Raw genomic sequence first — 72,089 nt, forward strand, 5'->3', positions numbered from 1 at the left:
ATACTTCAACTATTTTAGGAAAGAGACAAAAAAGGGAAATCAATAGTGGTTAAGAAATAAAAATTATCTTTATTTGTGGTAAATTCTAAAGAAGACCCATAACCTGCAGCACTGATTTTGTTCCAGGTATAACTAGGAGTAGGGAAAATTTGCTTTAGCAGAATAAAATATTAATTATTTTAAGAGAATGGCAGATGAGAATTCTGACCTCCCCTATCAGTGCACTCGGGAGGTGCATGGGAGGTGATGAGGGAATGAGGGAGGATTGGGAGAGGATGAGGGAGGGTGATATAACTGGGATACAAAGTGAATAAACTCTAATTAATAAAAATTAAATTAATTTAATAAAAAACAAAAAAACCCCACAACATTTACATTTAGTGTGAGGCACTGCTGTCCCTTAAACTTACCGTTACATATTACAGTTTACATTTTTTGAGAAAATACACAATATTTGAGATCACCTCTGCTATTTGGAAAATTAATGTCCTGCGTGTTCTATTAATCCAGACTACCACAACAACCTTCCACTCACTCTGCAGATGTTTGTGGAGCACCCGCCACCTGCCAGGAATCATACTGTATGCTGGTAACAGGGTGGATAGAGCACAGAACAGAGATGGTTCTCTCCTCACAAGCTCTTAGTCAATGGAGGATAAAAAACTAAAAAGCAAGCAAACAATAGATTTACATATTACCACAAATACTGGAGTACAAATTGCTGATGACACAGCTATAACAGAGAAAGCTAGTAGCTGACTGGCATGACTCCATGTGTGGTCTGTGTTTTGAATCCAAGAAAAAAAAAAAAAAGAAGGCTTTGGGAAACACCACTGCGATCATTAATAGTAACAGCAAGTAGTGTTTGTTGAATATTTATTATTGGCAATACAATAAAATGACTTCATAAAACCCATATTTATATTGCTAAGTGAAAGAAGTCAAACTGAAAAGTATATTTGGGATAACTCCAACTCTTTGATTTCTGGAAAAGGCAGGACAATTGAGACAGTTAAAGATGAATGTTCCCCAGTGGGTGTTCATAGTAAGTGTGGGGAGAGGGTCAAAATTGGAACACAGTGGATGTTTCAGTGTTGTTAATGATTTTGTGTGATTCAGTAATGGTGCATACACATGATGTATTCATCCAAATACATAGAAAATAAACATAGAAAGAGTAAATCCTAATGTAACTGTGGACTTCAGTAGGAAACAGCAACATTTTTGGCTTGTAGACTATAAGAACTGTATTGTACTAATGTAAGAGGTTAGGAATAAGGAAAGTTCATTCAGAATATGTAAGAAGGTAGAATGAACTCTCTGAGCTTCAACAAATACTCTATAAAACTAAAATTGCTCCATAAAAGAAGTTCTATTAAAAAAAAACAGTGAAAAGTGCACTAAGTTCAGTACAGTTTTCCAGAGTAGAAAATAAAGACTCATAATTTTTCAACAGTAAAGTACTAAACTAGAATTTGAACCCAAGTCTGTCTCATTAATTCTGTATTCTTAAACTCAGGAAGATGAGAAATGGCTTTGTCTATCTCATTCCTAATATCTTGTTCTCTAGCTTCTCCCTTTTATTTGGTAATGATCTCATTATTTCTCTGGACATCTGGGATTAGAATCCTAGAACTACATTTGTCTCCCTCCTTTCTCTGTCCCCTCTACACCTACACCATTCATCACAACCAACTGAGCCTCCTTCCAAAGTTTCTTGACTGCATCCTTTTTTTTCTCTATTATTGCTATTTTCTGGTTCTATTATTGCTCTTTCCTACATGATATTAATTCTCTATTTCAATTTCCTTTTAAGTATATCACCAGCTTCAGGTTGCATGGGTTTGTAGTCTTCTCCCTCCTCCACTTCTTCGCAGCAAATTCAAGATAGCTTTTTCTAATTATCACTCAGTATGATGATGGATGACCCATCATTGGATGAATGAAACATACTTTTATGAGGATAATGGTATTGAGGGAGCTATGATAACTGACTATATCTTTCTTTAATCTGAACTTCCAAACCATCAAAGCAAATTTGGGTTGTCAATTCTGTCTTTTTTTTTTTTTTTTCAATGCAGTTTATTCAGGAACATTGAACAATCCTCGGACCCCGGGGAAAGCCAGCCCACAGCTTAAATAGCCTCTGGATAGCCAACCCAGGCGTGCCACGGGGGCAATGCAGATAGGTCCACATACATGGAAGCAAGCCAGATCCTCGGCCTTAGCCAAATGTGGAGCTGTTCGTGACAGAGAGCACTCACCATCGGGAAGGTGGAAGGCGGAAACCAGCTCCATCTTTAAGGCATAGCATTCCGCAGCTCTCTACAGTTCCCCCTTTTTGTTTTAGACGCATCAGGCAAGAGTAGAGGTCTGATCTCTGATATTAGAAATAAATTGGGACTTTGTACAGATGTTTATTTAGGTGTCATCCACCCAAAGAGCATCAGACCCGTCTGATACCTTTTTCTCAGAGGCGGGACCTGGGGCATCAACCCGCATGCAATCAGACATGCTCTTCTCTGGGTCCAAAGCAGCTGACCCTGAGTGCAGTGCTTAGCCTCGCATCCTGAGAGTAACATTTTAGCTTTTTATGGTATCCAACCATGCTTGGGGAGACCCAAGCATGGTTGGATACCAATTCTGTCTTTTAAAATTAAAAAGAAAAAAAAAAGAACGAGAGATTTATATCTTGCTATATTACCCAGGCTACTCCTGGCTCAAGGGAACCTTCGTCCTCATCTTCCAGGGTAGCTGGGACAACAAGCATGCATTGCCACATGGACCTAGGGAGTGGACCTTACTTCCCTACTTTGCTTGTTTGTTGGGGAGACAAGATTGGAGATCAAACCTAGAGCCTCACAGATGTGAGGTAAAGGGCTGTATCCCTGAGCCCCAACCCCAGCACTGTTTTCCCACTACTTACTGTGACAAAGGTTAAACTGTTCTCATCATCTCCTCCCCAACCCTGTTTATATCCAGTTAAGTAGCCTTTTTATTAACTTTTCCCCCATTTGACTTTCTACTTGCATGCTTTCTATTAATGAAAGTATTTGCTGAGTATTTTTAGACCCGAAAAGTGTTTCTATCTTTTTTGTTGTGTTTGTAATTGTATTTGTTCAATTAAGCACAAAAATCAGACAACAACAAAATACATTGAAATGTCTTTCAATTCTTACTCTGAATTACTACTTAGTGTTTTGTTTGGACTATTTTTAATACATTTTTAAGAAAGTATAATTTTCCATTAAATGCATTCCTATTTATCTTTATGTGACTTTATAAAAAAGAAATATTTCCTAGCCACTCTTCTTTTTCTAAAGAGTTGTATCTGAAACAGAATAAAGAAAATAATTGGAAATAGAATATCAATGCATAAATATTTGTTAGAGCTGTTTGTCAGAGAGGTTAAAACACATTACCAAAAAAATCCAAATCATATTATGAGCCTGGAAATTCATTTGATTTTCTCTTTCCTGAAACAAACATTCTCTTGGTGTGGGTACTTGGTATATATTTTGCTTTTCTGGGTGTTTTTACCTGGAATTCGCAGAACAGGGATTAGTTACTTTCAGTTGTTCTTTCCTATGATCTTAGGACTAATAGCTCAAATGCATCTTGCTAGTCATTTTTCTCCAAGAAGCAAGTAACACTTGCATTGATGACCTTAATCATAGCTATCACTTTAATCATCTGAACCAAGTTCTGACATGAAATTTGAAGCCTACAGATCACAGAGTGGGTGACTGTATGCTCTGCCTTATAGCATTGCCCAGGTAACCTTGGACAAAGCCTCTAGAATCTCTGCATTTCATTGGGTAGGCAATATCTTCCTGTGAAGAAACACACTGTAGAGCAGGATGAGAGTGTAAGGAGAGGGCTGGGGAAACAATGTGTTTTGCATCTTATGGTGTTCTACAATGCCATATGCTCTGTTGAGAATGAAATACTCTTGAGGAATATTTCAGCTAATTGCAACCAGATTCTTTAATCTCAGACCATGGAGCACATGCAAAGGTCTTCATGGTTTGTGTTGGAAGACATCTTTGCTTGAATGATTACTACACATGACTTCTCATTAGTCTAAGACATTATGTCTACTCTATAATTAATTGTATGTATATGTATTATTCATTTTTGGGTTTTTGCCACTCTATTTTTTCTTTTTTTAATTAATTAATTCAATTTACATCTCAGTCATAGGCCCTTCCCTCCTCTCTCCCAGTCCCAGCCTCCTTCCTATATCCCCTTTTCCTTATTCCTCAGAATAGGGGATCCCCCTCCCCTCACACCCCAGCTCATCTATTCACTTGAGGACTGAGTTTGTCTTCCTCCACTATGGCCTTGTGGGGAAGTTGCATCCAGGGGAGGTTATTAAAAAGCAGGCAAGATAGTCTGTGTCAGAGATATCCCCACTCCCCTGACTACTGGGCTCATATGAAGCCTAGGATATCCATCAGAATTCTTGGGGTTTATGCATTGCAATGTGCCTATCTTATACTATATGACTAAAATCTACTTACAAGTGAGTGCATACCATGTGTGTTTTATGGGCCTGTGTTACCTCACTCAGGATGATCTTTTCTAGTTTTATCCATTTGCCTTCAAATTTCATGATTTCCTTGTTTTAATGGCTCAGTAGTATTCCATTGCAGAAATGCACCACAGTTCCTTTATCCATTTTTCCAGCTGAGACACATCTAGGCTGTTTCCTGTTTCTGTCTATTATGAATGATGCTGCTGAGAATGTTAGAGCAAATGTTTTTGTTGTATGGTGGCATATCTTTTTGGTGTGTGCCCAGAGTGTTAGAGCTGAGTCTTGAGGTATGACTATTCCCAGTTTTCTGAGAAAGTGCCAGATTCATTTCCAAAGTGGTTGTACAAGTTTGTACTCCCACCAGCAATGAAGGAGTGTTCCCCTCTCTCCACATTCTCATCAGCATGTATTGTCACTTGAATTTTTTATTTCAGCCATTCTGACAGGGGTAAGATGAAATCTCAGTCATTTTGATTTCCATTTCTCTGATGACTAACGATGCTGAGCATTTCTTTAAGTGCTTCTTCACTATTTGAGATTCCTCTGTTGAGAATTCTCTGTTTAGCTCTGTATCCCATTTTTAAATTGGGTTTTTTGGTGTATTAGTACTTATTTTCTTGAGTTCTTTATATATTTTGGATATTAGCCCTTTTTTGGATGTAGGATTGGTGAAGATATTTTCCCAATCTATAGACTGCTATTTTGCTCAATTGCTAGTGTCCTTTGCTTTACAGAAGCTTTTTAGTTTCAAGAGTTTCCATCTATTAATTGTAGATCATTTTTTAAATCTTTACGTTTCTTTATTGGAGCAAGATTCCTGATGTATATAGTGATATATTTACTAAACAGAGTTCTGTGCAGATCACACTCTATCCATCTAGACAGATTTTGGGTGTACTTTGCCTGACAGTATAAAGTTTTGTACATAAAAAAGCTTGGAATTTGACCATCATCTCTGAAAAAGTGGCATTTAATTTTACCTCTGTCAGAGGCCCTCTGTGGTAAGCTTCTGTCCCGTTCCCTATTTTCACCTTCTTCCAATGTCTATACCTTTGCCTTTCTGAATGAGGATTGATCATCTTCCCCACTGTCCTTCTTCTTGTTTAGATTCTTTGGGTGTACAGATTTTAGTATGTTTATCCTATATTATAGGTCTAATATCCACTTATAAGTGAGTATATAGCATGTGTGTCTTGCCTTATGCTCCTGGAATATCTCACTAAGGGTGATCTTTTTTAGTTCCCACCATTTGTCTGAAAATGTCATGATTTCCTTGTTTTTAATTGCTGAGTATTATTCCATTGTGTAAAAAATACCACAATTTCTGTATCCATTCCTCCATTGAGAGACATCTGGGTTGTTTATAGCTTCTGGCTATTAGGAATAAACCTGCTACGAACATGGTTGAATAAATGTCCTTGTTGTGTACTTGAGTATACCACTCATGTATACCACTCCTAGGCACATATTTTGACATGTATAGCTGGATCTTGAGGTAGCACTATTTCTAATTTTCTAAGAAAGTGCTAGATTGATTTCCAAAGTGGTTGTACAAGTTTACATTCCCAACAGGAATCTTATGCATCAGGTAGCTCCTGGAAACATTGTTCTTTGCACAGTTTTCACTGGAAGGAAAACAAAAATGCTAAATTTAAATGTTAAAGTGTACCAGTTGCTTTGTTACAATAATACTAATGTGTAAACACAGGACCTGATGTTACTGATGCTTTTCTGTCAGAACAGATGCTCAGTATATGACCTTCCTAGTTTGACCTGCATAATGACATCATATCCAACTTTGTCTCCTAATTTTGGTATTTTTGATACACATTTCGCAAAATGACCTCAGGGCTATGCAGACTGAGTTACAGGGATTTGAATCATTTCTTAACGTCTCCATAACTGAGTGATGATGGTACAGTTGTTGCCATGGACTTGTACCCTTGATTTTCATTCCAATTTGGCTTATTTTAAATGGGCCTTTACTTACCTGGATATTATAATTGCAGATCTTAGAGCCTGGGCTGTTGGTAGTCTGTTCACGAAGTTATATTACAGGCCAATGAGTTCAAGGCTCTTACCTACTTTCTCCTCTAATAGATTTAGTGTATCTGGTTTTATATTGAGGTCTTTGATCCACTTGGATTTGAGGATTGTGCAGGGTGATAATATGGATCTATTTGAATTTTCTACATGTAGATATCCAGTTAGACCAGCATCATTTGGTTAAGATGCTGTCTTTTTTCATTGTATGGTTTTGGCTCCATTGTCAAAAATCAGGTGTGCATAGGTGTATGGGTTCATTTCTGGGTCTTTGAGTTGATTTCATTGATCAACCAGCCTATTTCTATGCCAGTGCCATGAAATTTTATTACTGCTGCTCTGTAGTATAGCTTGAGGTCAGGTATGGATATACCTCCAAAAGTTCTATTATAGTATAGGTTTATTTTCCCTATTCCTGACTTTTTTGTTTTTCCATATGAATTGTTCTTTTAAGGTCTGTGAAAAATTGTGTTGGTAATTTGATGGGGATTGCATTGGATCTGTAGATTGCTTTGGGAAGATGGAAATTTTTACTATGTTGCTTCTACTGATCATAGGATATCTTTACATGGTCTGCTATCTTCTTTAATTTCTTTCTTCAAAGACTTGAAGTTCTTGTCTCACAGGTCTTTGACTTCCTTGGTTAGAGTTACCACTAGATATTTTGTATTATTTCTGGCTATTGTGAAAGGTGTGGTTTCCTTAATTTCTTTCTTATCCCATTTGTCATTTGTATACAAGAGGGCTACTGAACTTTTTTAATTAATCTTGTATCCAGCTACTTTGCTGCAGATGTTTATCAGCTGCAGGTGTTCTCTGGTAGATTTGGAGGGGTCACTTATGCATACTATCATCTCATCTGTGAGTCCCAATACTTTAACTTCTTCCTCTTTGATTTATATCCCCTTGATCTCCTTTAGTTGTCTTATTGCTCTAGCTAGAACTTCTAGTACTCTATTGAAGAGAAATGGAGAGGAAGAGAGCAACCTTGTCTTGTCCCTGATTTTAGTGGGACTGCTTTGAGTTTATCTCCATTTAGTTTGATGTTGGCTATTGTCTTGCTGGGTATATAGCTTCCATTATGTTTAGGTATTGGCTTTGTATTTCTGATCTTTCTAAGACTTTACCATGAAGGGTTGCTGGATTTTGTCAAAGTCTAAGGAGATGCTCATGTGATTTTCTTTTTTCTTTTCTTTTTTTAATACAGTGGATTGTGCTGATGGATTTTCACATATTGAACCATTTCTGCATCCCTGAGATGAACCCTACTTGATCATGGTGGATGATGTGTTTCATATACTCTTTAATTCTTTTTAAAAGTATCTTATTGAGTATATTTGCATCAATGTTCATAAAGGAGATTGTTCTGATTTTTTATTTCCCTTTGTTGAGTCTTTGTGTGGTTTAGGTGTCAGGATGACTGTGGCTTCATAGAATGAATTTGGTAATGTTCTTTCTGTTTCTATTTTGTGAACTAGTTTGAGGAGTATTGGTGTTAGCTCTTTTTTGAAAGTATTGTAGAACTTTCATGTATTAAATATCATAATATAATAATCTTTTTGCCTCATAACAGACATATAGAGATTATCAGGTTTGCAGAAAGTATAAAATATTAGATATATTTCCTCAATTAATACTAATTTAGATAAAATCATTTAACAGACATGTCACTGGTTATTTCCATAAGTAAAATATTATTTTCATAAAACCATTATGTAAAATATTATTTCCATAAGCATCACGTTGAATGCCACCTCCATCTTTTAAACTGTTAATCTTCAGATTAGATGGAAACACAATACCAGGTACCTGCTCTGTTTGTTTGTGTTATATAAAGAATCATGAGTCTTGTGCCTTGTGAGATGTTATCTATTTTAAGCTTAATTGATTTTATTTTAATATATGAATTCTCAAATTCCTACTTGTAATAACAATGCTTGCCAAATCATAAATATATTTTTCTCTTGCCAATAAGAAAAAAAAGAAAGAAAGTATTGTAGAATTCTGCACAAACCCCATCTGGCCTGGGTTTTTATTGTTTTGGAGATTTTTGATGGCTGCTTTTATTTCCATAGGACTTATATGGCTGTTTAAACTGTTTAACTGATCTTGATTTAAGTTTGGTGGGTGAAATATATCGATAACATTGTCTATTTTTCTTTACATTTTCCATATTTGTGGAATACAGGTTTTTGAAGCAGGACTTAATGATTCTCTGCATTTCCTCAATGTATGTTGATGTGTCCGCCTTTTCATTTTTGATTTTGTTAATTTGAATAATGTCTCTCTGTCTTTTAGTTAGTTTGGCTAAGGGTTGGTTTGTCTAGCTTGTTAATTTTTTCAAACAACCAACTCTTTGTTTTGTTGATTCTTTGTATTGCTCTCTTTGTTTCTAATTTATTGATGTCAGCCCCGAGTTTGATTATTTCCTGCTGTCTATTTCTCTTGCTTCTTTTTTTCTAAAGCTTTCAGATGATCTGGTAAGTCATTCCAATTTCTTTATGAAGGCACTAAGTGCTATGAACTTTCCTCTTAGCACTGCTTTCATAGTGTCCCATAAGTTTGGGTAAGTTGTGCCCTCATTTTCATTGAATTCTAAAAAGGCTTTTATTTTGTTTCTTTCTTCCCTCACCCAGTGATCATTTAGCAGGAAATTGTTAAGTCTTCATGAAAGTGTAGGCTTTTTTAGTTTCTGTTGTTGTTGAGGTCTAGCTTTAAACCATGGTGCTCTGATAAAGAACAATTTTCAATTGTCAATTAAATTTTCATGTATTGGTTGAGGTTTGCTTTGTGACCAACTATATGGTCAATTTCGGGAAAGGTTCCGTGTATTGCTGAAAAAGAAAAGTATATTCTTCTGTGTTTGGGTAAAAAGTGCCTTGAATGGAAAGGGGCACATTCACAGGGCATGGGTGCAGGCACAGATGTCTTGAAGGGCAAGTGATGTTTGCATGGGTGCTTTGAAGGGCTGGGAGGGGATGTCTCAGGTGGAAGCTGCGGGTATGTGTGTGTAGGGGTGGGGTTCTGCCTCAGGTGGCAATCATGTTGGTTCTGGTGCCTCAGAAAACAGCTGAGCTATGTCTGTCCAACACTGTGCAACTGAAGCTCAAACTTTTCTGGGCTCTGCCATCTTGGATCTGATATTACTATGATTTTATTGTCCACCTCATCTCCACAGGGGCACCAGTAGAACTGTGATTTGGTGGTTGGAATGCTCAGGAATCCAGATGCTGCCCTTGGGGTAATAGGAGAGATCCAATGCCTCACTGCTGGAGCTGAATGATCCGTGTACTCTCTTGAGTATGCTGAAAGGGCAGAAGTTTATGGCTCCTGGACACAGAAGATGGCCAAGGGATCCTGGATCTGACCATCCCCAGCTTCCTGGATGTCCCCTCCAGTCCGAGAAGCACCAAAGTCAGTGTTGTGGATCCAGCCACCTGTTTACTTACTAGGTTTGCAGTCTCTCATGTTCTGCCCCTTAGATACCGTATACACTTATTGCCACCATCTTGGAACTCCTCATCATTCTATTTCTTTAGTAAAAAAAAAATACATTTTTTTTTTCAAAATGGACAGGGTTCCAAATTGAGCACTGTTCTTTCATGTTTATGGTTCTCAAGAGGGAAGCTGGGTATAGCTTTTCATTGGATATTTCAGAACCATAGTACTACTATGGGCATTTAAAAAAAAATACAATAGCCTTTCTTCTGAATATTTCCTTTCTCTGAAAAATGTTTCCTCTTGGATTTTCTCAGCTAGTACCTTGAAATTTATGGCCTAAGAATTTCAGAAAATGTAACAAAACAATGTTTGTTTGCAAAGCTAAAAGGGGATACGAGGAATTCGTGGTTTTAAGTTGAATACACACATTAAGCTCTGTTGAGATTAAAGCCTAAAGCCAAAAAGGGGCATTGGAAGAAATGAAAAGATGGGTAAAGTACACCCAAGATAGACAAATGACTCCTGAATTTATGTGTTATCAGGGCATGGGTTATCAGCTACAAATTTGGGGTCCTGAATTCTTTTCAGGCATTCATCCTTTCTATTATGAAATAAAATATTTTTCAAACAGATAGTATGTGCTCAGGAAACTGATTGATAATAAGCAGCTCACTCTGCTCAGAGAAGCCTCCAGATAAGCAAACAACAAAATTTTAAAATGGACACAGGATGTATTTGTCTCTTACCATTTAATAATCAGTGTAGTCAGAGGAGGGTAGAGCTTTGTTCTATGGTCATTCATAATTCCACCATGTTTTCAATTGTGTTTCCATCAACTCTAAGTGTTTGAAAGTGCCTCCAGTTGGTTTGCTGATAAGAAAATAGAAGAGTATCTTGTCTTGAAGATGTTTTTTTTTTTTTTTTTAATTTGAGTCCAAGTAGAAAAATTGACACACACCAATTCACCTCATAGTCTACAGGTTTTATGGAGTTTAAGATTCTAGTTGGATTCTATTATGGAGTTTAAGAGTCTAGTTTTGTCCCCAGGAAGAATAAAATAATGTGAGCATTTGATTTGTTGAATTCTTGGCCAGCTACTATTCTGGTCAATCTGTATATCAATTAATTTAATTCTCAGGAAAAACCAAAAACCAAAGAAGTTGTTGTTTTTATTGTTGGAAACAGGAAAGTGATGCGTGAAAAGCTATTTAATCTTGGGAAGTCATAGAGGTTATATGATATGTGACTGGTCCAAGATTTGAGATGAGAGCTCTTGGTTTGAGGATCTACTTATTAATGTCTACCTTCTGTTTCCATGTACACAAACAGCTTTTACAGAATCATCTCATGGCTCACTTAATGTAGAAGAAAACGAATATGTTAAAATGGCTTATTTGTATCACATAAGCTTGTAAGGTGGTAATATATACAAATGATAAATGTTTACAAAGTAGTTAGAGCATGCTGCTTCTGCAGAAGCTTAAATGGCCTCTGTAATGGTCATTTCTTTTGGCTACTTCCTCTGTTTTTTAAAGAAGAGTCTGAGATGAATGAAAGGGTGTGTGAAGGAGAAACATTTATTCCAATGTATTTATTTATTTTATATTGAATTATTTTCCACACACAATGTATTTTGACTACATCTGTTCCCTCCCTTCAACTCTCCCCAGATCTTCTCAAACCTCCCTAACTATTAAAATTTATGCTATCTCTCTAAATAAAACAAAACAACTAAAACAGAAATTAAAGGTTAAAACAATCGAACAAAATCCAATACAAAATCCAAAAGAAAAAGCGTACATGTGTGATCACACACACATACACACACATGCAAACACACACATGCACACAGCACTCTTTTGTTTTTTGGCCAACTACTCTTGTGCATTGGGCTCTCTCTGGAGTGTGGTTAGTATACCCAGTGACACTTCATTAGAGGACACTGATTTAATTTTCCAGCAGGTATCCAAATAGCTTCTTGGTTAGGGGTGGGACTTTTTGACCATTTCCTGTTTCCATGCTGGGAAATGTCTACTTTGGTCTTGGGCATGCTGTCCCAGTTCCTTCGAGTTTATATCTTTATCAAGTGTATCAGCCCTGTTGTATCTTGGAAGACACCATTTCCTTGGAGCAATCTGTGACTCTTACAAATTTTGCCTCCTCTTCCACATAGACCCTTGAACTCCGAGGAGCGGAGTTCAATGAAGATACCCCAGTTTGGCATAAGTGCTCAAAAGTCTCTCACTGTCTGCACATTGTCTAGTTGTGGGTCTCTGTGTTGATTTCTACTTGGAGAAAGAAGATGTTTCTCTGATAATGGTTAAGTGAGGCACTGATCTATAGTTATAGCCCTATCCTATTAGGAACCATTTTATTCCTATGCTCATTTACCTTATTAATGTATTTATTTATTTATTCATTTGTTCGTTTATTCATTTGTGTGTGTGTGTGTGTCTGTGTGTGTGTGTGTGTGTCTGTGTACATGAACATGCCAGGACATTTCTGTAGATATCAAGGAAGAATTTGTGGTAGTTGGGTTCTTTCTTTCTACCATGTGGGTCCTAGAGAGCTATGTTACCATCCCTCAACTATGGAAGTGTGAGGAACAAACCTTTGCAAGTAACCTATACCACAAGTTTCTAAGTATAGGTTGAATAAATTGGAAATATATGTAACATATTCATCTATGGCCACTACAGCAGGAATGTATATGTGTACTTAGGATACAAAAATATGTGTTTACTATTTATGAACATACCAATTACAAACTTACCGCACACCAAGGAATATTTTTATTCTTAAATGTATGCATGCATTTGCATTAAAATCTTGTAAAAGATATAAAATATTGATATTGGTTAATATAGGTAGCAGAGTTTGATTTTAAAATGTGGCTCATTTTTATATAAAAGAATTTTGTATGTATGGTATAAAAGAGAACCACCAAGCAGCAACTTTAAAATGTAGACAGATTTTCCCAACACAGAGAATGATAGAGAGAGGCACACATTCACTAAATTTGCGAACTTCAAGGCATCCCAAAGAATTGCTTTTTATTCCTTTTTATACACTGAGTTATTATGTACTCATCCAGCCCCTTTTATATATACTCACATTCACCCAACGTGGCATACAGTAACCAAGGAGAAAGACTTAGTTTACGATTGCCAAGAATGTATATAACCGGAGAAGACACTGCAGATGTCCTTAATTCTGTGGAACAACACTGAAAAGAATTCTCTTTGCAGTGCAGAGTTTTAGGTAAAATGATTTAGCACAAAATATAGATGATGTCAGTTACATTAAGTAGTAATTATTAGTTTAAATCACCCAATGACAGAAAAAAAAATAGATTTCAATTTTACTAGATCTTTGGATTTCATCACCTCCAATATTTAAAAATATTCTAAACAAGTTCCTAAAAAGTATTTATTTAGCATATCATGGGGACCACTTGATCTGACCAGAAATTCTATTACAATCTCTTAAGAATTGGGATGGGTTAATATTTCCTAACGTCACAATGGTTAAATTACTGAGAAGCCTTGAATTGAAAATAGTAAGAGGAAATATGACATTTCCACTTTTTCTTGGTTCACTTTGGAGAGTTTAGAGAACAAGAAGGCAACTGGATTTAATTCAGTTCAAAACACATTTATTGTAACTGCATTGCAGCATACGCCATCATGTCAGAAGGAAGTTTAGTAGCTTATGACCTCACAAGTCTTTCCCTCAAAGAATAGAATATACTTGTGCGTCTGCTAGGCAACAGTACTGTACCATAATGTTCTGTTTATCCCATGGCACTGTATCAGGCCAGAGGTCATGGTTCTTAGATGACTGACACTCAGCAACCATCTTATTTCAAGAGTCACTCCAGAATTCTAGTTCTAGCTGCTTTTCAACCTTTAGTTGCTTGTTATTATTTATTTCAAAAGACTATCTGGGAAGAGATGGTGATCTCGTTGCTTAGTTATAAACTTAGAAAAAAATGGAGGAAACATGTAAAGAAACTTGGAGGAGTAAGGAGACTGGAATAATAATTAGAATAAACCATATGAAAAAATATTTTAAATAAAATAAAAAAAATAAAAAGATGAGAGAAGACAGGGCAGTGATAATTCAAGGATTATACAATAATTTAACAATTACTATTTGCCCTTCTCCCCCATACACACACTGAGACAATACGCATAACAAAGCGATATTATTATAGATGATAAATCGTGTGTTCTTGGAAGTGAATATTAGTACAAGTGTATGTGTGTGTTTGAGAGAGAGACAGAAAGAGGGAGAGCGAGAGTCAGACAGACAGGCATAATCTAGATAGTCATAATTACTCAGTCACATAAATCAGTCTCCAAAATCCAAGATCCACAAAGCAAGTAAGAAGTAATTATTCGGAACATGAAATGACCTTTACTCTAGAACAGCTGTTTTGCATAGGCTTTAATTTACAGAGTAGCCTACATAATTTAAACTCCACTTGTTTCACCCTTCAGCTGGCTGTGAATGCTCAGGGCACTTTTGAGTGCAGATCTTGGTGGCACGAGAGTGGAGGCTATTCTCAGAAGCGTATCCTTAGGGAGCAATGGGCTGTAGAGGACCTACTCTGCATGTGAGAACTCTTCTGAAAAGAGGCTGAAAGGATTAAAAAAAACAACAACAACTCATTTAGTTATTTATTCAAAATGCAGGGAGGGCATTATCCAACATTTGGAAATAAGATACAGAAAAGTGGTGACATGAAAAATTTCCATGGAAGTTTGAGGTTTTACATGTACAGATTTTCTTCACTGAACTTGACATATTCAGCTGACGAATCACAGAAATTCCATAATACAAGAACACTAGATGAAACCCTCAGTTGGAGAAGAGTAATGATTGAGAGGAGTGTTGTGTTGATGTCAGCAAAATAGGATTTGAAACTAATTCTTTCTCATTGGGCCACTAACTGAAGTCTGACTTTCACATCTGAAAATTGGGGGCATCCATAACCACTTCATTTAAGGTTTTTTTTTTAAATTTATTTAATGAAGTGAGACAAAGCGTTCAGTCTCCTAGGATAGCACCCTTGCAGACAGAGACACACAACAAAAGTAACTTTCCCTAACCCCTGCTTTGATGGGCACTGTTGCTTTTCCCAGCAAGAATAGTAACCTCTAGATGGCGCTTTAGCGATGTAAGACTTTGTGGGAGGGTGCTGGCTTTTGAGAAGAAACAACATGTTTAAGATGGCCATTTGCTACATAAAATTCATCCATGGTCACAGCTTTATGTCTGAGACTAAGCCTTGCTGAGCTGGTAGAACTGGAAGTTATGGGGTGTGTATAAAACTCTAAATTTGCTTCAGTTCTGTGGGAGTTGTTTGTATTTTGTGTAGGAATGCATCAAGTGTAGGAAAAACTCATCACATCTCCCAGAAGCATAGGAATGAGTAATCAGAGATAGCAGTGCACGGGCAGGGCCCTCTGTCAAAGACTTTTAAAATGTGTCCTTTTGTTGATCATTAATAGTGTTGGAAAAAATCCAAGGAATATCAAAATCTTGAGAGAAGAGAGGAATTTCCAGAAGAGTTCAGATCAAGGAAATGGATAGAAAAACACAATGTTTCTGTCTTTGAAATCCTTAAAAGGTGGTATCAGTTGGCTGTAAACCAGCAAGCATCTCATTTGTGTCACTGTCTCATGTCAATGCCCATGGCAGACATTACTAATTGATTATGCCACTTTTCCCGTGTTGATTCTGGTGATGGCTACACAAACCTTTTTGTCATGACCCTTCAGATAGCTACCTTAAATCATAGGAATTGATGTGTGATGAAAGCACAGCCCGAGGCTTGTGCAGTCATTGCACTCAAAGGTTTGTGTTTTGCTTTACTTTGTTTTTTCTTATGCTGCTGGACATGAACTCTAAAAAGCTATTTTGGAAATATATTCCTCCATTACATTATATGCTGTCGACCATGGGTCAGCTGCTGCAGCTGCATTCAATGTGTCTTCAGCTCTGTGCCCTGGAACTGAGGCATAAGTATTGGATCTCATTTGAGACATGGAATTCTTAGAAAAGAACAAGTAGGTTGACAAAGAGAAGGCATGTCTCTCAACACCATGCTTTGTCATAGCTTCTCAAGTCCATTTGCATCATAATGTGCAAATTATACATCACATGGCCAAGCCCAGCACCTTTGTGGTGAGGATGTGTATCCTTTCCAAGGCAAAAGCTATGGTAATGGTTAAGACCCTGACATCCTCCTCTAGGGAAGGGAGGAAAGAGTGTGAAGCTGACAGAGGATTCAGTTCCTTTCATCTTGCAGGGCAGTGTGAAGTGTTTACTGATTGTGGTTGGTAACTGTGAGATTTTCACAGCTCTTCCTCAATGACAGTAATCAGAGAAAAAAAAAACTATTGAAAACTTAGGTTTTATATATATGTATATATATACACACACACATATACATATATGATATCTCCTGGTTTTCAAATACTGTGATAGACTCCTCTACACGTGTTTTAAAAAGGAATTTATGGGAGTCAGTGTTTTAAGAGCACTTGTTGCTCTTGCAGATGACCTGGATTCAATTCCCAACAGGCACATAACCATCTTAACTCATGACCATCTTAACTTCAGTTCCAGGGAATCTGATCCCCTCTTCTGATCTCTGTCGCACCAGGCTTTCATGTGGAACATATACATGATTCATGTACATAGATGCAAGAAAAACACTCATATAAATAAAAATAAACACAATTACAAATATTTTTATTTATTGTGCAAGTGCATTGAAGTGTACAAGTTTACATATGCCACAGAGTACACATCTAGGTTAGGTGACAATGTCTAAAAGTAACTTTTATTGGCCTAAGATGACTTTCTTCTAAGAGGCTTACTGCCTCTGTCTGTTAAGCTAGGCCTAGTCCTGGAAGCTTCTAGCCTTCTTACAATCTAATCTAGGCCTACAATGTTTTCAGTCTCTGAGACTTACTGCTGAATTAGCTCACTTTCTACTTCTTTCTGAACTCTGGCTGGGTGGTTCAATGCAGCTCTTCTGCTCAAACTCCTTTCTCAGCTGATCGATTCAGTCTGGATTCTCTCATTTTCTCATTGAATTGCCCTGCTTTGCCTCACACTAATTTTGGCAAGATGTCTTAATCTTCTGTACTCCTTCTCACTCTCTGGCTCATTATACTGACTCAACAGAACTGCCTAAAGAGAACAGAACAGAACTGACTAGAACTCTAGTCAGGCAGAGATCTACATTCCTCTGCCTCCTGAGTGTTGGGATTAAAAGCATATACCACCATTCCTGAACCTAAATTTTTCTTTACCTAAAACTTGCTCTATACCAGGCTGGCCTTGAACTCAGAGATCTTTTTGCCTCTGTCTCCTGGATCAAAGATGTGTTTGTATTCCAGCTCCATTACACAGGTCTTTGGATGTGATCTCTTGCCTGAGCAGCTATGTTCTCAATTAAAATTCCTCTAAAACAATTTCCAGGAATCTTTTTCTTTTTTATCTCATTTTGGGACCCAGAGGTCCAAGTCAGACCATCTGTCCTGCTCATAAGTGTTCCTAATGACTGATCCTTCCAAAAGCACCTTCTACATTCTTAATATCAAATGTAACTAGGCTAGTTTGTTTAATCTAAAATTATGAATGTGATTTGTGTACTAGCCTTTATTCACTTTAATCCCATATTTTGAAACTCTTCATCATGATGCTTGTGACCCACAAAAACCACAACTTGAGATCAGAAACATTTGTTTTTCTTTGTGTATACTGCTTCCTGAGTCTGAAATATGCTGTATTCCATGACAGGTTTATGTAGCTTTGTATTTTAACACCAAAGCCATACTTGCCAACTAACAATCTTAATGGAGTAATTTCACAGTTTTTTTTTCTTGATAATGATGACCACTGTAATGAGTGACCCTGGTGTCAGTCCAGTGATAACTAATTGAATATTCGAACAAAAGAATATATGCATTATTCAAGTGCCACTTGATCTTGACAAGAAAGTAAAAATTGTGTATTTTACCTGATACCTTTGGGTCAAACAGCTGCTGATGCCCTCCTCTCCAAACTTGCCAGCAGCCAGAGGAATGAATGAACCCTGTGTTTAGGTAGACTGTTGAACAAGTTACTCTATTTCAAGTATTTATCTGAAAGAAAAGAAAATTGCATAGTCACAACACAAAAGGCTATCAAACCCAGATCATGCTCCAGCCTCAGCTTTGAGGATGTTTCCATGGGGCAGCTGAGTGCCTGCCATGGTTAGTTTTATCATCAACTTGATACGGCTAGGAAGAGGGGATCTCCACTAGATGATTGACTTCATCAAATGGATTGTGCGTATGTATGTCTGTAGGGAATTTTCCTAGTCAACTGGGCCTGGGATGTGTCATAAATGTATCTGAATGTGAGCCTGAAAACAAGTCTGTAAACAATATTCCTCCATGTCTATGCTTTAGTTTCTGCCTCCAGGTTGACTTCTTGTGCTGGTTTCCCACAGTGATAAACTATATCATCTAATTCAAATGAAAGTTTTCTTCTCTAATTTGGTTTTGGCTCATGTTTTATCATAGCAAATGAAACCAGGTTGGGACAGTGGCCCACTGTGAGCTTCCAGGTGCTCCCCCTTGAGTGAATAGTCTGTTTTTCTCAAAGCAACTCTTCCTCATTGCTTGGAGCAGGTTTGGTGTCAACATGATAGTGTAGTGTAGTGCAGTGTGGGATAGTGGAATGAGTAAATTCTTGTTACACCCCATTTTCTTATCTTGGAGTCCAGTGAAAGGTCTTCAATTAAATAAGGCTACCAAGAAAGTAGTCCTGAAAATTGACACTTATTTTGGGAGTATTCTGACCCGGGAGGACATGTTCCAGGACCCAATGTTTTCATCATTGCAAGCTTTCCTTCTGTATGGAAGCATTACCATACGACAGTCAGATCAGTATCGTGACCACACATGAGTATGAAGCTTCCCTTCTGATTACTAGTAAGAGGTTCTGGAGAAAGACAACGTCAGTGTTGGAGGTAAAAGTTTTCATGAATGAAAAATTAGAAAATAATTATATCTATCTTATAGAACCATAAGGAGTGGGCCTTTCAGTATCTCACTGTTAAAAAAAACAAGCAAAGTTGTAGAGCATATGAGCTGTTGGTATAATGTTTTTGTGGAATGTACACAATTTACCTTGCTCATTCATATGCTGATTTATCTATCCCATCATCTGGTTTCAACCTGGACATTGCATTGTGATGCTTATTCTAAGTATCGCCTGTCTCAAGTTTGTGTACACATGCTACCATTTGTTCTCTGTATTGCTAATAAAACAACCAGCCAGTGCTAAGCAATGGTGATAATATGGTGGGACATCCTGGTCCAGAGGGAAGAAGAAAGAAGCACATAAGAGGGGTTTGGAAGAGAGAGAGATATGAGAGGTGAGGACCTGGAAACAGCAGGAGAGATAAACCAGACCTAAGATATGAGGAAAAAGCAAGTATAATGTGGGAAATCAGAATAGGAGGAAGCTATGTAGGCTTGTAGGTTTAGATGGAGTAATCATTGCCCAGCATGGTACTCTAGGTTAACTAAATACATCCTAGTCTCTGTGTGGTGTTTTGGGTATATAGCTGGATAAGGAATAACTGCTGTTTAACTAAAAGATAAATCAATAATAAATATTGATAATCAACAACAATGTGCAAATTTCAAAATGATCATATGATTAAATTTATCAGTAATTCATGCTCTCTTACATACAGCTTCCTCCTTTCCACAGTGGATTATACTTAATTTGAAGACAGTTACTATTTGAATACGGTTACTATTCAGACTGGCCTGTGTGTTTGGTGGTTACTTTCTGAGAAACAGTGTAGATGTAGATGTAAAAGACACTGAGCAGCATGGCTGGTAAATATTACCCTCCCTTGTCCTTCCTACAACTCACATCGAAACAGTGGATAAATTTAAAAACATACACTTATTAATGTCAGGAGATCCAAGATGGTGCTGATCAGCGTGCACTGTATCTGAGGAGCAGAGGATACAAAACTCCGAAATTAGTGAGTGGAGGGGAAGCTGAAGCCAGAACATCAACACTGAGGCTTCCTGAGCAAGAGTGGACAAACTGTGAACTGAGACCATTTTTACCCAGGACACACACAGATTTCTCCAGGCACTGAGAGTGACAAATACTCAGTCCCACTGCACTTTCCCTTGATGGGCCTCTGTACTCCCTCCTCAGTAGAGGCGGTGGAGGCAGAGGCAGAGACAGTCCTTCACAGAGCGCAGTGCCTTCAGCTCCTGGCACAGAACTCCCTGATTGGTACATGAGACAGAGAAGGCAGGCCTCCCATTCCCTCAATGGCAGGGCTGCCGGCTGAATGGGCCACCCAAGACTGCTGGGCCAACCAGGTCTGTGGCTCTCAGGGTCTCCCAGAAGGCATCTGTTTCGGCAGCCTCCCAGTTCTACCGCTGTGGCTGGAATCCCAATGGACCACTATACCGGCCTCCAAGTTCTGCAACTGCAGCACCACTGAGCTGACAGAGCTCATATACTCCCATTTGCCCCAACAGGCCCAAATCTGAGAGTAGAGAACAGGGGGACCCCTGTGCTTTCCAATTAGACCTGCTGGAGAGTAAGTGCACCTGCATGTGTGCAGAACCCTAGATCCAGGATCCCTCTACGCTAGCAGCCAGACATCAGATCCCTTCTACCCACACCCATACTGTGGGCAACATAGGGATTCTTGGGACAGCATTCTCAACATTGAAGACCCCGTTCTTCAAGTCTAGCAGTTGAGTCCAGGCGAGAAACTGCTGGAGTACAGACAGATGTGAACACCAGGGGGACAGTATGACAGGCCTGTAGGTCACTGAGGTATACAGGGTATCTGTGCATTGTACCTGTGAACAGTCCCAGCGTCCACAAACCTTCCTGTGCATGCACCACCACCACCCCCGCTCCACATTCCAAGCATCTACACTCTCTAGCACCCTGTCCTTCAAGGCACACTTCATGCACATATACATGCTTGCTTGCCCATACTTGTGCACCTATGCCTGTGGACCTTCCTCTCTTAGGTACAGCTGAAACACCAATCCACACTCTCTAACCAGTGGACCTCTCTCATATTCCTGAAGAATATTCCAGACACCAGAGGGAGATGGACCCACTCTGAACTACAGAATCCAGGAACAAACAGTGAAGGTTACATATAAGCAGATGACCAGAGGTTGGTGTAGGAACACACCCAACAAAAATCAGGACATCATGGCTTCACCAGCAACTCCAAAAATCAATGGATATTTTAATTCATTGGAAACACAGGAAAATGATTTTAAAGCTACGCTTATCCAGATATTAGAGGCACATAAAGAGGAAACAAATATCTCAAAGAAATAGCCACACAAATAGATGCAAATAAAAAGGAAAGGAACGAACCTCTTGAAGAAATACAGGCAAGTACAGCCAAACACATCCATAAGTAGAGGCAAAATTAGTAGTATATAAAGAGGAAATGAAAAGAAAAATAGAAGTCATCATAGAAAGAAAGGAATCCACATCCAAATAGATGAAAGAAATGGTGTAAGACATGAAAACAGAATTAAATTCAATACAGAAAACACAGACAGAAAAAGCTCTGGAGCTGGAGAAGGTAGAGAAAATATGAGGCACAACAAAGGTAAGCATCACCAACAGAATACAAGAGATGGAAGAGAGAATCTCAGGTGTTGAAGATACACTTGTAAAAATTGGTACTCTTCTCAAAGAAAATGTAAAATTTGAAAAGTTCCAAACACAAAACATCCAAGAAATCAAGGACACCAGGAAAAGGCAAAATCTAAGAATAATAGGAATAGATGAAAAAGAAGATTCCAGGTTCCAAATCCCAGAAAATATTTTCAGGAAAATCATAGAAGAAAATTTTCCCAACTTAAAGAAAGAGATGTCCATAAACAAGAGGCCTATAGAACATCAAACAGACTAGACCAGAAAAGAAACTCCTCATGTCACATCATAGTCAAAACACTAAATCTACAGAACAAAGAAAACAATATTAAAAGCAGCAAGAGAAAAAGGCCAAGTAACATGTAAAGGTAGACCTATCAGAATCACACCAGACTTCTCAACAGAAACTATGACAGACAGAAGGGCCAAGGCAGATGTCATCTAGACTTCAAAGGACAACAGATGACAACCCAGACTACTATACCCAGCAAAGCATTCAATCAACATAGATGAAGAAAACAAAATACTCCATGACAAAACTAAACTTAAACAATATCTACACAACAATTCAGCCCTACAGAAGATACTAGAAGGAAAACTCCAATCCAACGAAAACAACTATATTCGAGAAAATATAGGATATAGATAACTTCACAACAAAAAAATTAAAAGGAAACAAGCAATGAAACACAGTAACACCACCAAATCCACAATAAAAGAAAGTAACATTCATTGGTCACTATTATCTATCAACATCAATGGACGCAACTCTCCAATAAAAAGACAAAGATTAACAGAATGGTTGCAGAAACAGGATCCAACATTCTGCTGCATCCAAGAAAAATATCTCTGCAACTAAGATAAAATCTACCTCAGAGTAAAGGGCAGGAAAAATGTTTTTCAAGCAAATGGACCCAGAAATAAAGCTGGGGTAACTATCCTAGTATCTAATAAAATAGAATTTCAACCAAAATTAATCAAAAAATATGAGGAGTGCACTTTATTCTCATCAAAAGAAAAATGTACTATAATGATATAATGATTCTAAAAATCTATGCCCCAAATACAAGAGCACCTACATTTGTAAGTGAAACATGATTAAAGCTGAAATCACAATTAAGCAAAATCAATCACAACACCTTAATAGTGGGAGACTTCAACACTCCATTCTCACCAAGGGACAGATCATCTAGACAGAAGATAATAGGGAAATAAAGGCACTTTTAGAGGTCCTAAATCAAATTGACCTAATAGATGTCTACAGAACTTATCACCCAAATTCAAAAGAGTGTACCTTCTTTTTAGCACCTCATGGAACCTTCTCCAAAATAGACCATACAGTTGGTCACAAAGCAAGCCTCAACAGATAGAAGAAGATTGAAATAATCCCCTGTATCCTATCTGACCACCATGGATTAAAGCTGGACCTCAACAAAAACAGAAATAGCAAAAAGCTTACACAAACATGGAAACTGAACACCTCACTACTCAATGACTGCTGGGTTAGGGAAGAAATAAAGAAAGAAATTAAAGTCTTCCTAGAATTCAATGAAAAGGAAGGTACAACATACCCAGATTTGTGGGACACAATGAAAACAGTGCTAAAAGCAAAATTCATAGCACTAAGTGCCTTCAAGAAGAAATTTGAAACATCTCATGCAACCAACTTAATGGCTCACCTGAACACCCTAGACAAAAAGAAGCAGACACACCCAAGCGGAGCACATGGCTGGAAATAATCAAACTCAGGGCTGAAATCAATTAATCAGAAGCAAATAAAACAATTTAAAGAATAAATGAAACCAAGAGCTGGTTCTTTGAGAAAATCAACAAGACAGACAAACTCTTAACCAAACGAACTAAAAAACAGAGAGAAACTATCCAAATCAGCAAAATCAGAAAAAAAAAGAAGGACATAACAGCAGACACTGAGGAAATCCAAACAATCATTAGGTCTTATTACAAAAGACTATATGCCACAAAACTTGAAAATATAAATGAAATGGATGATTTTCTTCATAGATTCTATTTAATAAAATTAAATCAAGAATAAACTGTATAGTTCTATATTCCCCAAGGAAATGGAAGCAGTCATCAAAAGCTTCCCTTTCAAAAAAAAAAAAAAAAAAAAAGCCCAGGGCCAGATGGCTTCAGCCCAGAATTCTACCAGAACTTCAAAGAAGAGCTAACTCCAATTCTCTTCAAACCATTCCACAAAATAGAAACAGAAGGAACATTACATCTATGAAGCCACAGTCACCTTGATACCTAAACCACACAAAGACCCAACAAAAAAAGAGAACTTTAGACCTATCTCTCCTATGAACATTGATGCAAAAATATTCATTAAATACTTGCAAACTGAATCCAAGAACACATCAAAGATATTATCTACTATGACCAAGTAGGCTTCATCCCAGGTGTGCAGTGGTGGTTCAATATATGGAAATCCACCAATGTAATCCAACATAAAAACAAACTGAAGGAGAAAAACCACACAATCATTTCCTTAGATACTGAAAAAGCATTTGACAAAAGCCCACACCCATTCATGTTTAAAGTCTTGGAGAGATCAGGGATACAAGGCACATACTTAAACATAGCAAAGACATTATACTGTAGCCAACATCAAACTAAATGGAGATAAACTTAAATCAATCCCACTGAAATCAGGGACAAGGCAAGGCTGCCCACTCTCTACATATCTCTTCAACATAGAACTTGAAGTCCTAGCTAGAGCAATAAGACAACTAAAGGAGATCAAGGGTATACAAATAAGAAAGGAAGACCATACTAGCTCCGCAGGATCGCCATCACTGACAGTACGGCCCGCCCAATCCCACAGTGACAGAGAATACGCTATATACTCACCAAAACCAGGCAGAAATGTCATACAACCTGGACACACCAGGCGCTGGGCCTCCCAAGCTTGGAGAGCACAACGAAGAGACCCCAGGACTTCCCAGAAAGCATTGGGACTAGCAACCCAGTCTCCAGTTACAGCGGGACATGGCGGTGGAGCAGCACTGAACTGGCGGGGCACCATAGCCCTCCAGTTTAAGACTAACCAGGGCCAAACCAGAGAACAGAGAGCCTGGTTACCCCATCCCTGCTGAAGTGACCACCCTGAAATCTCCAGCTGCAGCAAGACCTCAGAACCTGGCAGTGACAGCAGCACAGAACTGGCGGAGCACATCAAAGAAGCAGGACCAAACCAGAGAGCAGAGAGCCCCGGATACCCCGATCTCTGCCAAGAGACCTGCCTGTAAGTGAGTGCACCCTTGAGAATCTGCAGTTCCCCAGATCCTGGGTCCTTCTAAATCAGAAGCCAGGCATCGAACCCCCCTCCCACCCACATACCCACTTTGGGAAACAGAGGGGCACTAGGGACATTGAAGTTCCTGCCCTGTGGGCCTGATTGAGGAGTTAAGGCAGTTAATGCCAGAAATTGCGCTGCGATCATCATTAGCGCCTGCAACATATACAGTGCAGAGCCCCTCCCACACACTCAAGGGTTCAACATTAGCCATCACTCTGTCCCTCGAGAAACACGTCCACGCACACTTACACACACAGACACACACACACACACGCACGTGCGCACACACGCTTGCATTTGCCCCATTTGCGCCTGCGTACTTTCCTCCCACAGGTACAGCTAGTCCTCAGCACACGCTGAGAGTGCTCAGCTTCCTGAAGAACTTTCCAGATACCAGAGAGAGACAGCACCAGTCTGATCTGCAGAATCCAAAAACAAACAGGGAAGGTTTCAGATAAGCCAATGACCAGGGGTAGGTGAAAGAACACTTCCAACATAAATCAGGACATCATGACTTTACCAGCAAACCCCAAAATTGATGGATACTCCAATTCAGCAGAAGCACAGGAAAATGATTTTAAAGCCATGCTTGCCCAATTATTTGAGGCTCATAAGGAGGAAATGAACAAGTCTTTCAAAGAGATGGCCAATCAATTGGAGGCAAAGAAAGAAGAAATAGATAATATCCTTAAGAAACACAGGCAAACATAGCCAAACAAATAGATACACAAGTAGAGGAAAAATTAGTGGCATATAAGAAGGAAATGAAAAAAGAAATAGAGGCCATCGTAGAGAGACAGAAATCCAAATTCAAACACATGAAAGAAATGGTGCAAGGCATGAAAACAGAATTAGAATCAATAAAGAAAACACAAAATGAGAAAACCCTTGAGCTGGAGAACTTGGAGAAAAGATCAGGAACCACAAAAGTAAGCATCACCAACAGAATACAAGAGATGGAAGAGAGAATCTCTGGAGCTGAAGACACACTTGCAGAAATGGATACTTCTCTCAAAGAAAAAGTAAAATCAGAAAAGTTCCAATCACAAAATATCCAAGAAATCAAGGATGCTATGAAAAGACAAAATCTAAGAATAATAGGAATTCATGAAAAAGAAGACTCCAGACTCCAAGGTCCAGAAAAGATTTTTAAGAAAATCATAGAAGAAAATTTTCCCAACTTAAAGAAAGAGATGTCCATAAATATACAAGAGGCCTACAGAACTCCAAATAGACTAGACCAGAAAAGAAACACATCACGTCACATCGTAGTCAAAACACTAAATCTACAGAACAAAGAAAAGATATTAAAAGCAGCGAGGGAAAAAGGCCAAGTAACATATGAAGGTAGACCTATCAGAATCACACCGGACTTCTCATCAGAAACTATGAAAGCCAGAAGGGCCTGGGCAAGTATCATGGAGACTCTAAGAGATCACAAATGTCAACCCAGACTACTATACCCTGCAAAGCTTTCAATCAACATAGATGGAGAAAACAAAATATTCCATGACAAAACTAAATTTACGCAATATCTACACAGCAAACCATCCCTACAGAAGATACTAGAAGGAAAACTCCAATCCAATGAAAACAAATTCACCCAAGAAAACAGGGCATACAGATAATATCCCAACAAAAATGAAAAGAAAACAAGCAATGAAACAGGGTTAGATCACCGACTCCATTACAAAAGGAACTAACATGCGTTGGTCACTATTATCTACCAATATCAATGGACTCAACTCACCAATAAAAAGACACAGGCTAACAGAACGGTTAAGGAAACAGGATCCAACATTCTGTTGCATCCAAGAAACACACCTATGCAACAAAGATAAACACTACCTCAGAGTAAAGGGCTGGAAAACTGTTTTTTAAGCAAATGGTTCCAGAAAACAAGCTGGAGTAGTCATCCTAATATCTAATAAAATAGACTTTCAACCCAAGTCAATCAAAAAAGATAAGGAGGGCCACTATATTCTCATCAAAGGAAAAATCCACCAAGAGGACATCACAATCTTGAATATCTATGCCCCAAATACAAGAGCACCGACATTCGTAAATGAAACATTATTAAAGCTTAAATCATACATTGATCCTAATACCTTAATAGTGGGAGACTTCAACACTCCACTCTCACCAAGGGACAGATCAACTAGACAGACACCAAATAGGGAACTAAAAGCACTCACAGAATCCCTAAATCAAATGGACCTAGTAGATGTCTACAGATCGTTTCACCCAAACTCAAAAGAGTACACCTTCTTTTCAGCACCGCATGGAACCTTTTCCAAAATAGACCATATAGTGGGTCACAAAGCAAGCCTCAACAGATACAAAAGGATTGAAATAATCCCTTGTATACTATCTGACCACCATGGACTAAAGCTAGACATCAACAACAACAGAAACAACAAAATGCCGACACGCACATGGAAACTGAACAACTTACTACTCAGTGACAGCTGGGTTAAGGAAGAAAGAAAGAAAGAAATTAAAGACTTCCTAGAAATCAATGAAAAGGAAGGCACAACATACCCAAATTTATGGGACACATTGAAAGCAGTGCTCAGAGGAAAATTTATAGCACTAAGTGCCTGCAAGAAGAAATTCGTAACATCACATACAAACAACTTAATGGCCCAACTGAAAACCCTAGAAAAAAAAGAAGCAGATACACCCAAGAGGAGCAGACGGCTGGAAATAATCAAACTAAGGGCTGAAATCAATCAACTAGAAACAAATAAAACTATCCAAAGAATCAATCAAACAAAAAGCTGGTTCTTTGAGAAAATCAACAAGATAGACAAACCCTTAGCCAAACTAACTAAAAAGCAGAGAGAAACTATTCAGATCAGCAAAATCAAAAATGAAAATGGGGACATAACCACAGACACTGAGGAAATCCAAGCAATTATTAGGTCATACTACAAAAGCCTATATGCCACAAAATTTGAAAATCTAAATGAAATGGATAATTTTCTTGAACGATTCCATCTACCAAAACTAAGTCAAGATCAGGTAGAAAAACTGAATAGCCCTATATCTCCCAAGGAAATCGAAGCAGTCATTAACAATCTCCCCTCCAAAAAAAGCCCTGGACCAGATGGCTTCAGCGCAGAATTCTACAAGACCTTCAAAGAAGTGCTAACTCCAATTCTCCTCAAGCTATTCCACAAAATAGAAACAGAAGGAACACTACCAAACTCATTCTATGAAGCCACAGTCACCTTAATACCTAAACCACACAAAGACCCAACAAAAAAAGAGAACTTCAGGCCTATCTCTCTTATGAACATTGACACAAAAATACTCAATAAAATATTTGCAAACCGAATCCAAGAATATATCAAATATATCATCCACCATGACCAAGTAGGCTTCATCCCAGGCATGCAAGGGTGGTTCAACATACGGAAATCCATCAATGTAATCCACTACATAAACAAACTGAAGGAGAAAAACCACATGATCTTCTCCTTAGATGCCGAAAAAGCATTTGACAAAGTCCAACACCCATTCATGTTTAAAGTCTTGGAGAGATCAGGGATACAAGGCACATACCTAAAGATACTAAAGGCAATATACAGCAAGCCTATAGCTAACATCAAACTCAATGGAGAGAAACTTAAATCAATCCCACTGAAATCAGGGACAAGACAAGGCTGTTCATTGTCCCCATATCTCTTCAATATAGTACTTGAAGTCCTAGCCAGAGCAATAAGACAACTAAAGGAGATCAAGGGGACACAAATCGGAAAGGAAGAGGTCAAAGTGTCACTATTTGCAGATGATATGATAGTATACATGAGCGACCCCAAAAATTCAACCAGAGTACTCCTTCAGCTGATAAACACCTTCAGCAAAGTGGCAGGATACAAAATCAACTCAAAAAAATCAGAAGCCCTCCTATATACCAAAGACAAAAAGGCTGAGAAAGAAATTAGGGAAACAACACCCTTCACAATAGCCACTAATAACATAAAGTACCTTGGTGTGACTCTAACCAAGCAAGTGAAAGACCTGTTTGAGAAAAACTTCAAGTCTCTGAAGAAAGAAATCGAAGAAGATATCAGAAGATGGAAAGATCTCCCGTGCTCATGGATTGGTAGGATTAACATTGTGAAAATGGCCATACTGCCAAAAGCAATCTACAGATTCAATGCAATTCCCATCAAAATACCAACTCAATTCTTTACAGACCTTGGAAAAAAGATTCTCAGCTTCATATGGAGAAACAAAAAACCCAGAATCTCCAAAACGATCCTGTACAACAACAGATCATCTGGAGGTAGCTCCATCCCTGATCTCAAGCTGTACGACAGGGCAACAGTAATAAAAACTGCATGGTATTGGCATAGAAACAGAAAGAAGGATCAATGGAACCGCATAGAAGACCCAGAAATAAATCCACACACCTATGAATACTCGATATTTGACAAAGAAGCCAAATCCATTCAATGGAAAAAGGACAGCATCTTCAACAAATGGTGCTGGACCAACTGGATGTCTACATGCAGAAAAATGAAAATAGATCCATATTTATCACCCTGCACAAAACTAAAGTCAAAGTGGATCAAGGACCTCAACATAAAACCAGATACCCTTAAGAAGGCATTCTCTGCTAGCATTATTTTTTTTTTTCGTTCAGATCCCTTTTTATTCTTTTTTTTTTCAGTGCAGTTTATTCAGGAACATTGAACAATCCTCGGACCCCGGGGAAAGCCAGCCCACAGCTTAAATAGCCTCTGGGTAGCCAACCCAGGCATGCCACGGGGGCAATGCAGATAGGTCCACAAACATGGAAGCAAGCCAGATCCTCGGCCTTAGCCAAATGTGGAGTTGTTCGTGACAGAGAGCACTCACCATCGGGAAGGTGGAAGGCGGAAACCAGCTCCATCTTTAAGGCATAGCATTCCGCAGCTCTCTACAGTTCCCCCTTTTTGTTTTAGACACATCAGGCAAGAGTAGAGGTCTGATCTCTGATATTAGAAATAAATTGGGACTTTGTACAGATGTTCATTTAGGTGTCATCCACCCAAAGAGCATCAGACCCGTCCGATACCTTTTTCTCAGAGGCGGGACCTGGGGCATCAACCCGCATGCAATCAGACATGCTCTTCTCTGGGTCCAAAGCGGCTGACCCTGAGTGCAGTGCTTAGCCTCGCATCCTGAGCGTATCATTTTAGCTTTTTATGGTATCCAACCATGCTTGGGGAGAATGAATGCCTTCTTAAGGCCTGGTTAATAACGCCTTCTTAAGCATGAATGATCAAAAAAGCAGGCAACAGAGTCCATGTCAGAGTCAGCCCCTATTCCCCTTGCTTGGGAACTTATATGAGGACCAAGCTGTCCATCAGCTACATCTGAGTAGGGGGCCTAGATCCAGTCCATATGTGGTGCTTGGTTGGTGCTTCAGTTTCCACAGGCCCCCTTTGTGCCCTGGCTAATTGACTCTGTTGGTCTTCTTATGGAGCTCCTGTCCTCTCTGGGTCCTTCTGTCTTTCTCACAACTCTTCCACAGGGTTCCCTGCACTCTACCTAATGTTTGATGGTGAGTCTCTTCATCCGTTTCCCTTGGCCTGGTTACCTCCCCTTGTCACAGGGAAGGAGGATGTGCTCAGTCCTGATGCAACTTGATATGCTAGGGTAGAGGGTGAGTCCTCTTCTCTGAGGAATAAGGGAGGGAAAATAGGGGAAGCAGGGAGGGAGGGAAGGGGAGGAGAGAAGGGAGGGGACTAGAACTGGAATGTAAAATGAATAAAAGAAATTAAAATTAAAAAAGAAAAAAAAAACAAAACAGATACCCTAAATCAAGTGGAAAAAAAAAGTGGGGAACAGCCTAGAACTCATTGGCACAGGAGACAACTTCCTGAACAGAACACCAACAGCACAGGCTCTAAGAGCAACAGTCAATAAATGAAACTGAAAAGTTTCTGTAAAGCAAAGGATACCGTCATCAAAACAAAACGACTGCCTACAGATTGGGAAAGAATCTTCACTAACCCTTTATCTGACAGAGGACTAATATCCAGTATATACAAAGAACTAAAGACGCTGAAAAGCAGCAAACCAAGTAATCCAATTAAAAAATGGGGAACAGAGCTAAACAGAGAATTCTCGACAGAGGAATATCGAATGGCAGAAAAACACTTAAAGAAATGCTCATCCTCATTAGCCATCAGGGAAATGCAAATCAAAACGACCCTGAGATTTCACCTTACACCCATCAGAATGGCCAAGATGAAAAACTCAAGGGATAACACATGCTGGAGAGGTTGCGGAGAAAGGGGAACCCTCCTCCACTGCTGGTGGGAATGTAAACTGGTACAACCACTCTGGAAAGCTATCTGGCGCTTTCTAAGACAAATAGGAATAGTGCTTCCTCCAGACCCAGCTATACCACTGCTAGGTATATACCCAAAGTTCGTTCAAGTACACAAAAGGGATACTTGCTCAAGCATGTTTATAGCAGCTTTATTTGTAATAGCCAGAACCTGGAAACAACCCAGATGTCCATCAACAGGGGAAAGGGTACAGAAATTGTGGTATTTTTACACAATGGAATACTACTCAGCAATCAAAAAGGAGGAAATCATGAAATTTGCAGGCAAATGGTGGGATCTAGAAAAGATCATTCTGAGTGAAATATCCCAAAAGGAGAAAGACAAACATGGGATATACTCACTTATATAGACCTATAAGATATGATAAACATAATGAAATCTATACACCTAAAAAAAGATAATCAATTGAGCAGACATGGGGTAAGATGATCAATCCTCATTTAGAAAGACAGATGGGATGTGCATTGAACGTATGACAGGAGTCTACTGAGCGCATCTGAAAGACTCTAACTAGCAGTGTTTTCAAAGCAAAGACTCATGACCAAACCTTTGGCAGAGTACAGGGAATCATAAGAAAGAAGGGGAGTTAGTCTGATGGGGAAAGGATAGGAGCTCCACAAGGACCAAATATATCTGGGCACAGGGTCTTTTCTGAGACTGACATTCAATGAAGGACCATGTATGGATATAACCTAGAACCTCTGTTCAGATGTAGCCTGTGGTAGCTCAGTAACCAATTGGTTTCCCAAAGTGAGGGGAACAAGGACTATTTCTAACAGGAACTCAATGACTGGCTCTTTGGTCTCCCCACCCCCGAAGGGAGGAGCAGTCCTGTTAGGCCACAGAGGAGGGCTTTGCAGCCAGTCCTGAAGATACCTGATAAAACAGGATCAGATGAATGGGGAGGAGGTCCCCCCTATCAGTGGACTTGGAAAGGGGCACGGTGGAGATGAGGGAGGGAGGGAGGGACTGGGAGGGAATGAGGGATCGCAACATGGCTGGGATACAGAGTTAATAAAATGTAACTGATAAAAAAAATAAAAAAAAATAAAAAAAGAGATTTGAATAGGAAAAAATCTGCTTCGTATAAAGACAAATTATTACAATGTTATCCGTAATGTTCAAGTGTACGTATGGACTGGAATTAGTCTGGGAGATGACTGAGGATGAGCAGGGCAGGTCCAGGTGAGAGACCAAATGATTAAACTTCAGTGGGTATTGTTTTAAAGTTTAAAGCAAGAGCCTGAACATAGGCCAACAAATGGAGATATATCCAGCCTCCTGTGGAAGAATAAAAAAAAAAACAAAACAAAACAGCCTTAATGCATTCTTTCCCTGCCCACTAATTATACAGTTGCTAAGAAACTGGCCCATATGAACAGCCAGAACTGTTTGTAGTCTTGGCACCTAAAGTGGACCAATCAATTCAAAAGTCAATTTCCCTTACCCAATCATGTAATGTCAAAGCATGTAAGTCCCTGCTTGTGGTTGTGCCTTATAAAAACCTTGTTCCCCTAGACTGTGAGACCGCATTCGTCTCCTGTTTCCACAGGAAGTTTGAGTACCATGTTCGAATATGTATACAATTTAAAATAACCCTCCTGTATTTACAGCGGAGTCTATTTCTGGTCTTTTGGGGGTTGTGTACTGGGCATAGCACAGGCAAATCCAGAAAAGAATTATTTTTAAGGCAAAGCTTCTAGAATAAGCAAGTGAAGTTGATGAAAAGCATTCTAAATAGGAGTAGCTTGTTCACAGCCCAAACGTTCTGAAAAAGAGTGGTTTTCAGACAATTCAGCTAACTTGATTTGTCTGAAACATGATATGAAGAAGGGCAAGGGGGTTCAGAACAAAAAGTGGGTAACTGAAGGACTTTCATGTTAGCTAGCAAATGTGGACATGATGATGTAATGCAAAGATATATGGTCACAGGAAGGTCTTCAAAAGGAGACAGCCAGGTTGGGCTTCAGATGAATCTGTGACTTCATGGAGAACAGACCAGCATGACCAAGACCTGCAGAACACAAGCCAGTTGTGGGATTTATGCAGAATCCACGGAACATTTGGACTACAAAACCTGGCCTATGTGTGACAGCATGTGTGGTGTGGGAAGGAGTATCAACTCCAAATTTCTAGGTGCAGCAATCACAGAATCCTGGTGTTGTTCAGCAGAGTAGCTGGGTAACCAGGTGATGTCACTGTTGAGCACATCCAAAATTTAAATAGCTATCAATAGGATAAACCCAACAGGCAAAAATAATGCTTCATTTCACTGGACACCACAAACAAAAGAGGAACTAGAAGGCAATAAAGAGTATAATCACAATTACCTATAAGGTCAGCCATTCAAAGAGAAAGGGAAAATAGATTGCTGTGATCTAAGCTTAAACGTGGTAAGAATGAATTTTAACATTTCATCTCTGCAACAATGGCCCACGTTGGGAATAGTAAAATGAATTTGCTCTTACAACAGTTAGATTTGGAGTGAGATCAATAAATCTCAACTGTTGACCGTATGATATGAACCATGTGTTCCTGTACATTATTCAGACATTTGATCAGTCTAATCTTATTCCACTTCCAGAATGCTGTATCTTATTCAAATTCCAGAAACATGGCAAACTTGGTGGTTCTGTATCTATATTTCCAGAATGCAGCTAAAACAATGGCTGGCATAAGTGTCCAATGAATATATAGCACGTGAATGAACAGATGATGAATACATCTTTATGGGAACCCTACAAACAATGCAGTATCCACTTTACAAGTGAACACACACACACACACACACACACACACACTGGAATGTGTTAGTAAATTGGGGAGCTGGGGAAGTGTGCCATGACATGCATGCTTGTAAGCATGTTGGCACTAGCCAAAAAAAAAAATCAACTCTGGGTTCAGTGAGAGACCCTGTCTCGAAAACAAGGTAGAGAGCAAGAAAGAAATGTGTCTGGCTTACACACATGAGTGCCTACACACAAGTGTGCACATACATGTACACACACAGACACACAAGGTGGGGGTAAAAGAGGTACTATTGTATTTTGTTTCAGTTCTCCTTTGTTGTTTTTATTTTACTGTTTCTAGTCATATGCACCATGGAAGAAGAAAACTCAGTTTACCGTCTGCATGTTTTCCCTGGCTCACCCAACTTTCTGTGGTTTTCCATGCTTAGGAGAATAAACAGACATATAGAAAACTTTGCAATTTAAAAAAAAACAAACAAATAAGAAAGGAAGAAGTCAAAGTATTACTATTTGAAGATGATATGATACTCTACATGAGTGACCCCAAAAAATTCAACCAGAGAACTCCTTCAGCTGATAAACACCCTCATCAAAGTGGCTGGGTACAAAATTAACTCAAAGAAAAAAAATCAGAAGCCCTCCTGTATACCAAAGACAAAAAGGACAAGAAAGAAATTAGGGGAACAACACCCTTCACAATAGCCACTAATAACATAAAGTGCCTTGCTGTGACTCTAACCAAGCAAGGGAAAGACCTGTTTGAAAAAAATCTTCAAGTCTCTGAAGAAAGAAATTGAAAAAGATATTAGAAAATGGAAAAATCTCCCATGCTCATGGATCAGTAGGATTAACATAGTGAAAATGGTCATCCTGCCAAAAGCAATCTACAGATTCACAGCAATTCTCATCAAAATACCAACACAATTCTTTACAGACCTTGAAAGAAAAATTCTCAACTTCATATGGAGAAACAAAAACCCCAGAATTTCCAAAGCAATCCTGTACAACAATAGATTGCCTGGATCTCCATCCCTGATCTCAATCTGTACTACAGAGCAATAGTAATAAAAACTGCATGTTACTGGCATAGAAACAGAATGGTAGATCAATGGAATCCAATAGAAGACCCAGAAATAAACTCACACACCTATGGATACTTGCTTTTAGACAAATAAGCCAAAACCATACAATGGAAAAAAGACAGCATATTCAAGAAATGGTGCTGGTCTAATTGGATATCTACATGTAGAAAAATGCAAATAGATCCATACTTATCACCCTGCATAAAACTAAAGTCCAAGTGGATCAAAGACCTCAATATAAAATCAGACACTTTAAATCGGTTAGAAGAAAAAGTGGGGAAGAGCCTAGAACTCATTGTCAGAAGAGACTACTTCCTGAAGAGAACAACAACAGCACCTGCTCTAATATCAACAATCAATAAATAGGACCTCATGAAACCGAGAAGCTTCTGTAAAGCAAAGAAAACTGTAGTCAGAACAAAATGACAGCCTACTGATAGCCTACTGATTGGGAAAGGATCTTCACCAACCCTATATCTGACAGAGCGTTAATATCCAGTATATATATATATATATATATATATATATATATATATATATATATAAAGAAATAAAGAAGTTAAACAGCAACAAATCAAGTAATCCAATTAAAAAATGGGGTACAGACCTAAACAGAAAATTCTCAGTAGAGGGATATTGAATGTCAGGGAAACAAAGAAATGCTCAAAACCCTTAGATATCAGGGAAATGCAAATCAAAATGACCCTGAGATTTCACCTTACACCCATCAGAATGGCTAAGATCAAAAACTCAAGTGACAACACATGCTGGAGAGGATGTAGAGAAAGGGGAACCTTCTTTCATTGCTGTTAGGAATGTAAACTTGTACAACCACTTTGGAAATCAATCTGGTGCTTTCTCAGACAAATAGGAATAGTGCTACCTCAAGATCCAGCTATACCACTCCTAGGCATATATCCAAAATATGCTCAAGTATACAACAGGTACATTTGTTCAACCATGTTTGTAGCAGCTTTATTTGTAATAGCCAAATGCTGGAAACAGCCCAGATGTCCCTCAGTTGAGGAATGGATACAGAAATTGTGAACATTTACACAATGGAATACTACTCAGCAATTAAAAACAAGAAAAACATGAAATTTGCAGGTAAATGGTGAGAACTGGAAAAGATCATTCTGGGTGAGGTATCCCAGAAGCAGAAAGACATACATAGTATATACTCACTTATAAGTGGATATTAAACATACAAAATAGGATAAACATACTAAAATCCGTATACCTAAAGAAGCTAAGAAAGAAGTCGGACCCTGGGTACAATGATCAATCCTTATTCAGAACAACAAACTGGATAGACATTGGAAGAAGGATAAAACAGGAAACAGGACAGAAGCCTACCACAGGGGGACTCTGAAAGTCTCTACCCAGCAGTTTATCAAAGCTGATCCTGAGACTCATAACCAAACTTTGGGCAGAGTGCAATGAATCTTTTAAGAAGAGGAGATAATAAGACCTGGAGAGGGTAGGAGCTCCACAAGGAGAGAAAAAGAACTAAAAATCGGGGCACAGGGGTCTTTTCTGAGACTGATACTCCAACCAAGGATGATTCATGGATATAACCTAGATAACCTAGAACTCCTGCTCAGATGTATCCCATGACAGCTCAGTATCCAAGTGGGTATCCTAGTAAGGGGAACAGGGACTGTCTGTGCCTTGAACTCAATAGCTGGCTCTTTGATCACCTCTTCTTATCAGTAGTCTTGGAGGGGGTATGGGAGGAGATGAGAGAGGAAGAGTGGGTTTGGGAGGGAATGAGGATGGGAGCTACAGCTGGGATACAAAACGAATAAACTGTAATAAACATAAAAACAAAATTTAATTAAAAACATACACTTGCTTTATTAATCATATGTGAGAAAAGAGGGGTTTTGGGAGTTAATTATACATTATGATTGGGCTAGCTTGTACAATGATGACATCTCGACCTTTGTTTAATTGAGTTCACACTCATAATGATTGCTCAATAGTGACTTCTTTATGGTAGAAAAGATTTGTGTTATTGTGTGAGGAGAAATAGCTTTAGTGGAATCTCACTTCTCTGAATGAGTAAGTCTCAAGAAATACGGGGCTTGTGGCTGCTTCGTGGAAGCCTCTTCTAGCTTGCATCAATGACACTGAAGAGAACTAGTTTGGGTTCCCCTTCAAGTGGGAACCCACTTAAGCTAGATAGAGACAGTTGCCTTCTCCACGTTCATCCTTTCCCAAGTACTAGAGAAGTAATATCAATACCTTCACTTAAAAAGATAGTTTCCTTTTGAAAGAACTATTGTATTCCACAATAAGATGTACATACTGAAGGGGAACAATTATCAGTAATACCATGTATGGATGGTGAAAATCTGTACTTCATATTCTGGGAGAGACAGATAACTGGGAACCTCGTTGAGACTGTGCCCTCTGTTTAAAAGAAAGAACATTGACTGCTGGATCACACTGACCTAAGTTTAAACTACAGGTCTTCTCCATTTGAACAATGAGATCATAGATACACTAGAGGACATTTCTTCAGTTACTCATCATTAAAATGAGCAGTATGAACAATCATCTTTAAAAATATCAATAAGCTAGTAAATATACAAGGAATGGAAATCCAGGTTCACACTTGTTGATCCCTACACAAAGGAGTCTGAGTCAAGAGGGTTGCAAGTAAGATCTTGTCTGGAAAAGAAAGTACAAAGAAAGGGTAATTCTTGCTATATTAAGTAGCAGAAATAGCGGCCTCTAGTAATATTTATGTATGTACATCTATTTCATGTTGAAACAGTACAAACTTGTATGATCTAATAATATTGGCACTAATAAATTACACTATTATGTGATGAATTGTATTAATTTCTTTAAATACATAATCTCATTTAATTTATGCTAATGAAGCTTTCCAGAGTGTTTGCCATTATTTGACAAATCAAGAATTGGAGAAATAAAAAGTATGTTACTGTAACACTGTGAAGAGACAGTGTAATTTCTTGAGATTTCCCGAGATAAATAATACAGACTATCTATCAAGCATTTCCCACATACTCAGGTGAAAGCATCAGGAGCAGGTCTTATTTGCCAAAATGACAGTCTAATTGGTAGGCAAAACTCTAGTGTGAAAGGAAGTTGGGTCACTTACAGCATGCTTTAGAAATGGATATTTAAATTCCAGATGCTCTCTCTCTTTCTTTTTCTTTTTGACCATCTTGGGATAAATGGCTTTTCTCTCTCATATGTTCCCACTAGGATTTTCTCTCTTACCACTATCCCAGGAATCAGCTTAAAAAAAAAAGGATTGAAACTTCTGACACAATATGCTGAAATAAAACCATTTACTGATTAAGCTGTCCAGTATCTTAGTCAATTTGAGTACTACAAAATCACAGTAATAGAAAGCTAATACCACTATCATTACTCTGGGAAAAGTATTTCCTGTCCGTGGGAAAACTAGACATATCATAAGATGCTAGATGTCTCACAAGAGTGTCATTCATCATGGCTGAAACCATCTTCTGAATTCTCTAATTTCTAAAATTTGTAGGTAAAGCATTATTTTTGCAGAAGTTTTAGTGAAGGTTATAACAGACCTAACATATAAATTAAAGTGATGTGTGTGTGTGTATGATAAAGACTGTCAGAGACACAGAGATACAGAAAAAAAGGGAGACAGAAGTGAAGTTAGAGAGCTCCGTATTAATCCAAGAAATCTAAATGAGGTTCACTATAAAGACAAAGGACAGGTGGGACAGAGATATTCTGTCATTGCTCTATACAGTATTTTGGGTTTGACAATACGGTTTGACATCAACTTTTCTGACCCACAGGAGTAAGAAGACACCTTTAATGTTTAATATTTCCTCCAGGGAATGGCTTAGCTAGCTCTTGTTCCACTTCTCCTACAAAAATGTCAATACATTGATTTCAGCTTAGCAGAGAGAAGACAGTAAAATTGACCATGTTCAAATAAAGAGTGAGGATGTGGACGACTGACTGTCCAGTGCTATTGTGTCCCTTGCAGCTCTTCAGGCAGCAGCCTGGTGGGTGGCCAAACTGTCCACTCCAGGTGCGACTCTTCAAGTCTCATAATGATTTTTACAAGCTGTCCTGAAATTCCCAGTGCTAATGTCAAGCCATTCTAACGTATTACCTATAACTACAATGCCTAACAATGTTCTTTGCTTCCCAAGTCCCCAAAAGGAAGCTAATGGTAGTGATAGGCATAGCATGGTGTTTACCAATTTAAGGAACAGCTCAACTTTAAATGCTGCTCTAATGGAATGGTCCTCTGACTGCACTCAATGCAAAGTCATCATGGAAAAGACCCCATGATGGTTAAAAAAAATGTCCGCAAATTGTTTCACACTTTTGACAACAGCTTATCCTCCTCCTCCTTAAGGCATGCTGTTCTTAGTGTCAGCATCATCTTTCTGATGTACAATAGAAGAGATGAGCTTTGTGATGCCTGACTGTTATTATTATTATTTATTATTATCATTATTGCTTTTCCTAGACAGAGTATCCTTGGCTGTTCTGGACTTGCTTTGTATACCAGGCTAGACTCGAACTCACAGTGAGCTGTCTGCCTCTGCCTCCCCGAGTGGGATTAAAGGCATGTGCCACCACACCTGGCTGTGATGACTAATTTTAAGAAATATTTAGAATTCCCTTGCTCTCTATCCTTAGAGAGGGCTGCAATGTCACAAAGACATTCAAGTGACTTAGAGAATTGTTTATGTGGTAAGGATCTTGGACTCCGCATCTTAGATCAACCAGCATTATTCACCCTTCCAATGGATGCAAGCTGGGCTGGTCTCTCTGGTGCAGCCTCTTTAAAGACCTTGAGACTCACCCTCCTACCTCTGCTGTATCTGAATTGCTGACCTACAAATTCAGTGAGATAATGTTTTGTATTAATACACTAAGTTTGGAGAATTTTCTAATCAATTTTCTAATCTTCTCATCAAAGAGCAATAGACTAAAATGCCCAGGCTACCTTGGTAAATATTTTTAAAGGACTATTTCAAGTAGTTTTATGTTTTTGTTTTTTTAAAAAAAATACAAAGCAATCTCATGACAAAAAAAAATAGAGGTTATCAAAATTAGAAAGCATATGTCTTTCTGAATGAGGATTAATCATCCTCCCTAGGGACCTCCTTATTGTTTAGCTTCTTTAGGACTATAAATTTTAGTAACATTTATCCTATATTATATGGCTAATATCCACTTATAAGTGACATATACCATGTGTGTCTTTCTGCTTCTGGGTTACCTGTCTCAGGATAATCTTTTCTAGCTCCATCCATATGCTTGCAAATTTCATGATTTCCTTGTTTTTAATTGCTGAGTAGTATTCCATTGTGTAAACATTCCACAATTTCTGCATCCATTCCTTGGTTGAGGGACATCTAGGTTGTTTCCAGATTCTGGCTACAATGAATAAAGCTGCTATGAACATAGTTGAGCCAATGTCCTTATTGGGTGGTTGAGCATCTTTTTGATATATACCCAGGAGTGGTGTAGCTGGATCTTGAGGTAGATTATTCCTAATCTTTTGAAAAATCACCAGATTTATTTCCAACATGATAGAAGTATGAGAAGATAAAGGACAGGACGGGAGCTTATCACAAAGGGCCTCGGGAAGATTCTGCCAAGCAGGGTATCGAAGCAGATGCAGATGCTTAGCCAAACTTTTGGCAGAGTGCAGGGAATCTAATGGAAGAAGGGGGAGATAGAAATACCTGAGCGGGGGGAGAATAGGAGCTCCACCAGGAGAGCAACAGAGCCCCAAAATCTGGGCCCAGGGGCTCCTGCAGAGACTGATGAATCAACCATGGACCATGCATGAAATGGACCTTGACCCCTGCTCAGATGTAGCCTATGGCAGCTCAGTCTTCATGCTGGTTCCCTATAAAGGGAGCAGGGGCAGTCTCTGGCATGAACTCTGTTGCCTGCTCTTTGATCACCTCCCTTTAGTGGGGTGGTCTTCCTAGGCCACAGAGAAAGAAAAACCAGACAGTCCTGATGAGACCTGATAAGATAGGATCAAACAGCGGCGAAGGAGGACCTCCCCTATAAGTGGACTGGGGGGGGGCATATGGGAGGAATAGGGAGGCAGGTTGGGACCAAGAGGAGATGAGGGAGAGGGCTATAGCTGGGATACAAAGTGAATAAATAATAATTAATAATAATAACATAATATTAAAAATGAAAACATGTGTGTTCTTGCTATCACTTACAAATTCTAGTTAATTGTCTCTAGAATTCATGGAAGATTGGGTGCTCAACAATAAAGTGCTTTGGGGCATTAACTGAAAAAAAATCAAGTCTTGGAGCGCCTGGCCTTCTGAACAGTATGGGACACCTTCTATTTAGCTTATGAGTATGTATCTTTGTGCTAATAAGGAGCCTTAAGTTGTAAAGGTCTAGAGCTTTTTTGACTTGAGCAGTTAACACACACTTATCATTTTTATTTGTAATAAATTCATAAATAAATCAATCCCTACAGTCTTAAAGAGGAAAAAATTAAGACATGACTATGGTACCTGAAGAGTTTAAGAGACTATGGGACTAGATAGAGGGCACTACTGTTGCTAGAACACGCTGCTTTTACAGAGGACCCAAGTTTAGCTCCCAACACCCATGCTGGGTGGCTTACAGCCACTTGGAATTCATCTCTAGGGGACCTGACATTCTCTTCTGGGATCCCTACGCATTTTACTCATGTGTGTATGCCTACACTTTGATACAAAAATACATATAATTTAAGATAATAAGAGTATGAATCTTATAAAAATAAATAAGACACTGGTGTTGAGCAAATGTATTTCTTAATTACATAAAGACACTGTAAATGGGGGCTGGCTCAACAGACAGCATCCATTCCTCATATCCACTTGTTTTTATTCTAATTTTTTGGGAAGAATTATGGAAGAGAACGATGGTCCTGCAGAGAAGAAGCCTGCTTTCCAACTTAACCAGAGAAATGTTCGAAACTGAGAGATGAATTTTTAATTTGGACAAAAAACATTTCTTTCATTTCTTAATAAAATGTAAAAATAGAATTAGAGTTGAAAACCTATATTTCTACCAAACAATGGGCAGCCACTGTGGCAGGACTAAAATGGATTATCTTAAGAATGATAATTTTGCTCATGAAAGTGATGATATGTCAAGTTCTTTCCTCTTCAGAATGCAGCTGATAGTTGAGGTCCACAAAATGAATATTGTTCTTATTCATTTACAAGATAAAGGGCCTGTTGCTTTGGAAGTCAGTCCCAGAGCACACTGTTTTCACACAGTCCTATATTGTGGGTATATATTGTGGGTAATTATACACAAATATTAACTTGATACAGATAATTTCAAGAATCTATCATTACTGAAGTTTTGCTTTATTTTATTGTAAACTTTTGGATACTTCGGATTGGAAGATTAACTTTTATTAGGTATTTATTTGTTAGTGAATGCCTGAAATTATTACCAAAATTAACACTGCATTTTTTTTAACCTTTTCACAGTAAATTTGTTTGCTTAACAACTCAGCACTTATTCATTTGGGAGTCTTTTATGTACCAGCTGTGAATTTCAAATCATCACTTGAATAGTTGAGTTCAGAAATTTAACAGGTCACAAAAGAAAATGTGCAGTGGGGAATTTAGGTATGAGAGAGACAAGAAGGGAGAAAGAGAGAGGGAGAGAGGAAGAAACAGAGAGAGAGAAAGATCTTCTCTTGGGATTCTTTTCAATCTATTGGATTGCCTTGTCAAGCCTCAATATGAAGACACTTGCCTTGTCTTATTGATTGTTATCCTAGTTTGTGCTGTTCGGTCATTGTCTTTTGGAGTCCTGATATTTTCTGCAGGGAGATGGAGGGGTTGTATATCTAGGGAAGAAGGGAGGGCAGGGAAGCTGAGGAGAGTTGGGAGGAATAGAGGTAGGGAAAACTCTTGCGCAGATATTTTGTATGAGAGAAAGGTCTGTTTTTTTTTTATTTTTTTTAATTTTTTTAATTTTTTTATTTTTTTTATCAGTTACATTTTTTTAACTCTGTATCCCAGCTGTGTCCCGATCCCTCATTCCCTCCCAGTCCCTCCCTCCCTCCCTCATCTCCACCGTGCCCCTTTCCAAGTCCACTGATAGGGGGGACCTCCTCCCCATTCATCTGATCCTGTTTTATCAGGTATCTTCAGGACTGGCTGCAAAGCCCTCCTCTGTGGCCTAACAGGACTGCTCCTCCCTTCGGGGGTGGGGAGACCAAAGAGTCAGTCATTGAGCTCCTGTTAGAAATAGTCCCTGTTCCCCTCACTTTGGGAAACCAATTGGTTACTGAGCTACCACAGGCTACATCTGAGTGGAGGTTCTAGATTATATCCATACATGGTCCTTGGTTGAATGTCAGTCTCAGAAAAGACCCTGTGCCCCGATATATTTGGTCCTTGTGGAGCTCCTATCCTTTCCCCATCAGACTAACTCCCCTTCTTTCTTATGATTCCCTGTACTCTGCCAAAGGTTGTTTTAAGCAGAAAAAACAGAACCGGAAATAGCAGCAGCAGCAGCAGCACAAAAAGAAGAAGGAGGAGGAGGAGTAAAAGAAGAATGACAACAGCTACTACTACAACAATTAGGACTACATTATAGTGTTCCATGAAAACCTGATCCTAGTTAGAAACATGCCTTCGTATTAGTTCACTCTTGAAATCATAAACAGTAAAACAAAAGAAAAAAAAAAACAACAATGTTCTTTTTACTTTTCCTCATTGATAATGACTGTTCCTAAATTTTACTCAAACTTTTGCCCATGTCTATATCTAGTTTTCTAAAGTTTGGATTCAAACCAGTCTTGAAGCTAGCTCTACTGATAGCTGGGTATTTTCAGTACTCACTGATTTCTGCTAGTATTTTGTGCTTAGGTTTATATAAATTGATATCTGAATTATTCCTTAAATCTTAGTTTTGAAAACTTGCCTGGTACCTATGGCAATCTAGGAGTGGACCCAATGGGGTTCTACCTTTTCTCCTTGAGAGAATGAGCCTTGTTTCACTTATACAATGTATATATGCACATAGACATCACATGGCACCCTGTAAATGTGTGTAATTTTATAGGTCAATTTTAAAAATACGCAAAAATGTATCTTAAAAAAAATCTTTGCTTTAGAGGACAGAATAAGGTTAAAAGCTATTAGATTGTCCCACACATAGCCTGGCAGGCTTAACTCTATGAAAGCATCTTGTAACCTGATAACATACCACCAACATGTGGAGATTCCTTGTGTTTGGATTTCCTTAGGATTCTGAAGTCAGAAATTGTTCCGCTCAAGAGAACATGTTTTCTTTCTGTGTTCTGAAAAACCTGGGTCTTGCACCTAAGAAATCAGTTGGTTGTTGATAGTTTTCTTTGTTATGGTCTATTAACTAAATCTGCTTTTTTCCTGACTGCAAAGTAACAGCCAGCTTATTGTCTGGAGGTCAGGATTTAAAGAGGTCATGATACCTATTTTCAAGTGTTTTTAAGGTTGTCATCAAAATGGGTGTTTTTTTGCAATAAATTTAAACACTAAAGCAAGGCCAGTTATGAGTCAGAATAATGGAGGACGCTCCCTTCATCTCATAGAATAGGGTGTAAAGTTGCTCAAAGCAGGAAATTGCTCTCTCCAGAGGACTTGATAAGCAAATGGATGAGCATTCTTGAGCTGTCACATGGCAGAACCAAAATTAGGGTGTTCAAAATTGTTATTCAGCTTTGAGAATAGTTACATAATTCATTGACAATTCTCTGCCAGGGTTCAGGTTAGTGTCCATTACTGCTTTATGGAGTGATAAGTGGGTTATAATGGATGGTCCAGAAGGGTAACATGGGCCAGCTGGCACAAGATAAGCTGATGTTTATCTTGATTACATTACTTTTGCTATAATTTTGTCTCTGTCTATCCTGAGTCAATGGCACTAACACCACTTGCTCTGAAATGATAAAGTTTATTTTGAGAAGATTCCATCTTACAGTGTTTTGGAATGGTTTCTTAAAAACCTTGTCCATTTAATCATTAAACAATCTTTAAGTCTCCATTATGTGCTTCACAAAAAAGAGAGTTGGTTAAACTTCAGGGTTGTATATGAAACATGCTGGCTAACTGGGCCCCAAGTCATAATTAGCATATAGTTTTACCAGCCAGATAAGGTTGATATGCTATGCTTTATGAATGTGTCACTATGGGAAACTGCCTATGTTCAGCAATCCACACTGGGAAAGGATTGGTAGAAATCATACAGACTGAGCTTTCTTAGGTAAGCCTGTGCTTCTAGGAAAACCACAATGCCCAATAATAGGGTTGAAAGAAACATTTAAGATGTAACCGTGGTGCTCCATATCCACAGGTCCACTCTCATGGCTAGAGAACAGAGGAACTTTTCTCCAAGTCAAGTCTAATGGAAAAATGCCAGAAAGCAGTGTGTAGTGTATAGGAATGAACATGAATGCAGGGGTTCAGGGAAGTTACTTAAACATCTGCATCCACATGTTGTTGCCAGCATCCCTCAGGATCGGGTGAATAGAGGAAGATCGGGATCCCATCTGTCTTCATTAATATACATCTGGAACCTGTCTGCCAGACACCGCTCTCCCGATGTCAGTGTTGTGTTCCTTTCAGTGTGTGTCAGATCTCTAGGGCTCCAGCTAAGCAGAACATTTCTCTAAGTCTCCAGATTCGCCTGAATCAGTCATGTAACAGGGCTTAAAATTATCAAAGTAAATATCATAAATGGCTCCATAAAAATTACCACAAGTCAATTGTAACCACTGTTAGGTTCTGTAAACTGCTTTCCTCTTTTGTGGAGTCAGGGAGTGTCCTGAGAATCATAATAATGGCAGGGACACAGTCCTTGTTAAGACTCAAATTTTTGTTCTAGCACCGGAAATCTAATCATTATAATTTTTGGACTAAATAGCATTTATTTCAAAACATTCCCTTGAGGTAATTAGAACCTCAAATGTCATAGAATACACTTTTCCTGTCATGTGTGTCTATTTCTCTAATATGCTGCTATAGTCATTGGACTGGTAAGTTGTTTATTTCGAGTTAGTGGGTGTTGTTAACAAGCTAGGGGTGGAAAAACACTATTAGCTTACCACGAATGAAGGTCACTCCGCCTTTTTTCTTCTCAAAGAGGAAGCTTAAGTAATATAAGCATTCAGTAGTGTTACTCAATAAAGAAACATAGAAGCTCACAATTCATAGGGGCCACTTTTCTTCAGGATAATTGTGTAAATAACTGGAAGTTATGAGTATTTAACTTCTGGATTTAGAGCACATACACTTCCATAGGGTTTTCAGGTTTGCAAAAGAAAATACAGGGCGGTGCACGTGCAGCATTCCACGCTCTAAGTGCTCTCTCTGGACTGTGATTGCACATTGTTTCATGGCTCTTGCTGATGCGTGCTCAATTCCCATCAGAGTAAGTTCTGGGCTGATTGCATTTTGACAACACTCTCACTGGAGCTTTCAAGCATGGCTGGAGTACAGCAGTGTAGTTTGTTCTGTACAGTGTAGCCAGGCTGAGTTCTACCACATAGAGCAGCTGAAATGCTGTCATTTGTGAAGTTTAAAAATATATATATATATATATATATCTGTCAGGTTAGACTCACATTTGCCAATACTGATGAAAGAATTGCCCAAGCAAACAGGCATGTGCTTTTTGTCTTTTGACCCAATCCAAGTATGTTCAATGGGCCCCAATTTTGTAGCTAGTCATAATATAATAGATAATACAATAAAATAGAGCAGAGAAGAGTGTAATTGTCAGCTTGATCAGGATCACAAGCAGGTAAAAACTGGAGTTGTTTCTGTGGAAAGTACACATGTGAACACAAGGATGCATGAATGTGTCAGTATGTGTGTATGTATGTGTGTGTGGTTAAAACATATAAGAGTAGGCAACTTGCCAAATTGGAATGAGGGCTGCTTAAGAAAGTAGGTAGATATTAGACGATGCATGGACTAGAAAACCATGGGAACTTGTAGCTTCTACTATCCCTCTTTCCATTGAGGCACCAGACATTAATAGTAAGAAACCACAAAAGAGCTATGACTTGGCCCAGGAAGAGCTGGGCTGCTTTTCAAAACCGTTGCTGTCCCCTTCAAGACAGCAAAGGTCTTCAAGAGCTCTTGATGACTTCAATAAAATTCTCCAGCTCCAAACTCCCTCTAGTGTCTTTAAAGCATGGAATGATCCTTACCCATACATTTAGCCTTCCTCCTGTCCTATCCATTTTGTTTCTGTTAAATTAACATTCATTCATTTCTTTAATGCACCATATTTTTTTTGAACTCTGACTCATCAAACAAATGGATATTTTTGACAGGATTATGCTTCCTCTCCTTAACCCAACTCCTGTACTTAAATGTATCTTCTCTGTTACATCTTAGCTCAAATTCCATTTCTTCACCAGTACTCCCTGATTTTCTGTTGTGCTTAGTTCTCCCTGACACATTATTTCCAGAGTAAACTCCTTCATACCACACCACTGTTGAAATAAGCTCTTAGCATTTACTTTCATCATAGATGGAGCCCTGGTGTGTTACAGTGGGGAAGAACTCTGCCTCATGAATTTCACTTAGTTTGCTAATTTTTAATTTTACAAACTTAGCAAAGAAAGCTGACTATTGCCTTCTTTTTGGAATTAAGCAGTCTAAAATCAATTAAATAACTGCCTAACTGTTATAAGAAGTATTAGCATGCTTAAATTCCATCTATTTAAGACCAAATGTAAGATCATCTCTCCCAAAAGCTGTCCTGATATATTATTCACAACCCCAGTGAACAGAACCATGTTGCCCAGCCAACATATCCACTTTTGACACTTCTGTCTTTCTTTCTCACAGCCAGTCTTAACAAATCCCAGCAGTCATGTGTTTCTTCCATTATGCCCTATCTCTACTCTATGCTCTATGCTTACCTACTGTTTCCACTCCAGAGTCCAGAAGGGCTTGTGAAGTTCCCTCCATTCGTTCTGGGAGACAACTAGGAATGAAACTCAGTAGCTTCTCTTAGAGTAAACTTTAGTTTGGAGGAGGATGTGCAAGTGAGCAGCATCTTAAATATTTTATTAAGATTCTTATTGAGATCTAGGCAAAGGGTTGCTTAATATTGGGTATTTTCCCTCATGAAACACCCCTGGGGAATTATTTATATTAATCTTGAAGCATAAATCCACCCACAGTGGAAATTACAAATGAAATGCATACACAATGGGAAGGTGGCACTAAGAAAATGTCAGCCCAAAAAGACCAACGGGGGTATTAATTTATGCTAATCCTAAAGCTGAATGAAGCCTCATGAATCTTCTGTTGCCTTTGGAAGCATCTAGCTTTTTGTCTTTGTAACACTCTGGTCTGACAAAACAGGTATGCTAGTTTTCTACATGGTCCACATGATGGTGACCCAGCTATGAACAGGTGAACTTTGTCTCTGAGCACACCAGTGACAAAAGAAACAAAAAATAAACACTAGATCTGAACAAAAAGGCAAAAACAAAAACAAAAACAAAACATATCAAACTGGGAGTAAAAGGCCACAGGAGATGTCTCAGAAGACACAGTTCATGAGTTTCTCCTATGGCTGGACTTGGGTTCTCAGCACTTTGGTGAAGAGTAGTGGTTAATAAAATATTTTTAAATCGTCTTTATTATTTATAATAAATGATAGTTTGTTATTGAAAGATTTTTTTCTAAAAAGATCTCTTTAGATGATGCTGAAAATAAAAATTCTTGTATTTTATGAGACCGTTTATATAGTTTCCATTGGCCCCAATGCTAATTGAGTCCATTATTGTGACTTTCTAACATAGTAGCTCTCCATCACTGCCCCTTTTCCAACACAATTTAAAATTAAGAAGTCTGACTTCTTATCATCATGAAAAGCTGCACACAACAACTGTGCTCCCAGAAAGGGGCAGAAGTTGGATTGATACAACACTTTACTAGTCTGTAAAAGTTGGTACTAGCAGCTTGGAGATATGAAAGGTGGGAAAAAAAAGAAAAGAAAAACCATGAAATATTAATAGTCACTTAAGAACTGTCATGTCAATTAGGAACGGCGCTTCCTCAAGATCCAGCTATATCATTCCTAGGCATATATCCAAAATATGTCCAAGTACACAACAAGGACATTTGTTCAAATATGTTCATAGCAGCTTTACTTGTAATAGCCAGAAGCTGGAAACAACCTAGATGTCCCTCAACTGAGGAATGGATACAGAAATTGTGGTACATTTACACAATGGAATACTACTCAGTGATTAAAAACAAGGAAATCATGAAATCATGCAGGCAAATGGTGGGAGCTAGAAAAGATCATGCTGAGTGAGGTATCCCAGAAGTAGGAAGACACACAGTATATAATCACTTATAAGTGGACATTAGACATATAATATAGGATAAACATACTAAAATTTGTATACCTAAAGAAGCTAAGCAGGAAGGAGGACCCTGGGTAAGATGATCAAACCTCACTCAGAAAGACAAACAGGATGGACATTAGAAGAAATAGGAAACAGGACAGGAGCCTACCACAGAGGGACTCTGAAAGTCTCTACCCAGCAGTGTATTAAAGCAGATTCTGAAACCAAACTTTGGGCAGAGTGCAGGGAATCTTATGAAAGAAGGGGGAGATAGTAAGGCCTAGAGAGGACAAGAGCTCCACAAGGAGAGCAATAGAACCAAAATATCTGGGCACAGGGGTGTTTTCTGAGAGTGGCACTCTAACCAAGGACCATTTATGGATATAACCTAGAACCCCTGCTCAGATGTAGCCCATGGCAGCTCAGTATCCAAGTGGGTACCCTAGTAAGGGGAACAGGAACTGTCTCTTACATGAACTCAGTGGCTGTCTCTTTGACACCCCCCTCCAGGGGGGAGCAATCTTGCCAGGCCACAGAGGAGACAATGCAGCCAGTCCTGATGAGACCTGATGAGATAGGGTCAGATGGAAGTGGTCTTGGAGAGGGGCATGGGAGGAGATGAGGGAGGGAGAGTGGGATTGGGAGGGGAGGAGGGGGGAGTCTACAGCTGGGATACAAACTGAATAATCTGTAATTTCTATAAAAATTAAAATTTAATTAAAATATAAATTTTTAAAAGACTATTATGTATTAACGATTACTAGGATGAGAAAAAAAATCTATGCATTTTAACAAACAGCAGTCATTTGTAATTACAGAAACTCAAGAGATTCCTTCAAAATATCTAGACTTCAACAGCAAATCTGATCAATTTCTTGCTTCTTTCCCAGAATTTGAAAGGTGTCTTTGTTGTTAGTTCTTCACTTCTGAACATACTCACTGTATACACTTATTTGGGTTGAGCCAGTTTCAATTCCAGGGTCCCAGCATAGTGCATCGCCTCTGCAGGAAATGGCTGGAATTTGACAGAGAACTCGGTCTCTGCTTTGGCAGCATGCCGAGGCCTCCTGGGGTTGTTTCCATCCCTAGACAAACTAGAAATGCTGGTCCTTCCTCACACAGGCACATGCTGCCCATTCACACGGTGGGACACGCCAACCTTGGCTTTCAAACTTGAGTAGATGTAGAGTCTTCCTTTACATTGAGCATACTGATTATATGCCGTCAGTGATGCATCTGGCCAGCTCTGAATTTTCCTCTGCTCCACATTTTGGTCTAGGGAGTAGGCCAAACTCCTCTTTTCACCGAAACCAAACAAACAGCACAAAAGAGAAATCTACCATCTTTCAATGTCTCTGCAGGCCACTTCCAGCTTTTTTGTTTGTTGGCTTGTTTTCTGTGGTTTTCTTTTTACCCAGAATGATTGAGTATCCCTTCTCAATGTGTATAAGGCCTTGCAGTCTCTTGCTTCAATTCACTCCACATGCTTCAAGCCCCACTGCCGTCCTTCTTTCCTACTGTACCTCAGCTGTGCAGATTATTTTATTATTATTATTATTTTTCAGAAATAAGAATAATTTCCTTTTTAAATTCAACATCTGTACACTTGCCTTTTTTCTCTGCTTGGAATTCTTTTACTCTCAACCTTACTATGTGGGATCCCTCATTAAAATTCTGCAATATTCTCAGAAATGCTTTCTCTGATAACTCTTGACTAAGGTCAAGCTGCTTCTTAGAGTGCTTCAAATGCACATGTAGCTGTTTTTTTTTTTATATATCGTTATTATTCTTTCATTTTGTTTGACTCACAGAATGAATGCAAGTCCCATAAAGGTAGGGGCTGTGTGTGCTCACTGTCACCATCTCCTAGCATCTATAGTACTTTTGCATTAGGTGATTAACATGGTAGATGTTAGAAATAATTTCCCAGGTAAATATTTTTAATTTAAAACAGAATAATATAACCAAAAATTAAATTTACAAAGCCAAACAAACAAACAAACAAAAAGAAAACCAAAACAAAACAAAATAAAAACACCACAATGCCTTAAGGAAATCTTCTTTTTTTCTAAAATAGGGATGTATGTAGATCACATGCAGATTTCAAATATAGAACTTTTGGGGTTGTAATATCTAGTTAAAAGTTGGAAGAAGCAAGAAAAGAGCTCATCCTGAAAACTGGAGACAAAGAGACATAAAATCTTACTCCTTTGCCTGGAATGCAGAATCTTTAATGCAGGGATGAATGCCAAGCTTAGAAAGTGTTAAGGAAGCATCAGGTCTTGACATTTGGCTATCATGCCCTTCGTCTCTGACACTGTAATGTCTTTAAAATTTGTTAAATGAATATATAAATTTATACAGCATGCCACAACATGGCAATCTTTATTTACACACAAGTTATTTTTATCACTTAAGTCAGTCAATATGTTTTTTTTTTCTTGTTAAAACGACATATTGCTGATTTTTATACCCAAAGTCTGTAGGGAAACAAGATTCACTTTATTGCCAATTTTTCTGAAATGTATTGGCCCCACAAAGCAAGAGACATATAAGCTTTGAAATACCCACTGTCGTTTAGCTTTCAAAAGCGGGACTTTTCCATAGCTGTTTCTTGGTTTAATTGGTCCCCAAAGCTAGATAAATAGAAGACATAGAACATGTTAGCCTTAAACTACTTTCTAGCAAGGTGACTTTCGTTCAGTTCATATAGTTCAATTATTACTGAGCCACTCTTTGTGTGGGTAATTATTTCCATAATACATTGCTATCAGACTATGAAATATGTACTTCTATGATAAAGAAACATGCTCCTCAAGTTATGAGCTTAAAGTCTAATCCCAAACATTATTAAGCTCAAAAAGGTGCCAAGACATCATTTTCACCAGATAAGTTTTAATTAACAAATTTAATAAAAATAATGACAATATTGCTAGCAGTCTTGATAGTTTTCATTCTAGACCTACAGAAGTGTGATTGACAATAACAATACCACAAGCTCAATGTTATCTTGACTTGAACTTTTCTCATTAACGTGACTAGAATATTGACTTTGATTTCAGCCTTATGCAAGTTCTGAGGACAAGAGCAAAATGCTACCACATTCTTTGCCAAAATATAACTTACCTGTCACCCTGCACAGTTTCCTGCAGTTCTCTACAACGTATTTTGTTCTTCGAAATCTCATGAGCCTGGCCTCTGCATTTTTATCAAAATCTAGTCAGAATAGCTCACTGAGTGCTGCTTACAACATTAAAATAATTTTCTAGAACACAATTTTGAACCCTTCCGTATTCTATCCTCAAATCAGTTATAATAATCCTATGGACCATATATTCGGGTTTGCCATAGGAATTCCCCTTCTTGTCAGTACTAATATTTCTGTATAAGAACTGGAGAGCGAAAAGAAACATTTCCATGTCTCCATTGCTTGTGCACATTTATTAAGAGACACAGTAATCAACAAATGTTTATTGTTCTAATACAAAATCTTTTGGGAAGCTCCTATGAAACAAATTCTCTGATTTGGCTGATTTTGAATAATATATTAAGCTGCATCTGTGTGAAAATAAATAATCCTCTGCCATTGTGATCCTGTGAGAGTGAAATAAAATGTCATTTTTCTATCTCTATTATCATAACATGTGCATGACTTTCAAATCAGAAAGTGGCATAATCAAAATTGTGTTTTATTACGATTGTGAGGCTCTTGAAATTTTAACTCTGCAGAGGGAGTCAAACCATAGGGAAGGAGGGAGCCATAGACCTACGCAGAACTACAGAAAAGCCAATTTATCATGAAAGTAAAAAGCTGGAGAATTAAAACATTTGCTTTTAGCCGAGATTTGATACGTCAGTTATCCTAGCACTCAGGAACCTGGGACATGAGAATGATGAGATGAGCTCAAGGGTAGCCTGGACAACATGGCAAAGCTAAGTCTCAGCAAATAGACATTTCCTTTAATGCAAGGACCAAATATATCTGGGCACAGGGTTTTTTTCTGAAACTGTTTCTCCAACTAAGGACCATGTATTGATATAACCTAGAACCCGTGCTCAGATGTAGCCTATGGTAGCTCAATAACCAATTGGTTTCCCATAGTAAGGGGAACAGGGACTATTTCTGACAGGAACTCAATGGCAGGCTCTTTGACCTCCTCACCCCCCAAGGGAGGAGCAGTCCTGGTAAGCCACAGAGGAGGACTTTGCAGCCAGTCCTGAAGATACCTGATAAAACAGGGACAGACGAAAGGGGAGGAGGTCCTCCCCAATCTGTGGACTTGGAAAGGGGCAGGGAGGAGCTGAGGGAGGGAGGGTGGGATTGGGAGGGAATAAGGGAGCGGGATACAGCTGGGATACAGAGTTAATAAAATGTAACTATTAGTAATAAAAAAATTTAAAAAAATAAATAAAGGAAAAGTATGAGAAAAAAATAATGACTGCGGTTGTGGCTATACTCTACAAAATCTGAAAATCTGAATGAAATAGACTGGCCAGGAGTGACACTTGAATACAACCTCAGTGAGGGCTGAGGAGAGAGAGCAACAGGGCAGCACAGAGAAGGACACCAAGTCTAGGCTCCGATCTAGGTGTTGTTTGCTGAAAGTCAGGTTAACACTTAAATTCCAGGAAAGTACGAACAGTTTCTCACAGAGGAGATTTTACTTGGCCAAAACATACGAGGGCTCACTCAAGGGTTACACAGAACCTGCTTTCTGGTTACCATGGTTGCATGGAATGTATTGTCTAGTTCTCAGGGTCAGAGCCCTCTGCTGTAGAATTGCCAGGGTCAATCTCTGAGACAGCAAACTTTAGATTATAGCCAGGACCAAGAGGCCGAATTCCACTGCTCAGGTGAGCACTCCAATTTGCCATTAATAGGTTATCACAACAGACAATTTTCTTGATAGATCCCACTCACCAAAGTTGAATCAAGATCAGGTAAATAAATTAAATAGTTATATACACCCTAAGGAAATAGAAGCTGTCATCAAAACACTCTTATCGAAAAATAGCTCAAAGCTGGATGGTTGCAGCACAGAATTCTACAAGAAGAGCTAATACCAATACTCTTCAAACTATTCTGCAAAATAGAAACAGAAGGAACATTATCAAACTCACTCTATGAGGCCACAGTCACCTTGACACTTAAAGGGCATAAAGACACAACAAAGAAAGAGAATTTCAGACCAGTTTCCCTTATGAATACTGATTCAAAAATACTCAATAAAATACTTGCAAACTCTTATATTTATGATTGTTAGCTTAGCCTTTAACAGCTGAGCCATCTCTCCAAGGGTGGTTCAATATATGGAAATAAATCAATGTAATCCATCATATAAACAAACTGAAAGAAAAAAAAGACACAAGATAATCTCCTAGGATGCTGAAAAAGCATTTGATAAAATCCAACACCCATTGATTTTTAAAGTCTTCGAGAGATCAGGAATACAAGGCACATACCTAAACATAGTAAGGCAATATACAGCAAGCCTATAGCCAACATCAAACTAAATGGAGAGAAGCTTAAACTGAATCCACTGAAATCAGGGACAAGGCAAGGCTGCCCACTCTCTCTGTATCTTTTCAACATTGTGCTTGAAGTCCTAGCTAGAGCAATAAGACAACTAAAGGAGATCAAGGATATACAAATTGGAAAAGAAGAAATCAAAGTATCACTATTCACAGATAATATATAGTCTACATGAATGACACCAAAACTCCTACAGCTGATAAACACCTTCAGCAAAGTGGCTGGATACAAAATTGAGTATATGAAAAAAATCTTTAGCCCTCCTGTACATAAAAGACACATGAGCTGAGAAAGAAATTAGGGAAACAATACCCTTCACAATAACCACAAAAAAATATGTAGTATCTTGGTGTAATTCTAACCAAGGAAGTGAAAGACTTGTATGAAAAAGACTTCAAGTTTCTGAAGAAAGAAAGTGAAGAAGATACCAGAAAATTGAAAACTCTCCCATAGTCATGGATCAGTAAGAATAACACAGTAAAAATGGCAAACATACCAAAAACATATCTACAGACTCAATGCAATTCCAATCAAAATAACAACACAATTCTATACAGACCTTGTAAGAACAATTCTCAAATTCCATATGGAAAAACAAAAAACCCAGAACACCTAAAAATAATCCTGTACACTAAAAGTTATTCTGAAGTGTCTTCACTCCTTATTTCAAGCTCTACTATAGAGGAATAGTAATCAAAACTGCATGGTACTGGCATAGAAATTGACTAGTGGATCAGTAGAATGAAATTGATGATCCAGAAATGAGACCAGACGCCTATAGACACCTGATTATTTACAAAGAAGCCAAAACCATACAATGAAAAATAGATAGTATCTTTAGCTAACGGTGCTGGTCTACCTGGATGTCTACATGCAGAAAAATGAAAATCAACCAATATTCATCACTCCGCACAACATTATAGTGCAAGAGGATCAAAGAACTCAACATAAAAACAGAAACACTAAATCTGTTAGAAGAAAAAGTGGGGAAGATCCTTGAACTCATTGGCACAAGAGACAACTTGAACAAAACACCAATATCTCAGGATCTAAGCTCAACAATTAATACATGGAACCTCATGAAATTGAAAAGCTTCTGTAAAGCAAAGGACAATGTCAACAGAACAAAACAACAATGTACAGAATGGGAAAAGATCTTTACCAATTCTATATCTGACAGAGGGCTAATATCCTGATTATACAAAGAAATCAGAGATTAAACACCAACAAACCAAAGAATCTAATTAAAAAATGGGGCACAGAGATGAACAGAGAATTCTCAACAGAGGATTCTTGAATGGCAGAGAAACATTTAAAAATGCTCAAAGTCCGTAGTCATCAGGGAAATGCACATCAAAATGATTCTGAGATTCCATCTTACACACATCAGAATGGCTAAGACCAAGAGACAGCACATGCTAGTGAAGATGCGGTGAAAGAAAAACACTCATTCCTCATTGGTGGGAGTGTAAACTTGTTCTACCACCTTCGAAATCAAGCTGGTGCTTTCTTCCCAGCTGTACGTCTTCCGGGCATATGCACAAAATACGCTCCACCATACAACAAGGACATTCCCTCACCTGTGTTCAAGCAACTTTATTCATAATAGCCAGTATCTGGAAACAATCTAGGTGTCCCTCAATCAAAGAATTCATACAGAAATTGTGGTACATTTACACAATGAAATTCTATGCAGCTATTAAAAAGAAGGAAGTCATGAAATTCTCAGGCAAATGGATGGAACTAGAAAAGATTATTCTGAGTGAGGTAACCCAGAACCAGGAAGACATGCATGACATTTACTTACTTACGTGTGGATATTAGCCATATAATTTAAGATAACCATATTAAAATTCACAGTCCTAAAGAAGTGAAATAACAATAAGGAACCTAGGGAGGCTGCTTAATTCTCATTCAGAAGGGCAAACAGAAGGGTAAAGGATAGATACCAGAAGCCGTGGAAGAGACGGAACAGAAGAGAAGGTGCCTACCATAGGTGTCCTCTGGAAGACTCCACCCAACAGGGGATTGAAGCAGATGTTGAGACTCACAGCAAAACTTTGGGCAGAGTGCAGGAGTCCTATGGAAGAAGGGGGAGACAGAAAGACCTGGAGGGAGGCAGGAGCTCTACAAGAAGAACAACAGAGCCAAAAAATCTGGGCCCATGGGTGGGCCTGCAGAGACAGATTCACCAGCCAAAAGCCATACATAGAGAGGAATTAGACCCTCTGCTCAAATGTGGTCCGTAGACCACTCAGTCTCCATGTAAGGGGAACAGGTCTGTCTCTGACATAAACTCAGTTGTCTGCTCTTTGATTACTTCCCCCAGGTGGGTAGGCCTGCCCGACCACAGAGAAAGAGGATCCAGTCAGTCCTGATGAGACTTGATAGGCTAGGTAAGGGAGAACTCCCCCTTTCAGTGAACCAAGACAGAAGGAGAGGGTGGAGAAGAGAGGGACTGTGGGGCTGGGAGTAGATGAGGGAGGGGTCTATAATCAGAATATAAAAGTGAACAAATTATAAAAACATAAAAATATGTTCTTTTTCCCTTTCACTTCTTTGTCTTCTCTCCTCATTTCTAGATTCTATGTCTTGAAACAGGACCCTCCAAAATTCTTGTATTGTATTAGAGACTTAATTGTCAATGTACCAGTGTTTGGGTATGAAATATTTTGGGGAATACTCATGCACGAGGTTTCTACCTTCATGACTGAGTTGCTGTTGAGATTAAAAGGGGTGTGGGAGCAGGTGTGCCGCCATCTGCTTTTCTGTTACGAATACAGGGGTTCACTCCTCCTTTACCTTCTGTTTTCTGTCACATGATAAATTTTTATTCTTTATAAACTATCTAATCTGAAGCATTTGGTTCCAGACCATAAATCAGGGTACTATCTACCTGTCTATTTACTCTTCAATAGAGATGAAGGAAAACAGACAGCTAATCAGGACAATAGAATTGACGGGGTGTGGGCCAATTCTGTGTGGGGTACATTTTTAGGCTTTTGTAGATTTTTCTATAAAGATGAAGTCACATCAAAATAAACAGTTTAACAATTTTTCTGGCAGACTACAGTTTCTCACATCTCCTTCGAGTCCTCCAATCACTGCGTTCCAGCAGCAGGACAATTTTCTGCTGTCCAGGTTCTGTGCTTGCCAAAACACAATCTCTTCTTCCTCAAATTCCAACTTTCATCCAAATTCACATAATCCTGTATTTATCTGAAGCCACAAGTCCTCTACCATGCAGAACATACTCAGTTTTTTTTTTGTTTTGTTTTGTTTTGTTTTGTTTCTACAAGCTTTCTAGCATCCTCTCAGCAGGACATTCTCCTAGGAGGAAAACTGTCCTTACTTAGATATAAGTGAGCTTTTTCCTACTGGTCCTCAATAGCTGGTTCAAGCTGCTAATAGTCTATGAGTTTGCATATACTGGGTTATACTATTAAATTAGGTAATACAATGGCTAAGTATTGTAGGAAGATTTGTAGGCAGACTCTTTTCAGTAGGATCACTCAGAAACAATGGAAACTGCACACTACATATATTTTCATAATTCAACATCACAGAAAATGGAAACACTTCAAGAAAGAAGGTATAAAGCTTTAGGCTTCCTTGTCAAGAATAATTTCACTCACTTTTGTTCATCTGTCTTCAGTTGAAGTAAGCTCTGTGGCCACACGTTTTTCCTCACTGGGTAAGAAGTATAATCTTCGAAAGCAGAGCCTGGGCAGCTTTGAGTTTGCTCTCTCTCAAGGTTTACAACACCATGGCAAAGCTACAGCAGCTATCAGTTTTCCCCAGTGAGCTGTGACAGCATTCATAGTGATTTCTACACATTTTCCCATCCAAACCCTGAAGGCCAAGCTTTAGTACTAAGGAGCTGTTTAATACTTATTATCAGACTGACTAAACATTCAGAGAAGTTCTCCAGGCTATAGAAACGTGGACATTTGGTTTCATATCATTATATTTCTGATCCTGTATTTGTCTCCTGAGTGTAATAAAAATACATAACCATTCTCGAAGTGACCTATTTTTATTAAGTTGTTATTAGTCAATAGGAAAATATCTACCTTTAATATTTAATATTTTATACCCCTCAAACCATACCAATAAGCTATTTTAAAATCTGCCTGCAGACAAAGAATGTCAAAGAAATTATTTTTTTTCATGCTGGTGCAATCTCTTATTTTTGCTTCTTGAGATTTTTACTCACATTATTTTTCTTTGTTTTCAATTTCTCTCCCTTTATTAATTATTAAATAACAATAAAAGGACATTATTTTTTGTACAGTTCACCTTCAAGACAAAGAAATATTTTTAAAAGGATGATTAGAATATCCTAATAAAGGTCCTTTAAGAACCTTTTAAGAAAGCACCAGATTCATTTCCAAAATGGTTGTACAAATTTATATTCTCAACAACAATGGAGAAGGGTTTCCCTTTCTCTACACCCTCTCCAGCATGTGTTGTCACTTGAGATTTCTTTTTCAATTTTTTAATATTAGTTACAATTTATGTTTTTTTCTTTTTATTAATTACACTTTATTCACTTTGTATCCCCCCCTAAGCCCCTCCCTCCTCCTCTCCCGATCCCACTCTCCCATCCCCTTCTTCACACATTCCCTCCCCAAGTCCACTGATAGGGGATGTCCTTCTCCCCTTCCTTCTGATCTTAGTCTATTAGGTCTCATCAGGAGTGGCTGCATTGTCATCTTCTGTGGCCTGGTACGGCTGCTCCCCCCTCAGGGGGAGGTGATCAAAGAGCAGGCCAATCAGATTATGTCAGAGGCAGTCCCTCTTCCCATTACTATGTAACCCACTTGGACACTAAACTGCCATAGGCTACATCTGTTCAGGGGTTCTAGGTTATCTCCATGCCTGGTACTTGGTTGGAGGCATGAGTCTCTGGGAAGAACCCTGTGTTCAAATTTCTGGTTCTGTTGCTCTCCTTGTGGAGTTCCTGTCCACTCTAGATCTTAATATTTCCCACTTCTTTCATAAGATTCCATGCACATTGCCCAACAGTTGGCCCTAAGACTCAGCGTCTGCTTTGATAGTCTGCAGGGCAGAGCCTTTCAGAGGCCCTCTGAATAGTGCTTCCTCAAGATCCAGCCATACCACTCCTAGGCATATATCCAAAAGAGGCTCAAGTACACAATAAGGACATTTGCTCAACCATGTTTGTAGCAGCTTTATTTGTAATAGCCAGAAGCTGGAAACAGCCCAGATGCCCCTAAACTGAAGAATTGATGCAGAAATTGTGGTACATCTACACAATGGAATATTACTCAGCAATGAAAATAAGGAAATCATGAAATTTGTAGGTAAATGGTGGGACCTGGAAAGGATCATCCTGAGTGAGCTGTCCTAGAAGCAGAAAGACACACATGGTATATACTCACTCATATAGACATACAACATAGAACAAACCCACTAAAATCTGTACATCTAAAGAAACTAATCAAGAGAGAGGACCCTGACTAAAATGCTCAATCCCCATCCTGAAAGGCAAATAGGAAGGACATCAGAAGAAGAAGAAAACAGGAAACAAGCTAGTTACAATTTATTAACTTTGTATCCAGCTGTATCCCACTCCCTTATTCCCTCCCAATCCCACCCTCTCTCCCTTATCTACTCCCTGCCCCTTTCTAAATCCACTGATAGGGAAGGACCTCCTCCCCTTTCATCTACCCTGGTTTATCAGGTATCTTCAGGATTGGCTGCAAAGTCCTCCTCTGTGGCCTAGCAGGGCTGCTCCTCCCTCAGGATGGGGTGGGGAGGTCAAAGAGCCAGCCATTGAGCTCATGTCAGAAATAGTCCCTGTTCCCCATACTAGGGTGCCCACTTGGATACTGAGCTACCACTGGCTACATCTGAGCAGGGGTTCTAGGTTATATACATATATGGGCCTTGGTTGGAGAAACAGTCTCATAAAAGACCCCTGTGCCAAGATATATTTGGTCCCTGTGGAACTTCTGTTCTCTCCAGGTCTTACTAACTCCCCTTTCTTTCATATGATTCGCTACACTCTGAAGAAGGTTTGGTTATGAGTCTCAGCATCTGCTTTCATACACTGCTAGGTAGAGTCTTTCAGAGGCACTCTGTGGTAGGCTCCTGTCCTGTTACATGTTTTCTCCTATATCCAATGTCCATCCCATTTGTCTTGATCATCTTACCCTGGGTGAGGATTGATCATCTTACCCTGGGTCCTCTTTCTTGTTTATCTTCTTTAGGTGTATAGATTTCAGTATGTTTATCTTATCTTATAGGTCTATACAAGTGAGTATATACCATGTGTGTCTTTCTCCTGGGATACCTCACTCAGAATGATCTTTTCTAGATCCACCATTTGCCTGCAAATTTCATGATTTCCTTGTTTTTAATTGCTGAGTAGTATTCCATTGTGTAAATGTTCCGCAATTTCTTTATCCATTCTGCCATTGAAGGACATCTGAATTATTTCTAGGTTCTGGCTATTACAAATAAACCTGCTACAAACATGGTTGAGCAAATGTCTTTGTTGTGTACTTGAGCATCTTTTGTATATATGCCTAGGAGTAGTATCTTGAGGAAGCACTATTCCTAATTGTCTGAGAAAGTGCCAGATTGATTTCCAAAGAGGTTGTACCAGTTGACATTCCCAACAGCAGTGGAGGAGGGATCTCTTTTCTCCACAACCTCTCCAGCATGTGTTGTTACTTGAGTTTTTTATTTTAGCCATTCTGATCGGTGTAAGGTGAAATTTCAGGGTTGTTTTGATTTGTATCTCTCTGGCGTCTTTAGAATTGTAAGCCTTTTATAATAAGGTCCGAGAGAATTCCAAAAACTTCAAAAGATAGAGGAAGTGTGAAAATCTGAACCTAAATTCTAAAATAAAGCTCATTGGTATTACATATGTTCTTAGTTAGATTGTGATATTAAAGAAAATCAAGATTCATGAGAAACTCAGCAGGTAAAGGCACTTGCCACCAAGCCCCTTGACATGAATTTTGCTCTCAAGATGTACATGTTGGAGGATAGTAGAAAGATAGGATTGTTCTCCGAATTCTACATATGGTACATGTACTTTTTCATACTACTAAAATTACAAATCTAATTTGAGTAAAACTTTTGATTCTTTGATCCATAATTAATTCATATGTTATCATTTTCATATTCTTAGAGATTGTTTTCAGGCCACAGGAGAGCATGTTTATTTGGGGGGCGGGGTGAGAAGGGAGCTGATAGGAAAAGCTGTAAAAATGGGAACATTGCATCACTTCTCCTTCAGTGAATGGCAATAAAATAGTTGCTCTTGCATAGAGCAACTTTCAGTATGGCTTTCAGTAAAATTTTAGAATTTCAATGTATAACACTAAAGGAATAAATCCAGGAAGCAGCATTCAGGAGGAAAGCATCTGTTGTTGCTTGGATCCCAGGAAGAAGACTTAGAAGGAGGATTTGTTTCTTACCCTGCAGTGGTGTCTGGGAAGCCAAGGCAGTAATTGGATGAGTTGTGTCTTCTACCACCAACCACCAACTGAGCTACAGCAAAGTGTGGTCTGCCTTCCTGACTCTGACCTCCAAGCAGAATGAAACCCATTTATGTATCTGTGACTAGCAAGGAAGTTTTGATATATCTGTGTGAGCTTAAGCAAGCATCCAGTGACAGAATTTTATTTGAAGCTTCTAGCTAAGATTAAAAGGACTATTATGATAACATAAAATTTGAAAGAACTTGAGGATAGAAACTGAAGCCCAACTGAAAAATAACCGAAAAAGTTTTAACAGGCACAGCTGATTTTACGCAGTTGGAAGTGTTATTGGGTACATCTTGTGGATGGTGTGGGTTGCAGATGGATGAGGGGACAGGAAACCTTCAAAGTGAATGTTGACTTTTGTATTGTTTATAAATAAAAATTATAAATAAAAATACTAACAGGATAATATCTGAATGTTATGGGACTGTTACTTTTAGGATGTCATTTATTCTAAGATACTTGAGACAATATTATTACTCCATTTGACTGTTGAGAACAGGGAATGTGCTCAGAAAGGATAGAGCAATGTCCAGTGGTCTTTAGCAGTAAAGGAGAAGTAAGACTTGAACAAAGAAAATCTGTCCCAGAATCCCATTGTCAAGCTGCATAATGCTGTATAGATCTTCTTAATTCATCCAAAGTAACCCTGGAGTATTATATTGCTACACATCACACAGCATAATCTGATTCAGAGAAGTTAAACATTCAGAGAAGTTAAAATGTGTCATCCTGGTCTTAAACTTTACCGGCTCTCCATTTTGATAGAATGTTTTCATCATTTCCTAGCCATTCCATTTCAACCAGCCTTCAGGTTATTGAACTTTTGGCCAGATACCCGCAATAAGATCATTAGCAAGAAAAATAGGGAATTCTTGTTTCTTTTTTTATTTTTCTTTATTAATTACACTTTACTCACTTTGTATACCCCCCGTGGTTCCCACCCACCTTCCGTCCCAATCCCTCCTTTCCTCAACCCTCTGCATGCATGCCCCTCCCCAAGTCCACTGATAGGGGAGGACTTATTTTCCTTCCTTCTGATCCTAGTCAATTAGGTCTCATCAAGAGTGGCTGCCTTGTCTTCTGTGGCCTGGTAATGCTGCTTTCCCCTCAGGGGGAGGTAATTAAAGAGCAGGCCAATCAGTTCATGTCAGAGACAGTCCCTGTTCTTATCACAATGGAACCCACTTTGATACTGAAATTCCATGGGCTACATCTGTGCAGGGGTGTCAGGTTATCTCCATGCATAGTCCTTGGTTGGAATAGCAGTCTCAGGAAAGAACCTTGTGCTCAGATTTTTTGGTTCTGTTGCTCTCCTTATGGATTTCCTGTCCTCTCCAGATCTTACTGTTTCCCACTTCTTTCCTAAGATTCCCTGCACTCTGCCCAAAGGTTGCCCATAAGTCTCAGTATCTACATTGATAGTCTGCAGGGCAGAGCTTTTCAGAGGTCCTCTGTATCAGGCTCCTGACTTGTTCCCTCTTTTCTCCTTCTTCTGATGTCCAGCCTTTTTACCTTTCTGGATAGGAATTGAGCATTTTAGCAAGAGTCCTCCCTCTTGATTAGTTTCTTTAGGTGTACAGATTTTAGTAGGTTTATCCTATATTATATGTCTATATGAGTGAGTATATACCATGTGCATCTTTCTGCTTCTGGGATAGCTCATTCAGGATGATCTTTTCCAGATCCCACCATTTACCTGCAAATTTCATGATTTCCTTGTTTTTTATTGCTGAGTAATATTCCATTTTGTAGATATACCACAATTTGTGCATCCCTTCCTCCACTGAGGGGCATCTGGGCTGTTTCCAGCTTCTGGCTATTACAAATAAGGCTGTTACAAACATGGTTGAGAAAATGTCCTTATTGTGTGCTTGAGAATCTTTTTGGATAATGCAAATAGATTCATACTTATCACCCTGCACAAAACTAAAGTCCAAGTGGATCAAAGACCTCAACATAAAACTAGACACACTAAACCACTTAGAAGAAAAAGTAGGGAATACCCTTGAACTCATTGGCATAGGAGACAACTTCCTGAACAGAACACCAACAGCACAGGCTCTAAGAGCAACAATCAATAAATGGGACCTCATGAAACTGAAAAGCTTCTGTAAAGCAAAGGATACTGTCCTCAGAACAAAACGACAGCCTACAGATTGGGAAAAGATCTTCACCAACCCTATATCTGACAGAGGGCTAATATCCAGTATATATAAAGAACTGAAGAAGTTAAACAACAAAAAATCAAGTAATCCAATTAAAAAATGGGGTACAGAGCTAAACAGAGAATTCTCTGCAGAGGAATATTGAATGGCAGAGAAACACTTAAAGAAATGCCCATCCTCATTAGCCATCAGGGAAATGCAAAGCAAAACGACCCTAAGATTTCACCTTACACCCATCAGAATGGCTAAGATCAACAACTCAAGAGACAACACATGCTGGAGAGGTTGTGGAGAAAGGGGAACCCTCCTCCACTTCTGGTGGGAATGTAAACTTGTACAACCACTCTGGAAATCAGTCTGGCACTTTCTCAGACAACTAGGATTAACGTCTCCTCAAGATCCAGCTATACCACTCCTAGGAATATATCTAAAAGAATTCTTGTTTCTTAATCAAGGATACAAAATGGAACTACTTGTGCTCTTGTGGCTTGCCTTAGGTTGCACAGCCTGACTGTGATGGACAGTGTGAATACTGACAGGAGGTGGGATTTCCATTTAGGTCTGACACATAGAAGAACAGATGAGAACACTGAGATAGAGGCATCTCTGTGACTTATGTAGCATCTCCTGTCCTCACATTTGTAGGCCAGGTTGTAGGACATGTTTTATGCCATTTAATGTCATGTGTTCCTTTCTGAATCTCCAAAATCTGTTTTCACAGAAATTCTGTGCAGATACCTGACAGATGACATTGCTTTGCTATTCAAGAAAGTGGTACATTTGTTGAATATTTGATCACACTTTCATTGTTGTTGGGAACCAACTTGTCAGTTATTTGTACTATGAGAATAAGATACATGCCAAGAAAAAGGAAAAAAAAATGTCTTTGCTAAGCCCATAAGAGGACGTATTGACAGTTGTATTAAAGTCTGAAAGCATGGCTTTTGTTATTAAAACACATGAAAAAATTATTTTCATTTTGTCAAATAAATCCAAAGTTTGAAAGCTATATGTGTGTCATAATAAAACAAAGAGCAAACCACTCCCACATATGTCTGTGACCCCAACTTCTGAAAGTCCTACTTAATATCAGCTAGTTAAAATTTCTCAAAGTATTCAGAAGATCATTTTGAATACAACTGGATCTTCACACAGACATCTGTTTAATCAATATCGACAAGTCTGAAAGTCCCTAGAGAACACAACCCCAATCTGGAAGTGAAGGAAAATTACTATCAACAGATCAATGAAGCCATATAAGGCAATATGAGCATTGGTTAGCTGCCTACCCTTATAGATTTAGTTTATACCTTTCCTCTCCCTGCTCTCTACTCTGGAAAGCCAACTTCAATCAACTACTCTCCATTAGCTGGGCTGAGTGACTAAAACTCTGGCCTGGTGTCAGCAGTCGTAGATTCTTTTCCTCGCACTCACTTTGCTTTGACACTTTGTCTCTAGAAGCACCTGTGTCCATGATCTCTGATCCCGGTACTACCTGCCCAATGGAGGCTTAGCTATCATCGGGATCTGAGCACCAATGTTTCCTCTTTCAGTTCACTCCAACTCTATTGGTAGCAGCACTTTCCATCACTGCTATTCTCGATGTGCACCAGTGACTCATGTTTATTCCTGTGACTATGAAACATTACAAGAGTAGAACCTTCATTTAAGTGCTACCCACCAAAATAATTAAGGTGAATATATCTCCTTTCAGTAATCTGACAGATCCGAGTCCTGTAATATTAGGACAACACTTTCAGTTATAAGCTTTTAACACATACTTGTTACACAACGATTTACTGGAAAGACATTGTAATCTGATAATTTGCAAAAGAGTTTGAAAAAAATATTCTAGACCTGCCTACTATAAAATTCACTAGTCACACAGTAATTATTGAGCATGAGTAATGCCATTATTCTGAGTATTTAAATCTTCAAGTTCCCTTACTGTTCACTACATAAGTTTATATCATTGCATGTGGCCAATGGCTAGTGATTTATGCTTTGGACAGCACAATAATAGACTAAGTACAAGAAATAGCCAGATAATACTTGTTGATAGAGGTGATAAAGAGAAAGCTGGGTTTTCTCTGATGTGTAGCTGGTTAAAAGGCATTGAGGCTGCTCTGCAGATGAGTTACTCTACATTAGACAGTGATTGGTGGAAAGCAAAGAAAAGCTTAGGTAAGTGCCAAGCGGCTTTGATATATGGAACCACAAGCAAACTTAGGACATCACAAGGAAATCAGAATTGTTCTCTCATACTCAACTATCACATCAATGGAGAGATGATTTAAAACATAAATATTAAGCACGGTATTAACAGTAGATACATATTTTTCACTTGAGTTATTTGAGCTTAGGTTTAAAAAGCATTCTTGTGATGATTTAGTCAACTTAATTTTGTAGTGCCTTGTTTGGGAAAGTGGAAATCATTATTGATGCACAAACAATGATTTAGGTTTAATCAGGAGTATACAAGTTGCCCCTGGCTTAGGCAAAGTCACATGAGTCAAGGCTTGAAAAGCGAATTTTTCTAGTAAGTTGTGAGACCCAAGCTTGACATGAGGAGCAGGCATGTAGGAGTTGTCTAGCAGAATATGATATGCTTGTGTGTGAGAGTTTGTATAGCAGTGAAGGTTGATTAGGGCACATCAAAGTGTGTTTGCCTGAGAAAATATTATGTTTTACATAATGACAGAAGAGAGAGGAAGTCGGAATAGAGTAAAATAAGAGATTTAAGTATACAGATATGTCTCAAATGATCAAGCTGGCCTAGAATGTGGAGAATGATTTGCATAGAGATATAATGGGAATGTTCCCTATAAGGCATCAGTATAGGGCAAACACAACAAGACTATAACATAGCAGCAAGCATCTGTGGTTCTAGAAATAACATGTCTCACTGGGTTGTTTTCTAACTTTTAAAGGTTTATTTCCATTTCCTTGAAAAATAATACAATAACTTTCCTTTGTGTAATAATAATGGCTGTTCTTTTTAAAGAAATTATTATGAGGTGGGCACACTTATGAGCCTTCTCATGTTTTGGATTAACTCACATACCCATAAAAAGCCCTATGGAGCTAGTACCTTTATAGCCGTCTTTCATTTCATGGTACAGACATAGAAACAATGACTTAGTCTCCTTAATTTTTTCCTAGGCCACCTTTAATAAATTCTATGCAATGTTTTTAATCTCAGTCATTTGCTTCTAAAATAGACCCATGAATTTCTATCCTTCTATACTATTCTTGCAGGTACTCTAAACTAAATCCCAACTTTTCTGGTGAAATCATCTTTTCTTCTAACTTGAACTTTGAGATATGTTGGAAATAAGATGAAGATAGGACCCACTTAAAATTACATTTCTTTTGAATAGAAAAGAATGAAGATTTTAAGAATTATGGAAACAAATGACAGCAGACCCAACATAATACTGTATTAAGTTATCCAAACAGATTACTGGATTTACCACAATTATCTTCATAATAATCTTGTCAATCATTTTAAAATAATTGTAAATCACTTATAAATATTTTCCAGTAAATATGTCAATGTGAATAGTTTTAAATATGGAACATATTTAATTTAAAATATTTTAAGGGTTCATGATTTGGAAAGTAGCCTTAATAGGTTAGATGATTGCCAATGAGCTCTATGTGTGTTTATGGACATTCGATGGATATTTATGGTTTAGTGGGAATCTGTGACTAGAGATTTACCTTAAAATCATCCAATCAACATGGCATCACCAAGTCCTATTCATTTACTTGATAATTAATTTAAAAGGCAAGCAATATCCTTATGGAAGAGAACCATGAACTCATACTTCTTTATAATATTAGAAAAATCACAAAAATTTTGGTATAGGAATTAAATCACTCCCCTCTTCAAATATGTTCTTCACACATATTAACGTGTTTGGTTAGGAGTGGAAACTTAATCCAATAGTCATTCAGTTCTCATAACTCCCACTATGTCTATAGCATTCACCCATATACTCTGGCTGCCCATCAGTCTTACAGAATCCATTAAGGTTGCTCGTGGTGTGTCAGTGGTTCTCACGGAAAGATGACATGCAATAGGTATTACCTTGTGAATTTCCCATAAGTAACTCATCTTATTCTGATTCACTCCAGCTTGTCTTTCTTATAGAGTCTTATGAGTTTGCACTAAAATAGATGGGAGTATGTTGGAGCTGGGAGTGACTCAGTGATTAGGAACATGGGCTGCTCTTCTACATGACTCAGGTTTGGTTCCCAGACCCTTTATGGCAAATCACAACCTTCTGTAACTACTATACAAGAGAATTGATATCTTCTAGTTTCTGTGGGCACAGTTCACAAATGGTACACGTACCTCCACATAAAACATACACAATAACACACACACACAATTAAAACTAAAACACATGTATGCAAGTGCTAAGTTTGCACATCTCTCTCATGCTCAAAGAAAGCCTTCAGGTCAGTCTGCAGTAACAAAATAAAAGCATACATTTGAGGGCCAATTTCGTAAAAATGAAGGAAGAAAAAGGAAAAGATTTGTAAAACTTGGGCCTCTTGGCAATCTTCTGAATAACTTCTTTTTTTATTTTTTCACTGCAGTTTATTCAGGAACCTTGAACAATCCTCGGACCCTGGGGAAAGCCAGCCCACAGCTTAATAGCCTCTGGGTAGCCAACCCAGGCATGCCACGTGGGCAATGCAGATAGGTCCACATACATGGAAGCAAGCCAGATCCTCAGCCTTAGCCAAATGTGGAATTGTTCGTGACAGAGAGCACTCACCATCGGGAAGGTGGAAGGCAGAAACCAGCTCCATCTTTAAGGCACAGCATTCCGCAGCTCTCTACAGTTCCCCCTTTTTGTTTTAGACGCATCAGGTAAGAGTAGAGGTCTGATCTCTGATATTAGAAATAAATTGGGACTTTGTACCGATGTTCATTTAGGTGTCATCCACCCAAAGAGCATCAGACCCGTCCGATAACTTTTTCTCAGAGGTGGGACCTGGGGCATCAACCCGCATGCAATCAGACATGCTCTTCTCTGGGTCCAAAGCGGCTGACCCTGAGTGCAGTGCTTAGCCTCACATCCTGAGCGTATCATTTTAGCTTTTTATGGTATCCAACCATGCTTGGGGAGAATGTCCTGCTTCAATGGCTGTAAAGGCCTGAATGATCATGGCTGCATCACACTGTTGTGAGACTCTAATCTTGCATATATACCACAGGCAAACCAAGGAGACCAACACCAGAAGGCCTGCTAACGCTCCCATGCCCGCCCATTCCTTCAGATGATTCATGGCTGCAGCATCCATGATGATAATCCTGTGGCTAGTCCTGCGTCCACTCTGGTAGAATTTACTGTGACAATGGCCACTCTCAGCTGCTCCATCGTAGTATCGAATTCTCCAGTCCAATTACCTAAAATATAGCTCGACAATTGTTTAGACAGATTTGCAGCACAGGAAAAATTCTCATGTTATATGCTAGTGACTCAAAGTCCAGCATATTTTCATTGACAGCCAAGTTGAGCGATTTGCCATAGGGTATCAATTTGCTTCTGCACGAGGTCAATCCTCTGATTGAACACCATCAAGCTTCCTTTTAGTTGAGCATTAATTCCTTTATGTACAACTAAGGCATGAGCTACATTGGCTAAATGATTATTCAGGGTCTGAGCAGTCTGCCCGGTATGACTCATGGCTAATGCCCCGGTGGTAGCTCCAACAGCCGCCAATGAGATGGTAGTAACAACGGTGGCTGTAGTTCCAAGATCCCTTTTCTGTCTGAAGAGAGTCATAGCGTGAGGGGCATCAACGGGCACAGGCACCCAGTGAGGCATGCGAGTAACCAGGGCATACCTATTTTACTAGCATTCCAGCATTGGGCAAAAAAGCAAGTATCATTACCACAATTACTTGGCTCTATCTGGCTAATAATGAATAAAAATGGGGGATATAGACAAACAGGTGTGGGCTTATAGGAAATATTATGAGAAGCCTTAACCCCTCGTTGGAACATCCTGCGTCAGTTCTAGAGCTAGCAGTGGTGGTGTCCGAGGTCTGAGTAGGTTCAGGAGACCATTGCCCCCAGGGGCGAGACATGCTCCATGCCAATTGACTAACTCCATGTTTTCCTCCACTTTTGAAAGTCATTTAAGGTTCTTAAATTATTTTTTCCCTTTTTTTAAAATTTTTTATCAATTACACTTTATTCATTCTGCATCCCCCCATAAGCCCCTCCCTCCTCCCCTCCCAATCCCACCCTCCCTCCTCCCTCTGCTTGCATGCCACTCCCCAAGTCTACTAATAGGGGAGGTTCTCCTCTCCTTTCTGATCTTAGTCTGTCAGTTCACATCAAAAGTGGCTGTATTGTCCTCTACTATGGCCTGGTAAGGCTGCTCCCCCCCAGAGGGAGGTGATCAAAGAGCAGGCCAATCAGATTATGTCAGAGGCAGTCCCTCTTCCCATTACTATGTAACCCAATTGGACTCTGAACTGCCCTGGGCTACATCTGTGCAGGAGTTCTGGGTTATCTCCATGAATAGTCCATGGTTGGAGTATGAGTCTCTGGGAAGTTCCCTGTGTTCAAATTTTCTTGTTCTGTTGTTTTCCTTGTGGAGACCCTGTCCTCTCCAGCTCTTACTATTTCCCAGTTCTTACCTAAAGTTCCGTTCACCTGCCCAACAGTTGCCCATCCGGCTCAGCATTTGCTTTGATAGTCTAAAGGGCAGAGGCTTTCAGAGGCCCTCTGTGGTAGGTTCCTAGGTTGTTTCCTGTTTTCTTCTTCTTCTGATGTCCATCCTCTTTGCCTTTCCGGATGGGGATTGGACATTTTAGTTAGGGTCCTCTCTCTTGCTTAGTTTCTTTAGATGCACAGGTTTTAGTGGGTTTGTCCTATGTTGTATGTCTATATGAGTGAGTATATACCATGTGTGTCTTTTTGCTTCTGGGACAACTCACTCAGGATGATCCTTTCCAGATCCCACCATTTACCTGCAAATTTCATGATTTCCTTATTTTTCATTGCTGAGTAATATTCCATTGTGTAGATGTACCACAATTTCTGCATCCATTCTTCAGTTGAGGGGCATCTGGGTTGTTTCCAGCTTCTGGCTATTACAAATAAAGCTGCTACAAACATGGTTGAGCAAATGTCCTTATTGTGTACTTGAGCCTCTTTTGGATATATGCCCAGGAGTGGTATGGCTGGAT

Source organism: Meriones unguiculatus, chromosome 2 (assembly GCF_030254825.1).
Source record: "Meriones unguiculatus strain TT.TT164.6M chromosome 2, Bangor_MerUng_6.1, whole genome shotgun sequence".
NCBI classification, from domain to species: domain Eukaryota; kingdom Metazoa; phylum Chordata; class Mammalia; order Rodentia; family Muridae; genus Meriones; species Meriones unguiculatus.